Raw genomic sequence first — 72,089 nt, forward strand, 5'->3', positions numbered from 1 at the left:
TCAGTGTTAAAAATCAAAGCAAAAATATAATTAGAATCTAACAATGAATAATCAAACCTATCAAACCTTTTTTGGTGAATACCCGTATCTATCAGGTTATTTATTATCATGGGTCTACCTCCTCAAAGGCTGGGGTTGAGGTTCTTCATCTTCTTCTAAACTTTTAGATCTACTAGAACTCTCCTCATCATAAAGTTCAGTAAGAGCTCATAGTTCTTCTTTCTGATGGGAAGAAGGAATCTGAACTACCTCCTTATTTTATTTCTCCTCTTTCACTAGTTGTAGCTCAAAAGTGAGGTTTCATCTCTCTAAAAATAACAATTCTACTATAGAGAACCTTCTCTATCATTGGATCTCGAAGCTTGTACCCTTTTACACCAACACCATAGCTAATAAATATACATTTCATTGCCTTGTTCTCCAAATTAGATCTCTTTTCACTCAGAACATGAGCATAAGTTTCACAACCAAATACTTTGATATGTCTCATCAAGGGATTATCTCCTAACCACAATTCTATAGGTGTCTTATCAACAAGTGTTGATGTAGGAGATCTCTTTACCAGATAGAAGGAAATGGCTATAACTTCAACCCAAAACTTTTGTTTGAGGCCAACACCACTAATCATACTCCTATCCCTCTCCATCAAAATCTTGTTCATGTCCTCTCTAAAACTCCATTATGTTGAAGGGTGTATGGAGTTGTCTTATGCCTCTCAATCCTATGGTCCTTATAGACTACCAAAATATACTAAGAAAAAATCACCACCATTATTAATCCTCAAAAACTTAATCTTTCTACTAGTCTAGTTCTCAACAAGAGCCTTAAACTTCTTAAATCGACTAAAGACTTTAGATTTACTTTTGAGAAACTAAACAAATATCCTTCTATTGTAGTCATCAATGAATAAAATAAAATACATAGATTTAAAAAATGAATGAACATTAACAAGACCAAAAACATCATAATGTATCATGTCCGACAACCCAAAAAATTAATGAGAACTAGAGTAATATTGAACACAAATTTGTTTATTGCAGATGTAGTGTTCACAGAAATTGAACTCAAGATATCAATCATCAATCTCCTCAATGAGGCATTTATTTTTTAGGGTTTTGAAACCCTTCTCACCAATATGACCAAGTTTTTGGTGTCATAACATTGTCTTCTCTACCTCTCTCTCGCCATAGACGTGCTACCACTTGGTGGAAGGATGCTATTGATGATCACTTGACAATCAATGTTGCTAAAACTGATTTTGTCGACTCCTTTCAGGAGGATGATGTCTCCTTCCGGGATGAGGTGGCCCTTATGGCTTATGATTCTATTGCTCCTGCTCAACAACCTATTCTTGAGGTTGTTCCTCTGCAATAGACTGCTCCTACTCCTGAGGTTGTTCCTCTACAACAGAATATTATTATTTTGTTGCATCCTGCTACTATTAAAAAATAGAACGCTACTACCACTACTGATTCTAACCCTGTGATGCCCCTTTTGAATGATCTCTCTCTTGATGGTCCTAATGACAATATCGCCTAGACTGTGCTTTATCACAGGCAAAAGGGAAAGCATTATCCCCTCCCTCAAATTCCTCCTTATCAAGGCTTGGGTACCTCTTCCCCTCCTTGAGTTGGGGTTGGGTTGCTCACTTGACAAGTTTTTTTCTTTTAGCCTATCAGCCTTGTTAATTTTTGGTGGAAGTGCCATTATGACTAGTTTTGATTTTTCGTAGTTTGGATTAATGTGTTATTAATGTGCTACTACTAGTAATCTAATTGTCTTTATTCCCTTTGGGCAATTGTTTTTAGGGTCAACACCCTTGTTTTTTTGCTTTTAATATCAAAAAAATTGTCTTCTCCATTAGAAGTTTCATCTCTAAACCATTGACACCCTTGGGTACCCAGAAACCATGACCATCAAATGTAGAATCGCCAATCCTCTTCATAGCTCAATCTGATGGTGAGGATGAAGAATTTAGAGCCCTCTTCTTGGACTCCATAGAAGCACTATTGCACTGTACAGTGCATGCATCTAGCTTATACAAGGTGCATACCTAAATGCCTTTAGAAAGCACCATAGAGCCTCTAGTCATATTGCATCCACCTTGCAATAAAACAACCTACACACCCACATCACTCAACCTACTTAAAAGAGTAGATTCCATGCCCAACCTGGGATGTGCATTATACCATTGATCCACTTAACTCTACCATAACGGAATCTATCCTTGACTCTTCCATGACCAACAAATTTCAAATGAGAGTCATCACCAAGATACACCTTTCCATGATCATATTCTTCTCATTCTCAACTCCTTACACTATGATGCAACTTATCAATCTTAACTTGCAGCCTTTTCTTACAATATGAGACCTCAAATTTTTATAACAAATAAACAATGTCTACAATATTTAAGGTCTATTCAAATGACTTCTCTAAAACATGTGTACTTCATACAATGCATGACCTACAATTTATAACACTAAGTATGAATAACCTATTTCTATCATTTTTCATTTTTATTAATGCTAACTCACTTAATAGGGAACATCGAATACCTTAAGAACTCTCATGATCTACTTCAAACATAAGAGTATTTCTCTTAAATTGATGAGAGTGCCTAGAAATATTGCAGCAATTGTTATCCTTCTTCCATGACTAGAATATTATGCACATTTAAAACTTCTTCATATCTTCAGCAAGTTCTTTCATAGAGTTGTCACCTCCTTATAGAGGAATAATCATTAAGCAACAAGATCTATTTATAAATTTTATTCATTCTAGATTCTTCACAAGTAGAGCCATTTAAACATCTTTTTTTTAAAATCTATTGCAACAAATATACTTCTAGGTCTAAAAAACTTCTTAAAGATTTGAACCAAACATTTAGATTCATCAATTTCTTGACTCTTTTCTCATGGATATTGCACTAACTTCCTAGCACCATTGTCAATCTGTTGGTGTTTTTCTTACAATTCTCAATACTAAGTAGATGTACAATACCCAAAACATGGGATTAGGGATTTAGGAGATATGACTTGTACAATCAACAAATTAAGGACAAGAAAATCCAATGAACAAGGCTCTAAAAGTCTTAGTCGTTGGGAGGTAGGGAGTTCTAGCCTCTACCTCTACTTTTGGTGTATATCCTATTGCCCCTGCTCCCGTGTCCTTCCACAAGACTCAAGAGCGTGTTCGCATTTGTAGGTATGTATGTATGATAAATATATGATTAAAAAAACAGACCCATGAATGTAGATTGTTTTCAAACATATGAGTGACGAGTGTTTCACAATCTACTATGTTCAAGCATAATCTCATTGCATTGAATTTAACACAGAACAAATAATTTAGTATCTTCTTCTTAAAAAATAGAGTAACAAACAAAAATCTCTCAAATTCAACCTCTATACTCTTCAAAAGCCATGAAGATATAAGGACTGAAATAATTAAACAAGAAAATTAAAAAAACAAAAGCAAGAGAGATTTAAATGATTAATTGTTTCTGAACCAGATCTGGGTAGTATCATAGACCAATGCCTAATTCCATGGGTATGAAGTCAAATTCAAGATCTTGAATGCAATTTCAAGCAGCAGGTCACTTCAAATTAGTGGACCTTTTGACATTAATTCCCGGCATTAATACAACCCCTTAGGTTGCTCTATTAAATCATACTTACAGATCCTCATTACTTACTCAAACTCACTGAAATTTGTATAAAGCTTTTAATTCCTTCATTGAAAAAATGTAATACAAAAATTATACAATTACAGGGAAACCATGACAAATCAAAAACATCTTTGATATTGTTGATTCATATAAACCTGAGTACATAATGTGGAGACAATTTTGTAACATTCTTATTTACTGCTCATAAACTAATTGGCACTACTGTAATAACATATACATTCATTTTTTGTGAAAATAATCTAATCCTAGGCTAAACATCTTACCTGAATCAGAAGTGTGGAACCCTTTATATTAAGAAAGAAAGAAAATATATGAGAGAAGAAGTTTCTAATTTTTTTCGCTAGCTGACACCTGTCTGCTTCCCTTTGTTTGATCTAATTTGTAAGAAACTATTTTTCCTCCATTTCCTCTTTGAGCTTTCATTTGCCTTTGATCTACATCCTCTTCAATTTCCCTTGCAACTAAATTTGTTTTAATTTTTCCCCCTAATAATTGGCAACTTGAGAAGATTCCAACACTTCACTTTGGTACTCTTTGACTTCATTCATGTAGATGCATTGTCACTTGGGTGAAATATGCATTTAATTGCAACACTAGGTTGTACTTTACCCTCTTTGGTAAAATAATTTCTCACTCATCTCTGATGGTATGATGAAAGAATAAGTATCTGGTAGATTACTAAGAGGGGGGGGGTGTGAATCAGTAAACTAAAAAATTGATACAAACTTCCCAATCTCAAACTCAAACTCACAAAGTAAACTTATCAATAAAATATCACTGTCAAGATCAATACTCATAAGAATACTCAACATCAACCAGTTAACTGTTATAGAAACTTAACAGTACAAACAACTTTAATCTTGTAAACATCCAAATTCTTAATCATATATCAACACACTCCATCTCTCATTGCTTCCAGTTATCATGCCTTATCAGAAGTTAATCAAATCAACAAATAAAATCATAACCACAAAAACATTCACCACATGACACAAATGTTTATACATAGAAAACCCAAATAGGTAAAAACCATGGTGAGATGAGACTCACAAGATAGCTATCTAAACTCTTCTGAAGTTCGCCCTATTAGGAGCCAAGCATGTTAAAGCTTTAACAATAAGTCTTGTTAAGAAGTGATCCTGTTAGGAATCACCCGGTTAAGGGATTTACAAATGCCTTGATAAAAAGAAAATACCATATTAGGACTAACCTTGGTAGAGGATTTGAGAATCCAAGCTAATGGACCATCTTGTTAGAGGATTTAAGAAGTAACCAAGCTTGTTAGAGCTTACCCAGTTAGGAGATTTCAATTCTGCTGTAATTGTTAGAAGACAACATGTTTTTCTTGATCTATCTGAATAGCACTACATTTGCTTGATTAGGTCCTTTTAAGCTTCATTTTGCCTTTACTCAAACTGCAAATTCATTCTCCAGTTAGGCAACCACACACTCAACTGATTTCTACCAACTCTTGCCAACAAATTTTACAAAACAACTTCATCGACCTTAAATACAAATCAGTTAGGTCGGTAACAAAACAAAAACCTAATTCTCTCATAGAGATCACAAACAAATCAGTTCAAGTGTGACTGTTGGATTTACATAGCAAACTAAACACATTCTTCAAGAAAATTCCAACCGCTCCACGATCACCGCTTCATCAGACTTGTAACTCATCATGCGCTTTGCATTAGATGTAATCCACTTTGCTCATTTCCTAGATAATCAAACAAACATGCCAAAACAATCTGAACTTATCTTTACAATGACCACATGTGTTACCATCATTACCGCTCATCAGATAATAAACCAACATAACCAATTCAGCAAACTTAATTGGTTAGGATTTAACAAAAACAACTGGTAGAGTTTACCGGTTACATTGCATAGAAAGGGTTCAACCTTATACACCGGTTACCGGTTCAACTCACATACTTATATACCGGTTTACAACATCTTCCTCAAATCTCTTCCTACCAGTTACAAGACAATATCAATAATAACAATATCAACAATATCATAAATACCACTACTGGTTCAATTGACATCAATGACAACATCACATACCATTTATTCAATCTTCATGCAAATGCCAACAGTCTCCACATGAAAATACTTTCATTTACAAAAATTGTTACCTCATTTCCCTTCATTTATCAACCTATGTGAAAGCATCTGTCTCATTTTGCACTCTCGTATTTCTGTTAAATATTTTCACACAAGTGAAACTAAATCCTTTGTAGTTACATTTTATCCTTTGAGTGAAAACACTATTTTCCATTTTTGAAAGTTTATCAATCCTCAATATATTTAAATTTTGTTGCATTGCACTCTATTATTTTGTGAAAATATTTCACTTCAATAAAAACATGTAATCTCACATCTGCGATTATTTTTGCTAGTTGAAATCAAATCCTCCATATTTAAAATCTCTCTAAAAAAATTTATCACACATTTGTCAGTTTAACCAACTTTTTACATTATGCCCTGTTTTGACAATTTACATTCCATGCATGCAACGAAAAAAGATCCACATATTTTGATTTATTTCAAAATACTACTGGGGCTATTGTGAATCAAGAACAAATCACTATTTCAAACCATTATTTCATTATCTGTTGCCTGACATTAGTCTGGACCCTGATCATTACTCAAATTATTTAATCTCACCATTTCACTGTAATTTAATGCGACATTTAACAAATACACCATGGCTTGATTTGTAAATGTGAAGAATTGAATTTACGTATAGAACTGTGCCAAATAATTTTTCTTACGCTTGGAATGCAAAGGCTGAAGCATCATTTAATGAAGAAACTTTCTCAAGGTTGCACCCAAACATGTATGGGTAAAAGCACAAAGTTGTGTCACACTTTTATAAAGGAAATGGCCAATGTTGATTCAATATTTTAAATTGAATCAATAAAAAGTAAAATATATATTTTGAATTTTTAAATTATGTAAACTAATAAAATGTATATTTTTGTCTATTTTATATTTGTAATTTTTTTTTTTAAATAAAAAATTATCTGAATGTACTTTCTTATAAAGCAAACGCTACAATTTAGCTGCTGATAAAATACTGAAATTAAAGTTACATGAGGCATCACACTTTATATAGTAAATTTTACCTTTTTTTCTTCAATTTTTTTGTGTGTATTGATAACTTGAAAATTTAGTGCAAAAATATATATTTAACTATTTTTTATGTATATATTTTTCAATAAATTTGAAAAGTTGTGTGTACTAAAATATAACTCTTTCCATTTGGCATCACTTTTTTTCTTAATTATTTATCCAAATTAGAGAATAATTATATCATCTGGGGGAATGTGCAGGATCATGGTGGGCCAAACAGGCCCTTAAGTGGCAATGAAAATCAGAAAAATAGAGTCAGGCAACTTGATGTAAAAATTTGAAAAGTTACCAACATTATTTCAAAAAAATGTAAAAAATAGAATCTGTAGCAAATTGAATGTAGTTTCTAAGCTACTAGTTTTTTTTTGAAAAAAAAAATCTATTTGATAAAAATTTAAAATTTCAATGCAGTAGTAATAAAATTTTAGGAAAGAGATAAGAAGGTGTTTGTCTGACCACCCTAACCCTAATAAAATCATTATATTTTTTTATATGATTTTAGATATAAGTATAAGACTCATGTCTGGATGTGACACATATTTTTGTGTATTTTTTTTGAAATAAATAATTAATTATGATGTTTTTACTACTATCTTTTTAAAAATATAAAAACTCATATGTCTGAGCACCATAACTTGGTCAAAACTTTAGGGAAATCATTTTTTTAATCTTATAGTATACAAAGCATAGAATGTGATGCATGTTTTGGATCAAAAAATATAATACCATTTGAAAGTTATAGATATTTTTCAATCATGCTATCAATCAAGACTTTATTCAGAATATTGCCACTTTTTAGCCCCCCATGATCCTGCACATGCCCCTTGACATAGACTCTTTTCTCCTACGTAGTAATTTTTTCAAAAATTTTAAATAAATTTTAGTATTTTTCCTTTACAAGATAATCAACCTTATATTTAAGTGTTGATGACTTACTTTCAATAAAAAATAAAATATGAAATATAAAAAACTAATTAAAATATTAAAAGATATATATTTTGTAAAATTCACTTATAGATCTATAAAAGGGTATTTTTACAGTTCAAAAAAAATATTATTTATAAGAGTAGGAATAGTTGAAACATCGAGTTTTTCAAAAAAAAAATAGTAATTAGACCCAAAGTGGTATAAAATATACATTTAGTAGACAATTCCAATTGGAAAAGTTCAGGCCCATATATAAGATATCTATAATGAATCTCTATAGACTATATGTTCAACTAAAATTATTTTTTAGTTAGAATTACTTCAACTCACTTGTGCATAAGTTGGCCTGAAAGGTGACATAATTTTGTGCTTTTACCCGTATCTATTTTTTTATTCAAGAGACCCTGACCATACATTGGCATAGTCAGACCATCTCAGTAGAAATATTTGCAACTTTGTACACCACTATAATGCCATTGTTTCCTTTTTGCAAACAATCTGCAAAAATCAAAACATAAATTCTACAAGATTGAAGCACTAGAGGAAAATTTAAAGTTGCAACTATGATAGGAGATAGCTTACTTGTTCATTTTCTACTTCCTTGACCATCATAGCTTACAATCCCATTGAAACAATATTTAAAACTGCTTCACATTGTAACTTGGGGTTTCACCATTCTTCACAACAAGCCTACACTCTGCCTTGATTTGGTCTTTGAAACTTCCAACAAAGGAAATCCTTCCATTAATCATATTTCAAACCTAAAGAAGACAACAACATTTCAATCAATTTCTTTAGCGACTAAACATATTTTATCCCGATCGTTGAAGATAGATTCAATGTTTCTTCACTTCTACATTGGTATTGCTTTGACAAAGGCATTGTGAGATTTTTGGTATCTTTGAATTACCAACAAATAATCATTAAAATCTCTTAATTTTGACCCCCTTTTACTGCTTTAAGCTACAGCCTCCATGGTAAAAACAAACTCACAAAAAATGCACCAAAATATTTTGGGCTTAGATTGTACATACCTGCACACCATACATATGTATTTATTTATAACATTTTCCAACTAGTAAAATATCAACTTAGCTTTGCCCTTTTACATTGTGCTTTCTTAAACTGGGTATTATTGAATACCTCTTGCAACCTTTTCAACGTAGCACAACTTTTTTATTAGCTTCAACTTCATATCTCGCAATTAAACACAACATCTGGGGCTTATTTTTTATTTTCATTGGAACTAATAGTATCAGTAAAGCCAACTTTTCCGCTCATTGATCCAACGATGCAAATTATTCCTTGCATATTTTACAAGTTGATCAAAACTTTTCATTGTTGGGAGGATTACTATTGTTGGAGCCTTCTAATGTTGTCTATCGAATAATGAAGTCCAAAATACCTTTCAAACTTCTCCTCGCTAGAGCATATACTGTTTTTGGGGCCATCCAAAACCTCCAAGGGTGTATTGATCAGTTTGCATACACAAAATTTGATTTAATTTTATAAACATTTGGAATTTATAAACTTTTCACTCTATAGCCCTTTTAATTTATTAAGAATTTTATTGTTTCTCTAAAACTATTTGGAACAAAAATTTTAAAATATTTTAAACTAGTTGAGCACAAACTTTAGAGAAGCTACAAAATTTTCATTTTTCTTGTGGTTATTTTGGGGTAATTCTATTTCAGGCTAACTAGGTGTCCTAGGATTGCAAAAACTTGTGAGCGGTTATAATAAATTGAAGAAAACATGGGTTTGTTTTCCATAGTTTATTAGCTCGCGAAATTGAGGTGATTCGTTTGAAAACTGATCCTACTAGCCACATCGCTCACATGTCTCAAAAGTCATCTAAACCCTGTCAACTTCATGTTTTGAAAAAATATCAAACTTTGTTTCCAGGAACCATCGCTAGGTGGGGCAGTTCATTAAGGTCAAATGAGTACATGTGCTGAGGTGTTTTTCCTAACATCATTTATACCTACAAGATATTGATGGTGAAAGTTGACCTTTCTAAAACATACAGACAACAAATCTTTGAAAAATATGCTTGCTTTGGGCCCAACAAAAATACTGAACTTTACTCTGAGATTATGCAACTGAACAAAGGAGCACATGAACATCTAGAGAATCACCAGAACCAAACCACTTCTTTTCACGATCATTCAAATGTGAAATATTGATTAGGATAGAGGGCAACCCCGACAAAACTAACGCTACGCAGACAAAAAACCACAATAAATTCCATTTGCTTTGGGCCTGGTAAAAATATCAAACGAGGTGTTGAACCTCTTAAATTGAACATAGGGGTATATGAACATGAGGAGAATCATAGGGACTAGTCTATTTTACATGAAAATCATCAAGATTTGAAATTTCAACCACCCCTGGGTGGGGAATTTAATTAAGGTCGAATGAGTACATGTGACAAGGTGTTTTGCCTAGCTCCATTTATATTGCAAGATACTAATGGTCAAATTTGGGCTTTTTGAAACATGTGGACAACAAACCTCTAAAAGATTTGTTCAGTTTTGGCCTAGCAAAAATACCAAACTTTAGTTTGAGACTTTGTAATTGTACAAAGGAGCACATGAACATCTAGTGAATCACAAGAGCTAAACCACTTATTCTAGAAATAATTCAAATGTGAAATATTCATTAAGATAGAGGGAAACCCTAACAAAACTAACACTATGCAGGCAACAAACTACAATAAATTCTATTTGCTTTGGGCCTGGTATAAAATGAAATGAGATGTTGTAGCTCTGAAAATCAACATGGGGGTATATGAACATGAGGAGAATCACAATGACCAATCCATTTGACATGAAAATCATCCAAATTTGAAATATCAATCTCTGAAGTAGGCTACTTTGATAGATATAATAAGGTGTAGACAATAAAACTTTCCAAAGTCCTCCAACATGGTACTTTAAAAACATGTCAAACTTGATCCAAGGAAGCTGAAAATGAACAAGCACACTCACTCATGACAAATAAGTATTCCTACCAAGCTATTTCTCATGATAGTAATTTGGCTTCAAGTTATTAATCCTCAAAGTAGGCTTGTTGGGAAACCTTGGTAGGGGCATTTCTGGGTGTTGTAGTCAACTTTTATCATAGGCACTTCATATTTTGTAGTGCTTACAAAGCCAACTCTCATAAACATTTATCATGATATTGGGAATGAATGTTGGTAAAAAGAATAAAAAATATCATATAATAGGGGATAAAATTCGATAACTTGTTCTTGGAAGAACGCAATACTTAGCTGAGATGCAACAACATTCCATTCTCTTCACCATCAAGATAATTAACAAGCATGGATCATTACCTTTCATATTGTTCTCTATCAACCTTTCATATACATTCCTAGCAGTAGTTATACATTGGCCTATATTAATATTACTTATAGCAAATTGAATATAGGCATTGTAATCATTTGTACCTAGTCATATAGATGACTTAGCTAGAAAAGCTTTCATATCATACAATATTTAATGAAATAACATGCATTCAAAAGTAAATGTTATATTTCAAAGAATCTATTTGATCAAATAAATTGAACATTATTTAAAAGAGATGAAGTCTCTATGTTTCTTAAGCATTCAATATGTTGTACCATTCTTTTGGTTTGCAATAAATTGGTAACATCTAGTCTTAAACCATGAATTCAATCTTGAAAATAAGGATTTGTATTGAAATACTTTCCTTGTATATCGAGCGACAATCAAACCAAGAACAATATTGTTGTATGTCATACTTGTTTAATACCCTTATGTGGTCAATCTGAGACTTGAGGAAAGTAAATATCCTTTGTTTTGTATAGATAATTCATTGCAATCGAATTTAAGAGAATGATAGATCAATACTATTTGTTACTCATTGAACCATAGTCGATTGATAATGCATTGTAATACCTTGTTGGTTTTTAACCCAACTGATAATAGACATTTGTGGGTTCATATAGATTAAGTAAAAGAATGTAAATATAGTGCTATGGAAAAGACACATGCTTGTATGCATGTATGTGCAAGGGATGCACATACATGTACACACAAAATGTGTGAAGAAGAACTCACTTGCATGCATAGTAAAGTAATGAGAATAATAAGAATCATGATAAGAGTAGTAATTTCAAGCAGCCCTATGCAAACTAGGGTAAAGTCTCTACCTAGATGGTTAGGAGTCAATCCTAGCCAGAGGAGAGAAGTGAGATCATGACAAACTTAAATTGCAACTTACCGGCTAGCTTGAAAGAACTTTTCTAAATAATAAGAAATATAATGAAGTTGATACTATATGTTGACTAAATGTGAACTTCATCCAATTGAGTCGTATGTGACCTATTATTGTCAGTTAATAGTATGCAAAGTTAAAATGTCACATTGGTTAAGTCCACCAAGTCAAGTCAACCAAAACTTGAGTAGTGTTGTAACAAGTCATGTGGGGTGGTGAAGAATGATTGCGCATTAAATGTGATATCTTTTCAATTATTTAAAACATTTGGCCTAGGTGGCATAGTGTTTTGCATGTGTCTGTCAATTCACTACATCCAAATACACTTCCTAGTTAGGTCATACGAATTAGGAGGTACCTATAGTGTGTGACCAACTAGAGTCATTTAGGTTCTAAACACCAAGCTTAGATGGCAATTAGACCTAATCATTTGTTTGCACCCTTGTGAAGGGTAGGGCCACTTTCGCAAGGAAAGTATACAGGGGATCACCATCTCTATGATTGGAGGTAAAGCACCTTGATGATGCTCTCCCTCATGCAAAATAGGCTGAAACTTGTATGAGATTCTAGATTGGAAAAAAAACATCTATAAACTATAACCCTTCTCATTTATTTATTGTATAGTAATTTATGATAGAAGAAAAGTACAAGCTATCTTCTTTTTTTATGTAATTCCACTCAATTAATGCTTATGAATACTTATCATCTATTGATTCAAATTAGTTATGCAAGTTTTAAAAATAAAAAATTTATGAAAAAGATGGCAATTCTTTTTATGCAAATTGAAAATTATTTCCTTATGTTTTCTTTATGAATTAGTTGGCATGTTACACAACATACGATAATTATGGAGTAAGGTACAGGTATCTAGCAAAGATGGAAACATGAATTGCAAATATCTAGAGGAATGAAATAAACATAAGTCATCTAATCCTTACAAACCCAATGTGTTTCTATAATGTGATAAAATAAACTAAGTAACTCAAGAAAAATAGGATCACATATCACAAAGTGTAAAGATATCACATTAATAGAATCTAAGGATAGCAAATAATAAGAATCAATGTTGTAAACAAGGAGTCTCTATCAAGCATCTAGGATTTACAAAAGTTACAATAAGAGAGTACAAACCTTATAAGAAAGAACCAAATGACATCAAAGAAACATAAAAATACTAGTCCCAAAATTAAATCTAAAATATGCATGAAAAAAACACTAATGTGAAACGACATTGGATAAAAAATAACTAGAAAAGGCAATGCTAAACTTAAGGATATGAATGTATCAATAAATATAAAATTATATAAAATAAATGTACATCTACATAGCCTAATTAGGGTTCCAAGGTTGCATAAGTTTGTCAAGTCACAAAAATAAAAAGGAAAAATAATGTTCTTTAGGCTAATTTGATCAATAAACATAATCAAGAAAAATAACCTGTATATAAAATAGATTTTAGATCAAGTGGAATAGAATGAATCAATTAGACAATATTAGGTAGTGAGCATAGTCATGCAATAAGTAGTAATTAATACAAAGAGAGAATGGCTAGATCTAGATTGAAGATTGCATAATAATGGGAAAATATTATGACATTGATGTGTCTTTGGGATATAAACACATCATTAATATTTGTGTATGTGGATCAAAACTATTATTATTATTATTTTGTCTATAGTAAGAACATTACACCGTTTTGGATCAATTTTGTAGTTCTAACCTCACTTTGTAGCATTGTACATGATCTTTCATGACTTTTGGATTTTGCCCTATGAATTATTAGCCATCTACATCTAAGAAGTGACATTTTCTATCACCCTTTGACAAGCTAGTGTACTTAAGAATGCCTTGATAGACAATTAGTTTCAAACAACACAAGAACTCTAGAATAATTTTTAGGTGATTCACTTGTGCTCAAATAAGTGGTGATTAGATATTCCAAATTCCTTTCTCAATTTAGTGTAGATGTAATAAGTTTTTTTTATTTTTATAATTAATGATTCTTTATGTAAAGAAATGGAAGCTAATAGCTTTTATAAATATAAAGATAACATCCAACTATGAAGATTTGTATAAAGTGAAATTGTGTTGACATAAACAAAGAGATTAGTAATAAATATAAGACTAGATATAAGAAAGATTACATATATGTACATATCTATATAAATGCATTAAGAATAACTAAACAAAACATAACATTAACTAAAAATATATGTCAAAAATACATTTATCACCATTGTACAATTAAACTAAAATTTTCAAAGTAATTTTATGATTACTTCTTAATAAACTTTTAATAATATCTATTCTTAGACTCTTAAAGATAATTGAAAACATTTAATAGCTTTTGAATAAATATCATTGAAATATAAATAGCAAGCAAAATTACAAATCAAAAGAAAAGTATATAAGAATAATTATATTATATAACAATTATTCATAAATTCTAGAGCAACATATAAATATATGAAATATCTATAATATAGTTGATCATTTATTTGTTAATTACAGTTATTTTATATAACGTTTGTTGAGACTAGTTACAGTTCTTTTCTATTCAGGCACTCATTGATAAATATGTATTTTACCTGTTTTGGAAATTGAGAGTCTTAATGCTAAAGGCAAATGTCAAAGCGAACAAGAGCCCGAAGCCAATTAAAGCGGCAGCAACATATCCTAAAAAATTATGCTCATAACCGAACTGGGTTCTCAAGAATTCCTTAACCTGTTGTTTCGTTCCATCTGCCAAAACCAGTTCCTCTGAAACATCCCCAAACTGTGACGCTACCAAACCATACATTGTCCACGCAAAGGGCGATGCCCAATAATACCATCTCCACCACACTGGAAGTCTCTGCAACATTCCATCTCTTATGTTACAAGCTCCAATTATTATTATTAAAAATGATAATGCTAATAATAATATCATCTTAACGTTTAGTTTTAGTGCTCACCGGGCGTGGAATTAAGAAGCCACCAAAAAGCATCCAGATTGCAAGGAAACCGGTTGAGAAGATTGAAGCCAAACTTGCATTAGAAGTGAGGGCCACTGTCGTCATTCCATAGTAGGTATAGTAAATGAACGTAAACAATATGCAAAAGAAAAACCAGAAGAATTTTGTGGTACTCCATATGAAATCCATCATTGTATAAACAATCAAACCATACATTACTGTCTGCACAAATATGTATGGCACTTCAATGAATACCTGCACTAATACAATATCATCAACATTTACACTTACAAAGGATGAAAATATTTACAAAATAAATAGCACACAGTTCAACGGGTTGACTAATTAAAGTATAAGTTTTCATTATAGAAATCTAAGTTCAAATCTTTAAAAGATATTTAAGGTGAAATTTTAAGTCTGATTTTTTATCTTTCATAATTGATTCATACTTGGGAAGTGGTTTCTTAAAAAGTGAATTTTAAATTGTTTTTTTGATCTTCTATAGATGACTTCTAGTATGATTGCTCAAACATATGATTGACCTCACAAAAACTTGTACTGGTTTCATATTAATTTTTAAATAAATAAAATATATGTACACCACTAACAAAATTAAAAAAAAAATTCTAAATTGATATCTTAATTTTTTGGAGATTAATATATTCAAGTTATTTATACTTGTTTTAATAATACTTATAGAGTTTAAACGTTGCTTAATTGCTTGTTATTAGGAGCATTCAAAGTTTAAATGGCAATCTACTTTTAGCCTCTAATATATCACTTACTTGAGCCAACGCATAAGCGAAAGGATGATACATTCCTGAAGCCTTTTCCCTGTAGAAAACTGTTCTTTCCACGTCAACTACAGGCAGAACAGAAATTATATTGCTGTAACCCAGAAACAGAACTGCGGTAAACATGGATCCCATCGAATTGAGAATATCTTGCTCCAGTTCTCTGCATTTAGTTTATTTGACTTGTTATAAGATTGACTAAACTTGATTGCAATATGAATATTATTAAAATCTATATTGTATCATTTGCTAATTTTCTTACATCTTGCTTCCCATTCTCCAGAAAACTGTGCCGAAGAGTAGAGCACATGTAAAGGTGAATAAGAATCTAACAACGTTGTATTGGGGATTTCGCCAGTAAGACCAATGTTGCTTCCACAAACAGGCCAGCATTTGAACTACAAATGGCTGTGCGAATTCTGAATTGAAATGTAAATCTTTGGATCCTCCAGCAGGTTTGCTTAGCTCTTCAATCATGATTTCGTTTTGCCTGTGTATTTCTTCTCATAATTGAATTAGTTAAATGTATTGGTATAGAGAGAAATTGAAATGAAGTTTGATAGTATTGCCAAGATTACCTGTATAGGGATGATCTCTTATAGAGTTCGGCAAAGTCAATCCCAAAACGAGATTCCATTCCGTGAGAGGTAACATCGAGCATCCATGTTGCAGGGTTTAGCCCCTCTGTGATTTTGGGAACTCCCTCAATCATCTCAAGATAATCAATTAGCGTTTGCGAGTGGCGACCAAGAGGGCCCGCGTAGGTTATCTCCCCTCCTCGCTTCATCAATATCAACTGCATAAACAAAGGCAAATCTTGTTCCATATTTTAGACATATTAAAAAATAATATTGAAATTATTGAGTTTAATAGGTGAGGATAATGTTTTCTTCGTTTATTTGTTTCACATAGAAATCAGTTACAAGTATTTAATATTCTTTATTTAGATCAACAATTTGACTATGGTGTTTAGTAGCATAATTGCATCACAACCTATTAGATTTCTAATTCTGATAAGCAGCCACTATAAATCTGTTACTTCTCTTTAAGTTCAACCAATGAGTAAGACTCCATAGTGCAGGATACATACCGGCCACCTCTAGCTGAGAAATGCTTAGAAGCTGCCCACCACCGTCAATTTTTTATTATCATATAAATAAATTTTATATATTATTTTTTATTTAGACAAAAAGATAAAATTATATGAAAAAATATTTACATCCATATACAATGTAGAGATTTTCAAATTGCCATAGCTATTAATAAAGCATGAAGAAGAAAGAGCCAAGGGGTTTCACAAAAAATCAAGCAGGACTCAAGGGGCTTGTAACATGTTTTGAAAATGAAAATTTAACCTTGTTTATGTTAAATCAATTAAAGAAGGATCTTGGGATTTAACTAAGGGTAGCGAACCCCAATTAGACATATTCCAATTACCCACATTTATAGAAGTCCATTTAACCAAACAATGGGGCCACCTTATTCCATTCCCTCAAAATATGAATAAAAAAATAGAATCAAACTTAGAAACCAAACACAAGATTTTCTTAACAAGAGAACCCAACTGATAGGAAATTGTATTAGACATTCCTTTATTCAAAAGAGCCACCGAAATCAAAGAATCCATTTTATAAATAATGTTTTTCCATCTCAATTCACAAGCTTTAGTCAAAGTTACAAGAAGTGCATAAGCTTGGATGATGTTAATTGGCGCTTAGCTATGGTTATTCGATATATTAGAGCAGATCTTTAGAAATGCTATCTTTTTTCAAATTACTAGGGAGTGGAATAGAATTGTGGATAGGTGACATTTGCCTAAAGATTTATCTCACATGTTGGACCAATTAATTGTGGAAGATAGAAATGACCCTTTGTATTACTCTCTTTATATATAATAAATTTTTACTCCTATACCCAAAAATAAATAAATAAATAAAATATTTCAATCTTCAAAAATTCTGCACTAGGCACTTTGACCATACCTCATCGAAGGCTTCAAATATTTCAATGCTTGGCTGATGAATGGTGCACACAACTGTTCGGCCTGTATCCACCGTGTTCCGAACAGCTCTCATAACGACAGCAGCAGCCCTTGCATCCAGACCCGAAGTGGGCTCATCCATAAAAATTATGGAAGGATTCGCTACAAGTTCCACTCCAATTGTCAATCTCTTTCTCTGTTCTGTAGACAATCCATTCACTCCAGGGAGACCCACAAGACCGTCCCTTACGTTATCCAGCTCTATGAGTTTCAATACTTCCTCAACAAACATCTGCCACAGTTCATATAAATTAAAAAATTTAGGGAGAGTTACAAGAAATTGAAATTTTTATTAACACCCACGAAGGAAAATAAGATTAGAGATGAAGTCTAGTACAATATCATTACTGTACCGTTCTTGTTTCAGATTCAACGTCTCGTGAAAGGCGTAGCCAGACAGAATAAACGAGAGATTCATAGATTGTGACGCAGGGGGAATGAATATCAGCTTGTTCGCAGTAACCAGAAATCCGTGCAAAGGTTTGCTGTTTCTTGGGAAAGCCAGAGATAGTGATGGATCCTTCAATATGCCCAGTAGTTTTTCTGCCCGCAAGAACATCCATTAAGGTGGTTTTTCCAGCTCCACTCACTCCTACTAAAGCTGTGAGCACTCCCGGCCTGAAATATCCACTCACACTGCGCAATAACTGGAGCCTCTCTTCGCCAACTCCCTCTCTCTTCATCTCCTGCTTTGTACATAATTATTTCATCATTTCTAATCAACGCGAAACTGGTCAAAGACAAGCCAAGACTTACAGCTGCTAGTGGTAATTTGCCATGCACAAATATAAAGTGGGTTTTGGTTCTTAGTTGCACATACTGCAGGCATATCGACATGGTAGTTGACATTGTGAAATGTCAAGGACAAGGGTTGGAAAGGTAACACCATTCCCTTCTTTCCAGCTTCCCTTCTGCTCGAGGTTGACAAGTTGCTACTTCCTCCTGAAATTTTCCCTGAAAAGACATTTTTCCTTACATCAAATTCAATATTAAAAGCAGTTGAATACCAAATCTAAGATCAAATGATTGTTCAATTGATCGTTGTTGTTTTTAGATTAGATTGTGTGAGAGTTTTCATTATATTAATTGATTGCTGTTGTTTCTAAAATAGATTATAGGAAATTTTTTGTGTGGGTGGTATAGTAAAATTGTCCTTGAAAAGAAACAAAGAGGAAGATCTGGCTAATTTGGCACGTTCAAAACCACCTCCAAAAAGGTCAAACCCTGTGTTTGTAAGGTAGGTTGTTGAAGGAGAAAAAACAAAGCTATCGCTGCAAGTTAATTTGAAGTAGTTGGAAGATTGAAAAAAAAATTTAAAAAATATTGATTTGTATGAAAGAGATCACAAATCTTGTAAAAACCATAGAATTTAGTCAAAGCCATCAACATGAAGCTGTGTGAGGAATCAAAAGAATTAAAACTATACATAAGGAGAGAAAGTGTGGACATCTGAAGGAGTAATACCCCAAAAAAATAACATGAAAAAAGAAGAATAAAATAGAGCTGTGAAAGATAGTCTTTGATGCCCATCACTAAGACAAACATCGAAAAAATATTCTGCAACTTGGGTCTTCACAGGGCCACGAAGAATGAAATTTCCTATACCTATGTATCGTAAGGGTAGGTTGAACCCCCAACACCATGGTTCATAGCCACGTGCTCTAATCCTGTGAGCTACATGTAAAACACAGTTGAAAAAGAAATCGTCACATCATGGTAGGAGAGAAGCCCACACAAATCAGAAGAAGAAACAAAATTAGTAGTTGCAAATGTTATTGAAGAAGATATGAAGATGAGATATCATTGTCTGTGTTAGTTATTGAAACTAAGGTGAGATTGTTAGAAAATTTAATAATTTCTTTCATTTGTATAGTTTTATGTTTTTATTTTTATTTTAGTTTATTTATTTATTTTTAATAATGAAGTTTTGTATGATAAGTTTTTAGAAATTTTGCATGTATCTAAGGCTTCCATATAATGAGGCAATTGTAATTCATTTATTATTAGTTAATCTGATCCTTGATCATTTGATGATGAAGTTCTTGTAAGCTTTTGAAACAATAGAATAATTTATTTGTATTTCAATTTTATATTTCTTTCAAAAACTCTCACATAATTTAATCTAAGAACAATCATAAACTAAAAATCTGATATCATTAATTGATTACTTTTATGTTCATGTGTTAAGATAACCTTGTATTATTAGAAATAAAACAAAAAAACTAAAACAGCTTTTATGCATAATCATCTCAAATAAAATTGAAAAACTAAAAACATAAAACTATGCAAATGAAAGGAGTTACTAAACAATATTCCAACAAAGATAACCAGTTTTCAACCTACCAGTATTTTGGATTTCAGCTTGTTTCGATCCACTTAACGAAAGGGCTTGCATTTCCTTACCCTGTTCGTCTATCAACTCCTCATTTTCAACGACTAATGGTTGGGTTTTTCCAACAGCTGATGTACACACGCAGAACAATAAAATTATGTTGGTCACATTCAATTTTAGACGGGATGCTGCATGATGTATGGAGCTATATATTCAACCAGGTGAAAGTTAGTCCTCACGGTTGAGATACTGCAAAGCTAGAGTGAACAGCAAGTTCAGAACGACAATGAAACCAATGAGTGCTCCAACACCTATCCAGTACCAGTTGCTATCCGTGAAAAGTCCTCGAGATTTTAGAAATCTCACGCCAATATTCTCATGCGGCTGCAAATTGGTTCTGTTAGCCTTTCTAGTTTTCTGTTTGAAGTTAGTAGACAGTAATTGGAACCATGGATCATGGATGATCAAAGCAAGAACTTTTACTTTTTAATAATAATGATGCGTAAAAAGGATTAGATGTATACAAACCGTTTGCCACCTGGTTGCTAAGAACTCGTTTACTGAAATAGCATTTTGAGCATAAGTGAGAGGAGATAACCAGTAACACCATATCCACCACCCTTTGATATCCTCTGCATATCAATTGTAGCTAGGAAACATTAGCACAAGCATTAGCTGCTAACATTAGTCCTTAAGCAAGCACTTTTAATGTAGTGAAAGTAGAGCCTAATAATGAACAGACTTTTTTTTAATGAAGGTAACAAATTTTATGAAAACAAATTCTGTATGTTCATCAGCATTTGAAAATCTTACACTTAATTAAAATTTAGTTGTAATCTATGGAGATAAAATTAGTTGTAATCTATAGAAAAATTTTGTGATTTCAGTTGGAAAAACACATTATAAGTGAGATGAATTCTATGATTTTGATTTCCACATTAAATAATGAGAAAATTTTAGTCTTCTTTAAGATTGTGTTGGAATTAGTAATTTTAAAAACTTCGCATAAAAAATATAATTTGGATAAAAAAGAGAACTATTGTGCATGAATATGCATGAAATCTGTTCTATTTTTAACTGGCATTCAATGTGTCAAAGACCTCTATCTATTGAGGGAAAATTGTAATGTTCTCTTTGTCTCTGATCATTTTGTTCAGCTGATCCTTGATTATATGATCAAGAAGTTGTGTAATCTCATTTGAATGAATGAAAAGTTTTATCTGCTTTTTGAACAAGTTTTGTGTTAAATTAAATTTCTTCAGTTGATATCAAAACTGTTTGTTTTCAATCCTTTAGATTGGTCATGTATGTGAAACAAATTCTTTATCTATCAAGAAATTTGTATTTCATCTCTTCTATTCATGTTCCTGAGAGTGGAATGATGTTACTGACTATTTAGCTAGATGGACTTCTGACGTTGACTGTCATTAGACTGGCATGAATTGGGGATCTCTATCTTCAGCCCATTTCTTACAATTTCTAATGTTTTTTACAAATTGATTTAGATTGACAGTTTTTTAAGGTTATCTCAATTATCAATTTTATGATTTCTTCTGAATCATGACAAAATTAAATTTGTACGTTTGAAATAAACCTCTTTGAATTTTTATTCTATAACATTTACTGACAGCTATTACTGTTTGAAAATCTATAAATAATTTCTTAAGATTATAAAATTGATATGTTTAATTTTTGAAAAAAATAATAATTGCAAGCACCTTTTGACACGATGAAACCACCTAGGACGAAGATCATGAAAAGTGCAAACACACCGCAAGTGTTGCCAATTATTACAGTCCTTGTAACTGAAGCTATGAAGTGAAACAGCACTAGCCCAGTCTGATGGAGAACCGCCAATAGTAAAAACTGTCGAAAAAACCTGCACAAAAACATAGGTTAGCATAGTGCATACGTAAATAGAAATGAAAATACATTGACCAATGTAGAAGTTACCTGCTGGGACTGGGAGCATAACCAATCCCATAGTACGTAAGAGCCACCCATACAAAGGACTCTAGCAAGGAAACAGGAATTTGAGTAATCCAAATCGGGATGGAGTAGGCCCAGGCAGGGTAGAACATCAAATCTCTCTGCTTGTAGAAAACTGGAAGCTTATCAAGTATGATTGCCAATTCTGAAATACCATTGAACATATTAAGGACCAGAGCCAAAAACAAAGCTCCAATGTACATGGACCCGTCCGCCACATTTCTATGATGCATACGTGTACGAAAGAAAATTGATGTTGACAGAGATGCCACCATACTTATCTGAAATGTCAGTCTGGTTTTTATCAATAATAAACCCAATTGTAATAATCTATGTATTCTTAAAACAAATTATGAGCGAATAAGGGCCAAGATTTTAACCTGGAATAACTTGAATATGTGCACACCGGAATTCTTCTTCATTAGTATGAATTGTCTATCAAAACATGCTTTAAAAAGATCTCCTTTGCTTAAACCATATTTTTCTTTAGTGAGAGCTCCGGGATGACATTGGCTTTTATCAAATGGTATTGACAGTTCTTGTGAAAGTTTCTCTCCTTCATGAAATCTTTTAAATGCTTGCGCAAACTCCTTAACTGACACATATCTGTATTCCTGGGTCGTCTTCCACCAGTACTGTTGTTGGTCTTTAGGTGACGTTACCTGAGGGACAATTGAAAGTGGGAGTTTAGTTTTAAGAGAATATTTTAAGCTTTGACTTGATTGACTCATCTGAAATCACATTAATAAATGAATTTTATTGAAAATAATATATTAAAATTTAAAATATATTATTTAAAGATAACCTAAAATACATAAATAAATGTAATTAATAAAACTTTCAAATAAATATCCCAAACAATTGTAAACCAGAACAATTCATACCCAAAAAGCATCGACTACCTCACAAAGCAGATTATCTAATAATACCTCTTGCAAGAAACCTGCAACATCTTTCCTTTCAGGGCATTGAAAACCCATTGAGTGAAAAAATTCAAGAATGGATTGTGAAGGTCCATGGTAAACCAGATTGCCCTCTGATAGAAGAATCACGTCGTCGAAAAGATTGAACACTTCCGGGGCTGGTTGCAGAAGAGAAATCACCATTGTTGAATTCATAATGTGAACATAGTGGCATAAGCATTGAATAATCTGATATGTGGTGGAGCTGTCCAACCCATTGGATATCTCGTCCATTAGAAAAGCTTTGGCAGATCCCACCATCATCTCCCCTGTTGTCACTCTTTTCTTCTGACCTCCTGAAATGCCTCTGCGCATCTTATCTCCTACTATTGTGTCTGCGCATATGTCTAACCCTAAAATCTGTTCCAGAAGAAATATTATTTTCAAAATGCTGAAAGAAAAAATTCACTAACACAGAATTGAAACACAGGTTACCTTCAAGACATAGTCAGTCATTATGTTGGATTTCTGTCCTGTAATTGCTGATGCCTGAAAATTTAATCAAAATCACAGTTTCGAGTTAAGAATAACCTTTATGTAATGCACTGTTATGTTGGATGAGTTACATATTTGATATACCTTCATAAATGCATCAATGTCAGGATCTGGCTTCACTCCATGCTCCTTTTCTCGTCTCGAGAGCTCGCTTAAAATATCTAAAGAAAGCCGTAATATACATTTTAAATCTGCTCATGAAGCTGAAAATGAACATCTTCAAACAATAAACATTACACAAGGGGAGTTTAAAGATACCCAGCTTAAGATCCATGGTGCTTAATGGTTCTGGGGCTAGGATAGAAATGGTAACTTTTACAAACGGTCATTCAACATTGTCGCGGTTATAGTACATATGCAATTTAACAGACCTACAGCCCCCTTGTTAACATTAAATCTACATTATTAATATTAAATCTCTACTTCCGTGTCTAATTAGAGGAAAGAATTCAGTAGTTGAGTGCGTTTGGATTCTAGTAGTTGAGTGCGTTTGGATTCTTGTGATAGAAGTTGTTGATTTAATACCTCATACTTGCTGATTTAATATCCAATTTTTGTATAATATTGCATCAATAGTTGTATGATAAGTACCAATAATTGAATAAAATATACCATTTGTTGTGAAAAGTAATCAATCATGTGATGCCACATCAGCTACACAAGTATTGGAGTCCTTTTGCACATCTATTGGTCTCACTTTTTTTGGGACTGTTTTGGACACCTTGGCAAAAAGCATACTAATGTGGCATCATATTTGATGATGTGACCTGAAACCTTAGTTATAAGTAGGGGACTTGCCAAGTAAGATTTTGTTAAAAAATTAAGATTTTAAGAAACGCAAAATTAAGATGCACAACTACTAGATCCTCTCCCTAACAAACTTTTTTACTCACAAAGTACCTTTCTTTTATTAATAATATTAAATCACCCAATGAGATTACCTAGTACCAAATTCTTTCTCTACGAGATGTGAAGGTCTATTGTCGTAGCTGGAATTGAGACAAAAGCTGTTAAACGACATTAATGCCTTATGTGGACTTTATTAGAATAAATTAGTACTAGACCTGTCAATACAGACCATTTGCCCACTCAGTTGCTTCTTCCCTTGTGTTGGGACTGATTAAAATTGAATCAAGTTTAGAGGCCCATTTCAGAGGGTAAGGCTCGGGATTCATGTCCCACACCTTTCATTTGGCCTATTCAGTGATGTGCAACTTTCAGAATTCATTTTGGATAAGTTTATGAGGTACCCATTTTGAGGGGTGAGCTGGAAGTGCATTTTAGGCACAAATGCAGATTTTATAGAGTAGCCTTCTTTGAATGATTACATCTTTTGCCCTGTTGACCGTCATAAAAAAATTCAAAATGGATTCAATTGTATGAATTAATGTGAGTCTCCTTGCAAAATTTCAGGTCTTGACGAGTCCATTTGCTCAGTTTTCAAAACCGAATCCGTTTGCAGTTTGTGTGTTTTGGCAAGTCCCTGTCTCGACAGCTAGTCGGAGCCCTGTTTTGCACAATTGTAAAACTTGCCTCAGTAAGCATCATGCCAAAGTGTTTCTTCCAGGTTGATGTCAGTATAAATGGTGAGCTACGTTTCAAATTTCAAGTCCTTATGAATCCGTTTGCTCAGTTTTCAAAGCTCAATCCGTTTGTAGTTTGTGATGTTTGCACAAGTGTAAAAATGTCCCAGTGAGCGTCATGTCAGAATGTTTGTTCCGGGCTAATGTTGGTATAAATGGTGAGCTACATTTCAAATTTCAAGCTTTTATCAATCCGTTTGATCGGTTTTCAAAAGGCATCAAATTCAGTTATCCGCACTTCCAGTGTTAGATCAGTTAATGTAGCCATTTTGGTGAGCGCGTCGTTTGCATCCTGTCAGTCGAGTGATCGAACTGAGAATTCAAAGATTTAATATGTACTTAAAGGTACCTATGTTCCGAATTTGAGAGCCTACGGAGGTCGTTTGATATTTTTGAGAAAGGCATCATGTGTTGCCAAAACATTGACTTCATCAGGTCCGCAGTGTCGACAAAGCGAGTTGGCCGTTTTCAGAAATTAATATCTCTTCGCTCAAGACTCGTCTTGAGAAACCGTTTGGTAGATGTCATCCTTGTATATCAAAGTACATGCCTGTCAGATGGCGAGCTCCAGAAAGGTGTTTTGACAGGTTTGAAAATTACATCTTCGCGATTAAATGCGAAAATTGTGGCGTAATTGCCTGAAGGATGTAAAATGCAATTTTATGATCCGAAAATGGTGCCGATCATTTCCAGAGGTGTGTTTGAGGTTCCTGAGGTGTTTTAGAGGTCAGTTGCGTGAAAACGAAATTTTTTTTAGTCGGACCCACTTTGGGGCCCGACCTGGCTCATGCCCGCGGATTGATTTTATTGGCGACTTTGTTTAATAAGAGATTTTTAGAATATCTAATTTTGGATTATAATCACAAGGCATGTCATAAGAGTTCAAGATGTTATTATGAACGTCAGGCAATTTAATATTGGCAAGTTTGGAGCCAAATCCCCCTTCAGCGACAAAGAAGAGCATTAAAAAATATAGATGCAAATGGCAACTGGCAAGAGCAGACCAAATGCAATTCTCAGTTACAAATCAGTTTCCTCTCTTCGCGTGGAACCATCACTAAAATGTATTGGCTGGGCGTGGAAGGTTGAAGAAGGTGTTGAAGACAAGAAAAACTCTAATGGTAAATGATTTTGGTGGCAAACTCCCCATGTGAAGCTACAACAAATTAAGAAACTCTTAAGCAATTGCATTTTGGCAAATGAATGCCAATTAAAACCAATATCCTTCATGTGCCCCCCAACGTTCTTCCCAGCAGTTTACATGATATGCAAAGAGGCTACAGAGACAAATTAATGCCAACATGGAGTGGAATGAGGGGGCAGCAGAAGGTGTTGGGCATGAAGTTAAAGAAAGGGGCAGCAAACAAAATCCCCATTCTCCTTGCTGTATGTGGTCTCCCCATTCCCTCTTTGCTGTTGCTTGGCCCATTAGAGTTTGTAGTTGCAGTAGAAGCACCCAAACAAATGCATTTGAGACTGCCAGCATGTTGAAATGCAGCCCCCCTTTGCGTGACATGGGAAATGGTGGAAGAGGCATTTCAAAAGGTTTTCAACCAAATGCTTTTGGCAGCAGGCCTCCGTCTCCTACGTGGCTTTGACAAGTGGAGAAATGCCCCCTGCGTGGTGTTTGGGAGGAGAGACATCGAAGGCTTTGCAATCTCCTCTACTGTGTGGTTTTTGAGCAGCATTCAATTTTTTTTATTTCAAATGTAACGTGTAGCAAACAAGTTTTCAAAACTCCAGATTGACATGGAATTGGCAAATGGAAATGCTAATGAAACTTCTAGCATCCTCCCTTGCAGCGTGGCGTGGTTGGAAAGACCATCGAACCTCATTCAAATGTCCAAAAACACCATTAAAGTCTCAGAAATCTTCAAAATACACAGTCCCAGGGTTAATGTTTTAATCCCACATTGGCTGGGAAGTGTTATTTTAAAATATTTATAACCAAAGCTCCACGCATGTATAATGTCTAAGCCATAAAGGCTTTTGACGGATGGTGCTTGATGGCACCCAAGGCGGGCCCACGTGCGAGCACGCTTCCCAAGGCGACAGAGGAGTTGACTGGATGGTGACTAGGTGGACCCCATGCAGGCACGCTTCCCGAGGTAGATAGGCAAAATTTTGCAGAGAAAGGTCGGTTAACGAGTGAGCAAGTTCGAGATGGATCGATGGTGCGCGCTATTTCGCGAAGGGAAGATGCACGCGAGTTAAACTAGTGAAATAGCGAAAGTGAACGAGAGTCGTCCACGTGTCGTGATAGGTGGCAGTCCAGCAGGCGGGTCCCGGTGAGGTGGCACACAGTTGGTGCACAGGTGGCAGTCCAGTGGCGATGACGTGGCGGCCAAGTGGCAATGACGAAGCAGATGACGTGGCGATGATGAGGTGTCATCCCAGTGGTGTCCGGTCAACCCCATCGACCAATCGGAGGCCGCCACGTGGCAAAAGTGTCAGGACCAAATGGAGGCAAAAATCAAAATTAAAATGAATAAATAATATAGTTCTGACTATATTAAAATTCGAAATATTTAAATGACTGAGCACAAATGGGAATTATTTTGGCCAAAATATAAAGTATTATATATCGCCGGAAAGCTCTTGGAGTGAGGAATGTGATTATGAGGTTAATTTTGACGAATGTGGGATATTTTGGAGGCAGTTTCCACGGGAACAAAATTCAGTTAGAGGGGAGACACTTGGCAATTTTTAGTTGTAGATTTGATTCTCTTCCCTCTCCTTCTTATTCCCCATTCTTCTCAGTTGTAGGGGTTCCAATTTTTGAGAGATTTGCTCCAAGGGAGAAATCCGAAATTGCAGGTTCCAGTGATGACATCCTTTTATCAATGCAAATGACAGTGTGTTCATCTATATTTTCATTGTTGTCTTTACTGTAGGTTTAGTTTCAGTTTGCAGGTTCACACATATGCAAGGCATGTGTGAGTTTCCATGAAATTGTCTCCAAAATGTACTCAGATTCATATAATTTCATTTTATCAAGGATAATTTGAGTTGTCTCTTTTAGATTCCTCTAAGAGTGTAATGTTGTCTTTTGGGTATTCTTCAAGGAAGGATTTAAATCCTAAAACCCAACATTAATGATTTTGAATGCATATTGGATATGTACATATAAGTATGGTTTTGTGATAGAGCAGAGGATTGTATTATTGTAAGGCATTGATACATGAAAATTTAATGTTGAAAAGAACTTGCATCTGAGATTTCTCATCCAGTTTTATGCATGACTCTGTGGCCTGGATAAGGCATTGGTCTCTTGTAATATTGAAAGGTTGTCAGAACACCATTTAAAAATCCAAAATCAGAATATCTTTTATATTTTATGTTATGTGGAAGTGTCCCTCCATCTCATGATTCAAAATGTTGAGTTGCAAGTGTCGATCTAGCCCATCTGCCGTTATCTCTTAGTTTTTGAACCTTTTGAGATCCATCTGCTTTTGATTGATGCAGTCTTGTGTGTAATAGGTCTGATTAAATGCATCAAAGGTATACCCACCTAGGTTTTGCAGAGCCTGAAGAGTAGAAGGATTCATATCCTTGTCATGTTGTCCAAGCCCTGAGGTGTTTCATTGATTGAGATTGGCTATCTCATAGATAGATTTGCAGGTATACTTGGGTTATCACTTTTGGTGAACAACACCTTGCTCATCGTAATCAAGAACTTCAAATATTTTCAATTATTGTACAATGTAAGCTAGAATATTCTATTCATAAAGCGATCTCATATTATGGGTAGATGGAATTGAACCATCACAGTTGCTGGAGCAGTTAAATGAACATTAATGTCAAGTACTATGTTTGAATAAATTAATATTGATGGGTCAGAACATACCATTAAAGATTTCCAACCAGCTATTGTACAATATATGTTCTAGATTCATGTATATAAATAAAAGTACAATGAATAAAGAATAATATAACTCTTTTCTTTAATGTTGTTCAAAATACCTTATTAATTTAAATCTTATTAAATTAATAAGGTGATTGTAATGTTCTTGAAAATATTAACATTAAAAAACATACATGTATTAGGTGTAGAAGGACTTATTGTGGAACACTCTAACTTCTATCTTATAATGTGACAAAGGATAGAAAAAGATTAAACAATTGCCTTTTCTATCCCAGCACCAACGATAACATCATTAAAGAGATATAGCTCTCAAAAGTTGTATGTAGTGTACTAGGTTGTTAAAATCACACTAGTTTTCATTGAGGAATAATATACTACATTGTTGCCTTGACTATGAAGGTGTCATGATATATACAGAAATCAATTTCAAGCTTAAGACATACCGTATCTTGAACCTGTGCCTTGGCATCGAGAGGCGAAGTCTAAGGTTTGGCGTACACTTAACTCTCCCATATGCACATCTTGCTGACTTATGTAAGCACAAGTTCGTTGTGCCACAAATTCCTTCATTGAATGTCCATTATAGGTTACTTGTCCTGTAACCTGTAATAGAATCCCACACAAAACAATAAAATTTGAGATACATTGTATATTTCCAAAGAAAATAGAATATTATATACCTATACCTATATATAAGTGTAATTAATAAGAGTTGACTTTAATATTTATTTCTATAAGAAAAAGACAAAATGTTGTAAAAGTTAAGATTCTTATTTTTTTTATTAAAAATATAAATATATCAATTAAAAGATAAAAAATTATGAAATGATTTTCAAATAACAATACTTGTCATTAAAATTTAAAGGTTAAGCATTCAAGGAGTTTTCTCACAAACCTACCTCCTCCAAGAAGTGAAGAAAATCATGAAACTAATAAAAATATTAAATATTGAAGGATGATATACTAGAAAGATCAAACAAATCATTATGGATGAGGTGAAGAAATTGCAAAGATTGACTAGAAGACGAGGATGTTTAATATGTGACATTTCAAGTTCAATCAGCATCAGAGATTCATTTGACCATACAATATTTGTATTGAAAAATAGAATAATAAAAAATATTTTTATTGTATGTTCTTTAATGAAAAGTAAAATTTTTTCATTTTATCAAAATAAAACATTATGTTTTTTTTATATTTGTATGAAAAAAAAGAGTATAATAAAAAATTATTTTTATTGTATATTTTTAAATGAATTAAATTTTATATATATTTATAAGATTTGATTTTCATTGTCTATTTGTGTTACCAATAAAAATAACATCTATCTTTACATCTAAAAATTTAAAAACAATGATATAATAATCTTCTACCAAGACTCTATTTTCCATTCTACATTTTTAATAAAAAAAATAAAATCTTACACTACAATATAAAACTACTTCATATATATATTTTAATAGAATTTAAAATATTTCATAACACAAAAAACAATCACTTTCACTCCCACTAGATATTTTTATAAAAGAACTTATGCAATTCAATCAGATTTCAACTATCCAATTGAGTGGACAAAATGATCCTGATGTGACCATTTTGTGTTTTCAAAAATTAAAATGGGAAACCCAAAACAATTGTTTTTTCATTTAGGTGTTTTCAATTTTTATTTTTAAAATACAAATAATCACATCAAAACCATTCATACCCTTCCATAGGGATTTCCCAACAGCCCCACCCAACTCTTTTATTATAAAGTAAGCTTTGAAGTAACACCATAAAAGCATAGTGTTTATGTAGGACTCAATAAGATGTGACTCCTTTTTAATATTCACCCTTAATTAAATTGGAAAACACAATACAATTATTTTTTCATTTAGATGTTTTCAAATTTATTTTTAAAAACACAAAATAATCACATCAAAACCATTCTATAAGCTTCCATAAAGATTTCCCAACCACCCCACTTAACTCTTTTATTATAAAGTAAGATTTGAAGTAACACCATAGAAACACAATGTTTATATTTTGAAGTAAGATTTGAAGTAACACCATAAAAGCATAGTGTTTATGTAGGACTCAATAAGATGTGACTCCTTTTTAATATTCACTCTTAATTAAATTGGAAAACACAATACAATTATTTTTTCATTTAGATATTTTCAAATTTATTTTTAAAAACACAAAATAATCACATCAAAACCATTCTATAAGCTTCCATAAAGATTTCCCAACCACCCCACTTAACTGTTTTATTATAAAGTAAGATTTGAAATAACACCATAGAAACACAATGTTTATATTTTAATTCCGTGTTTCCACTGATACTCTTGAAGCAATGTTAATGAACATTGGCAACTATTTGGGAACCTGAGATTTTTACTTACCTGGAGAGTCGTGTCCAATTTTCCAGCCAGACCCAATAATAAAGTAGTTTTACCCGAGGAAGGCGGGCCGAGAAGAAGGGTCATCCTGAATATGACCAGACACCAAAATAGGAATCAGAAGATACCATCACCATAATCACCATAAGAGTAATAATTATGAACGACTGACCTGCTACATAATTCCTTTACCTTCCGGGTTTTATTATACCGCTAACATTCCTTAGAATCCTCAACGTTTTCTTCTTGGTTTTACAGAGCCCAAGTGATCCCAAGACATCCTATTTCATTCCTTTGTTAAAATTTCGGACAGAGAAGAGAACTGATGATTGAATAACAGAGATGACTCGAAAATCGCAACAGCAAGCTAACCCTAAAATCTTGAAACCACTGGCAAACTAACACAAAAACTTAATCCTGAAATCTTCAAACTAAAATTATGAACTATAGAAGTTTCATATCAATATTATGAACTATAGAAATTTCATATCAGAAACTGTAAAAGGGTCTTTTTAATTACATTCCATTTCAGCAAATGCAAGCGGGAAATAAGAATCCTGATTTGGAGAAGAAAAACACATCCTACCTCTAACATATTAAAGCTCCAATTAATTAGGGTTGGCAATGCGCGACTGCCCATGTAGACACTAGCTGAAACGTTGAGCTCCTCAAAACGGATTTCAATTTCGGGTAAGATGACCCCAACTCTGAATACCAGAAATAAAACTCAGCAAATGAACAAATTGTAGTGTCTTATAAAAACATAAGCATAAAGTGACTTATAAAAACATCTAACCGATCGAGCCTCTCGCGAAGCTTTCTGAGAAAGACTTGGTTATCCTGATCTGCTACTTTAACCAGCCTGTCAATCAGTTGTTGTCGACCATGTTGGTGGAGATTTGTAACATCTATCTGTTGGGAGTGGGAGTGGTAGGTATCTTGGAGAATGGAGGTTCTCAAGCGGTCATAGGTGGGGAGCTTCTCTATGGCAGCCCATATGAGGTCTTCTTCCTCATCGTTGCGTCTTCTGAAGGAGGAGGAGACTGAAACTGCACTTCTAAACGAATTGGAGCTCAAACTCCTCGACATCTCTCTTCTTCTTTTACCACACTGAGGAGAGGAAGCTCCCTTTAACGAGGAACCAGCTGCTATTCACCCTGACCTGACAACCGGACGAATCTGTCAACTCTATAATTCAAAGCTGCCAAAACGCTGTTTACAGTCAATCCAATCTTTGTTTCTACTTACCATGACCCGGTCCTTTTGCCTCTCTCTATTTTTCCTTATAATGAAGAGTACTAAATAAGAAGAGCCTGCGTCACAGGCGCCTGTCAGCTATTGAATAATTAATAGGTGGGCCTTAATCGTTAAATATCCTAGTCATTGTGGATGACTCTCGGGATCGTTATAATTAATAGATGGGCCTTATTCATGGGCCTTAATCGTTAAATATCCTAGGGGATAGGGGAGAGGTGCCATTAGTAGTTAGGGTTAAGTGTCGTAAAAATGACTTTTTAAATATTCGATCAAAATTTAATCTAAAAATGTCTAGTAGTTGAACAAGAAAATATTATTTTTTGTTACTAAAATATCATATTTTTATTTGAAACATAACTTACATGCAACATAAATGGACCAAATATGTATTAGTAACCATAAATTTTTGTTTATCTCTAGTTTTTATATCCAACATAAATGGACCGATAGTTGAACAAAAAAAAAACTATTTGTTGTTATAGAAAAACACATTATTATATAAAATACAACTTATATCCAACACAGATGGACCAATAGTTGAACACTAAAACGTTTTGAAAATCCTTCACATTTCATGAAAAATTGCAAGGTATTTTTTGTGCTCATCTTTTATATTTGTGATAGGACAATAAATTAATATGAAATACTCCAATGCATATGCATTTCTATCCCAATAGTTTTGTACATAGGAATACTATGTTTTCACTATGACAACAGTACTTGTTTAAATAAGTATCTTATTTTATTAAATGAGCATCTTATTTTATAAATGACACACTTATACTAGATAGTTATGATATTTTATTTCAAACAAAAAAATTATTTATTTCACTTGTTAATAAACGTATATGTGTTGTTTTTATATAACATTTATAGGTTCTTATGTGTTCAAGTATAACTCTATTTTGACCAACATTTGGTTTTTTTTTATTTACATGTAGAATATTTATTTATAATATATATTATAAATTTGTGGTAAGATTGGATATTATAAACATAATTGCTATAACGACTATTGGACCCTGTACAACTACTGGTCCCTCTCCCCTAGTCATTGGGAATAATCTCTCAATGAATAATGGTGTCATCGTTTTAATAAGATCTATATGAACACATGAGAGATGATAAAGGTTCAAGTATGAGAGCTCTTATTGTCAAGCAAATTGCTATTGAATAATTAATAGGTGGGCCTTAATCGCAGAAGGTCCTAGTAGTCGTTGGGAATGATCTCTCAATTAATAATGGTGTCATCATTTTAATAAGATCTATATTAACAAGAGAGATAATAAAGGATCAATCAAGTATGAGAGCTTCCTATTGTCAAGCCAACTGCTATTGAATAATTAATAGGTGGGCCTTAATCTTTGAAGGTCCTTGTCATTGGGAGTCATCTCTCGATTCATAATGGTGTCATCATTTAAAAAAAATATCTATATGAACAAGAGAGATAATAAAGGTTCAAGTACAAGAGCTTCCTATTGTCAAGCTAGCTAGAATGTCCACATTTATGTTGAAGGTAGAAGATTGACCATATAACATGGAAGAACAACCGCAACATTGGTGATAGGAAGAGCCATAAAAAATATGTGAGTAATGTTGTGATTTGTGAACTACAACCACATTGATATAAATGCGGAGGGGAAGTATCCTAACTAATAAGAAAAGTTGTAACACAAATAAGTCAAGGATTATATGAGAAGGAGATGAAATGGTCATTATTAAGAGGTGGACCCTTACTATTCAAGGTCCTGGTAATTCTAAATGAGCTATCAACTAGTGATGATATTATTATTTTTTTCATCTTTCTAAATTAGATTTATATGAATCAGATAGATAATAAAAGTTGAAGTAGTGAAACTTCTCATTGTCAAGCCAACTAGAATGTCTACATTTATGTTACAAGGTATAAGACTAACCACATAACATAGGAGACCAACCATAATGTTAATGATAAGGAAAGCCCTACAAACTATGAGGTTCATGTTTGGAGTTGTGGCTACAACCATAATTATATAAATGTGAAGAGGAAGAATCCCAACTAGCAAGAGAAAATTTTACACAAATTTTAGTACAAGGGGAATTGATTCTATTTCTTCTTCAACTTGAATCTAGTAACTCCTAAGAATTTGGAAATTTTATTTGATAAAAGTCATTAGGAGGATGGCTAATAAACAAAAAATAGTTATTATCTCATAAACTTTAGCCTTTGCAAAACCTAGGGGGTTATCCCTATTAACAAAATACCAAAGTGTACACCAAAATATCAATTAGATAGAAATTTACAATATTATGTAAGTATTTTTAATATGTTTAATGCCCTTAATGCCTGGATAAGAATAGGATAAAATTACAAAAATAATATCCATTATTTATCATTTCTTGCATGTTAGTGGTATGGGGGGAATTTTTTTTATTGGTCAGTGCTTGTTTTGGGAAAAAATAGTCATAGGACATTTCTACTAATGTGACTTGATAGTAACACTTTTGGTGTTTCATAAAATATACCTATAGTAAATAGACTATTTCCATATAGCAATATGAGTTCACTATCATAATTTGAAATAATAATGTTCTACTTAATTATCACTTCCCTAACACTGTAAATCCCACTTGTTTCTTAGAAATATTTGTTGGGACCTTGTTGAAGATGTACTAACCAAAACAACAAATCCTAAAGAAAATGTATAAGTGAAATTTTTCTACCCTCCTACTTTCTTCAAGAATAATTAATATAACAAAGTGACAACAATTTAAATTACACCTTCATTCATATAAATCACTCAATTGTTTGTATCACAATAAATTAGATAACAACATTGAATCCTTTGCATTTATGTAAATAAAAAGGGTATACAACACATATGTCTCTTTTCCTCATTAATCCAACCTTTTACAAATGAAAAATGGATCCTCTTTATAGAATATATTACAATAATATTCCCCTTAGATGGGTGTTATTTGTTAATAATATATTATGAGATTAATCATAAATAATTGCCTATCGTAAGAATGTGTGAAACCCTATAAGAAATTACACCCATCACAAATATGTTAAAAGGTTTATAAGTGCACCAAGATGGTGGACAGAAAAGTGGCCACATGCAAAAAAAAATGAAATTTTTCATAACCCGTGCATGTTTTGGAAATTCAAAAACGTCCCATGCTTGGTAACACCAAGCCTAGCAAAAAACAATTTAAAAACCAAAAAGTTCCTCAAAACCCGAACATTATATTTTATAATAAAAAATCAAAAGTTCCTCAAAACCGTATATTTTTTAGAAACCAGTGGGTTACGCAGAACTAGAAGTTTTGACCTTAGTTTTGAATAACCCATACGGGTTATGTAGAACTAGAAACCAAATAGGAAGTGTGGAGAGAGAGAGAGAGAGAGAGAGAGAGAGAGAGAGAGAGAGAGAGAGAGAGAGAGAGAGTAAGGGGTAGGAAGAGAGGGATAGAATATGATAAGGAGAGGGGGGAGAGAAAGTTAGAGACAGAGAGAGAAGGGGATAGGAAGAGAGGGAGAGAGATAGGGAAAGAAAGAGAAGGGAGAGAGAGAGAGAGAGAGAGAGAGAGAGAGAGAGAGAGAGAGGAGAGGGTGAGAGACATGAGGTAGAGAGAGAATGAGAAGGAGAAAAGGGTGAGAGACTCGATAGAGAGAGAAGTGTGAGGAGGGGAGAGATGAGATAAAACTCAAGGAGGATAATTAGGGCTCAGAATAGACAGAGACAATGATGGGGGAAGGAAGATGAGAGAGAGAGGAAAAGAAGAGAGACATGCATTTATACAAACATATATACAAACATATATATATATGTGTGTGTGTGTGTGTGTGTGTGTGTGTGTGTGTGTGTGTGTGTGTGTGTGTGTGTGTGTGTGTGTGCAGTAAATGCTAAGTTTACAAGCATAAATTATTATGTCTTCATAACCCGTACGGGTTTTGTGAAACACAAAATAATGGTTTTAGTTCTACATAAACCATACGGGTTATGTAAAACTGTAAATAGTACTATTTGTTTTTCAAAACCCGTGCAGGTTTTGGCTTGGTAAGAGGGTTGTAAAATGACCCTAAGTCTTGCAAGCCCATTTCCCCCCCATTTTTGTCCCTTACACGTTTTTTCATCTTCTAACATTATTTCTCGACTTTGTCGTCATAAAGTTTACAAATGATCAAGTGGGTATCTCTAAAATTACCACCATAATCTAACATGTCTTCTCATTTTTCTGACCATATAATTTTTTCTATTTTTGGACAACATTAGCATAATAAACTTTAATTTTCTTTATCAGTGCCTTGACAATCCTCACAAACATATGTCTACCATTTTTTAAATAAATTTTGATATACTTGACCAAATTCAAAATAAATTACATATTATTGTTCTACACTAGATTCTATACACTTTTAAAAAATAAGTTTGCATTTTCGATTATTTTGATGCAAGTTATGCCCAGCGCACAAACAGGTACCAAATTTTCAGGATACAGTCGCTTCAAAAAATAATTTAAAAAAAATACTCAATGGAAAATTATAAAATAATATTCAACTTTTAGATATCGCTCTTACCTATCATCCTACCAAAGGGTTTTGTAAAATACTAAATATAACTATATATTTTATGCAACGCACGAAAACAACTATGTTATGTTTTTTTCTGAAAAAATCAGGAACAGTTTTTCGTGCGCGAGAGGTTTGACCCTCTTAATTGTATCCAATTTTTTTTTAAAATAGTATTTTAGAAACTAGATTCAAAGTACTAAAATTCTTATTGTTTTCTCAACTCCTAGTTTTGAGTCCATGACCTTCAAATATCTCTTTGAAGTTCAGGTTTACCTGTTTTCAAAAAACAAAAGTGGCCACTTATACCCCCATTTTTGTTCACCATCTTGGTGCACTTACCCTAAAAGTTATAAGTAAAAATATATAAGATTCACTCAGTGATAACCAACATGCCTTTCTTTGTGTGAATTATATGTTTTACCTAACTAGTTTAGTAGTAGGTCGTATTCACATGCTAAGTTTCTACTTTTTGTTGAGGGTTTCTATCTTTATAATTTGGATCTCTCATAGTTGATTATGGTTTTTTCATTTCATCCTTGTCTAATCATCTTGGAAAGGGAAAGCAATAAACAATGAAGAGATGACATCATAAAATATCTTTGTTGGCTTCATTTGTTGTAACATTTATGCATGATCTTATTCCCCCTTTAGGTACACCTAGTACTGAATTTTCTTGGAATTATAAAAGCAATCATGTCCTTGGAGTGATTTATATGCATTTTAATGATCAAACCTTGAATTATATTGTTCATTTTGAGTGTCCTCATGCTCTTTGGACTAAGATTTGGGAAATATATGGACATGACGATACAAAGCCATTCTCAAATGATCCGATTTATATTGTCTAGTACAAAGACATTCAAAAATAGTTCTTTGGAGTAATTTGAAGATTTAGATGAGGATGGTGAGGTTTCTTCAAATGGTCCTTCTTCTCCTTTAGAGATAGTTATTTTATTCTTCACCTTCATGGAGTCTTTGTGTAGAATCATTGGTTGATGCTCCCATCATTCCTACTTAACAAAATCAACATTACCTTTTAGATTCAAATGTTTGGGATGAGCATTTGACATGTATATATAATTGTTTTTTGAATCTCGTCTTGCAAATTTGGAAGACATATTTAAGAGGTTATTTTTTTTCTTTCATGACAATCATTACACTATTATTGTCAAATCATTGTTATCTTTAGAGCTTCTTTTTAAAAAAAAATTACATAGTCCTAGTTTGTTACCTTCTTTGATTAGGAATGTGCGTGAACTGATTGTGGCATCATCATCTACCATAGACAAGGTGACACATGAAAAAATTCAAACACCACATATTTTCTTGCTTCTTCCTATCAATTCCTATTCGAAATTGGAATTCTTACATCCATAATTGGTTTTGTTTCTTCTCAAGGGGGGAATGTTATTTGTAGGCAATGGATCATGTTTTATCTTCGATTATCTACAGATTTTGCAAGACAATATATATTGTTCAAGGGCTAAATAGTTTCTCCCTTTCCCACTTATGGGGGCAAGGGGTTGTTGATTGTATATTTGTGATCAATTTTATTCATGGAGGTTAATGATGAGTCCTCCATTCATCACTTCTTATATCACTTGTATGGTTTTTTTCTTGCATTATCTCTTTTCGAGAGGCTTTTCTTCATGTGGTTTTTCTTCTTCTTTGTTTGTGAGAGATTATTTGCAAATGGGTAACTAACATAGCCAAGTAGTTGAGACCAATCATCAATGCATCATTTATATTTTTTTACTTCTCCTTAAGTTAAAATTAAGAGAGAGGTGTTGGTGTGAATTTTTTTTTTTATCTAGCTAGTTCACTAGTAGGTCCATTCACATGTTAAGTTTACTTAGGACCTATGAATATTTCTAGAAGTCTTAGTTGTTCGTGAGATCTCATAATATCTTATCTCATTGTTTATTGTGTCCTAGGTCATTTAATATTTGTTGTGTTAGTTGTCTCATGTCATAGGAGTAAGAAACATGCTATGATATTTTATAATCATATCTTTCACCTTGCCTATATAAACCAGGCCTCTTATGCACTTTGTTTCATAAGACTATCATAAGATCAGAGGTGTCCATCATAGGAGTATGCAATATCATTGATCCATTATTGATCATTGTACATTATTGACATCCTTAATCATAGATAGCTATTTTATTGTCATATTCTCTTATATGAGGATATATTTTATTTTGTAAGCAATCCTAGTGTGTGTGAGCTAATGTTTTTAGCTCACACAACCTTTTTCATGAAAGTTAAGAGAAATCCAATCAATTATGTTATAATAGTACCAAAAATGTTTCTTGAGAAACGTCAAGACTTGGAGATTCACTTGTTCTATTGATGAAAGATTGGGTTGTATTTCCTTTTCCACTACTAAAGTGCACGTGAATCCATGCCTTTGAGGTTAACAATATTTTTAGTGGATAATATATGATCTAGTAGTTGCATGATACTATTAATTCATTGAATGTACTTTAGGATGAATTATAGGAGATTTGGTTGGAACAAAATATAAAAAATATGGGAATTTTTAGAGTTTTGAGAGTTGTCAAATATGTCATATACTTGGTGCAATGTGAAAGGGTTTCTTACAACTTCAACACTAAAACTATATATGCAAGAATTTATAAGGTAGTGGACATAAAAGATAACAAGAAGGAAGTTTTTTGCCTGAAGATGTAACTTTGTAATTCTCTGTTGTTCTCGGTTCAAGGCCGTCTCCCTATGTATATAATAAAAAACAAGAAGGAAGTTCTCAAATGCACTAAAGCCAAAACTCTAACTCCAATGACATGGAGTAATTGGACATTGAGATTCAAGGATCATGTTAAAAAATAAGTACCTAGGTAAGGTGATGATTGAAAGTCTAACTTATAAAATATGTATGAATGAAATGAAAAAGTTTAGAAATTGGAAATGATAAGGAACAAATACCCAAGGATGGGTGTGTTGAAAACTTCAAGACAAAGGTAAAGGGACAAGGTGGATTTTGGCTAAAAGACATGCTTGGAATATAAACTATGAAACTCTTATAAGATCATAATCCTTAGGATTTTTTAGCATAAGATCTCAAAACTTAGTACATCTTAGGATTTTCTTTAGCCTCATCCCATTCTTTCCCTTACACATATCACACTTCACTTTTTCATGAACTTAGAACTTGATGTTATCAAGATTTTGGGGTCAAATGCGACATCAAATCCATATCCCATGAGGCATGTAAACAAGAAAAAGGAAAAAATTATGATCTTGATCCATTGTAATATAGTGTAAAATATTTGGGATTAGATTTTGGAATAATTGATACAATATTAAGAGTGCCCTAACATCTCCAACTCTAAAATAAAGTTTTTGAAAATTTGGGATTAGAAATACAAATGAAAATGTACTACAATAAAAACAAGCTTGATCCCATGAAAATGAAATAATTCACACAAAGATTGAACCAGTAGAGTTTTCCTAAATAACATGCTAATAGGACAAAGTCCAAAGCTTTAGCGAATTGGACTTATAACATTTATTTTTCCTTACATATTTTCTTGTGAAACAAATGACAAGAGCAAGAAAGAAGTCAAATGGATTTTGAAACATCAAATTTGGGTATTAATGGAAAAAGATTTAGAGTTATAAGCTCTGAGAGTTAGAGATTATATCAAGGAATGGGTTCTTAGGAAAAGGATAGTTGAAACTTTGAGTTTATTGAGTTACTAAAAAAAAAATGGACCAAGAGTTGGGAGATGGTATTGCTTCATACTAAGTGACCATTGAATGATGAGGTTGAACTCACAATCTTGATAAAGTATTGTAACATAAAAAACTACCTCTTGCAAGAAACCTGCAACATCTTTCCTTTCAGGGCATTCAAAACCCATTGAGTGACAAAATTCAAGAATGAATTATGAAGGTCCATGGTAAACCAGATTGCCCTCTGATAGAAGAATCACGTCATCGAAAAGATTGAACACTTCTGGGGCTGGTTGCAGAAGAGAAATCACTATTGTTGATTTCATAATGCGAACATAGTGGTATAAGCATTGAACAATCTGATATGGAGTGGAGCTGTCCATTAGAAAAGCTTTGGCAGATCCCACCATCATTCCCCTGTTGCCACTCTTCTCTTCTGACCTCCTGAAATGCCTATGCGCATCTTATCTCCTACTATTGTATCTGCTTATATTTCAAACCCTAAATCTGTACCACAAGAAATGTTTTTTTCAAAATGTTGAAGGAAAAAATTCACTGACGAAGAATTGAAACACAGGTTACCTTCAAGACATAGTCAGTCATTATGTTGGATTTCTGTCCTGTAGCTGCTGTTGACTGAAAATTTAATCAAAATCAAAGTTTCGAGTTAAGAATAACCTTAATGTAATTCACTGTTACGTTGGATGAGTTACATATTTGATATACCTTCATAAATACATCAATATCAGGATCTGGCTTCACTCCATGCTCCTTTTCTCGTCTCGAAAGCTCGCTTAAAATATCTACAGAAAGCCGTAATATACAATTTAAATCTGTTGAGGAAGCTGAAAATGAACAACATAAAAAGTTTTGGAAATTTTGGATGCTTCAAACAATAAACATTACACAATGGGATTTTAAAGACACCCAGTTTAACTTCCATGGTGCTTAATGGTTGTGGTGCTAGTATAGAAATGGTGACTTTTACAAACCGTCGTAGTACATATGCCTTTTAACATTCTTATTGCCCAGGACTTACAGCCCCCTTGTTAACATTAAATCTCCATTAATAAAATTAAATCTCTACTTCCCCGCCCAATTTTAAAGCCTTCAAAAGCCTGTTACTGACGGAGTACCTTTCTTTTATTAATAATATTAAATCTCCGAGTCAGATTAAATAGTACCAAATTCTTTCTCCACAAGATGTAAAGGTCTATTGTCGTAGCTGGAATTGAGACAACAGCTGTTAAACGACATTAATGCTTTATCGTGAGCTTGTTGGAAGAAATTAATACTAGACCTTTCAAGAGAGACCATTCACCCACTAGTTACTTCTTTGCGAGTAGTTGAGCCTCTTCCAATTCTTGTGATAGAAGTTGATTTAATACCTTCATACTTGTTGATTTAATGTTCAACTTTTGTACAACATTGCAGCAATAGTTGTATGATAAATACCAATAATTGAATGAAATATACCATTTGCTGTGAAAAGTAACCAATCATGTGATGTCATATCAGCTGCACAAGTATTGGGGCCCTTATGCATACCTATTGGTCTCACTTTTTGGGGGGGTATTTTGGATACCTTGACAAAAAACATGTTGATGTGGCATCATATTTGATGATGTGGCCATGAAACCTTAGTTATAAGTAGAGAACTTGCCAAGTAAGTTGATGTAAAAAATTCAGAGTGATTTGAAATTTCCACATAGGATTTTGAGAAGCGCGAAGTTAGGGTGCACAACTACTGGGTCCTCTCCCCTATAAAGCTATCTCATATTATGGTCGCTGAAATTGAAATATCACAGTTAATGGTGCAGTTAATGAACATTAATGTCAATTGCTATGTTAGAATAAATTAATATTTGATTGGTCGAAACATACCATTTGTTCAAGGGGTGATTTTCTTTGCTCATCATTATCATTCAACAAACTATTGTACAGTATATGTTCTAAATTAATTATGCCGAAGGCGTATCTTATTTGAGAAGGGCAAGCTTTTTTTTATCAACGACATGCATTATTGGAGAAGGGCAACAAGACGATCAAAACAATCTCATTTGCTCATAGTTTCACCAATTTCTGTTTGTCGTTTATATCTATTTGCGTTGTCTCATTCGCCCATAATTTAACCGGTCTCCATTTTGGGCAACCCTGTTTGGGCACTAGGCCCCTTAATCATGCAACCCCACTTGTTAAATGACCAAACCCTAAGCGCACAACAGTGGTTGGATTCCCAGAACGCAAGGTCTATTCTCTATATTTCCATTGGTGACTTTGAATCGAAACAAATGGTTGAATTAAGGTATGGATTGGAGGGCTTAGAGAGGCCATTTCTTTGGATTAATTACAGTGAGGTCAAAATTCTTGAGGAATTCAGGGAACGAGTTTTCCCGAATGAAGAAGAGTGGTTTTGAAGAAATTAATTTTCAAGCTCTTCTAATCCATGCAGATGTGTTTTATTTTGCCGAGTTGAAGAACAATCAGGCCATCGATATCATGTAAAAGGAATATATCGAGCATTTTATATTATTGTGGTTTTTGTGGGTTCTGAGCAACGCGGGTTTTGTGGGTTTTTAGCAGAGACAGGGGCAGGTTTGGTGTTCGAGGCCACGCGATGGATTCTAGGCACTACTACAGACAATTAACATAACAGTATTTTATTTTAGTCGGGCAGGTTTACTTCTTGGTTATTGCAGTGGGCTCCATTGTTACTTTGCAAAATATTATTTTTATCGACTGTCTCCAATAGACAGACAGGTATTTTTCCTTGGTCTGTATCTTGTTTCTTTTACTTTTTTCTCATGGCAATGGAAACACTATCACCTTCACACATGTTAAACATGCCAAACATACAAAATCTCTCCAGCTGCATTGAAACAAACCTCTAAGGTCAAGTGAAAATTGCTTCTGTGGTCAAGGCATGGAAATGGGTTTGGGTCAATGCTAAACAGTTTTGGGGTATTTTAAGGCATAGACGTGCTCATCTAAAATGGGAATAGTCAAAGCAAAGGCAAAACATTCGGGCCCTTCGTACTAAGCAATATTTTATTCACTCTCCCGTATGATGAGGAAATCTCAGCAAGTCTAAAGGAAACAAGGGCATTGATGATTATGCCTTTTACAGCCCCTCTTCTACTCCCCTCACTTGGTCATTTGATCTATATGTGCAAGAACTATTAAAGGCCAAGAGGAGGTTTGAGGTTTTAGAATGCAAAGGGCGGGAAAGAGACCTCAAAATCAATGCTTTAGCAGTTGAAAACCAAATGCTGGTAGAAAGTAATAAGTTTTTAAAAGATCAATTAGCTCTATTTTTAAAAGAGCAATTAACATTGTTGCAAGAGGCTCTTTTGGTTGGTAAGAGTAAATGGCAAGACATAAAGGCTACTTGGCAAGCTATGAAAGAATGTATATCAAAAATTAAAGATGTGTCGAACTGTGAATCACCTTAGGATGTAGGAAAATTAGTTGACTAAACTAACACCCATGAAGTGGAAGAAAGTGCAAGTAAGGTAGTAAAATGAGGTAAAGTAGGAGGTGCTACCAATAAAAATACCAAATCTTGGTCACAAGTTATTAGCAATTCTGATAATAAAGTAGTAGAGGCAAACACTCGGGTTGACAAGTATGCAAGACAAAGAAGCCAGAGAAAGGCAAGTTAAAGAAACAAACTTAATCATTCAAGGGGTGAAGGACTATGGGAGAAATGAACATACTCTTGAGCTGGTTAGTGATTTCTTAAAAGACAAGCTAAGTTGGCAAGGGCGAATATGTCAGGCATGGAGAGTGGGCAAGCTTAGTGCTGAAAGAGCAAGAACCATTAGAATCATCTTGTCAAACCTATGAGACAAGCAAGTCCTTCTAAATAAGAAACAACTTCTAAGGGACTCTCTCTTTTCTTTAGATGAAGATGTAACTATCAGGCAATTAGAAGAGAGGAGGGTGGAAATGTCAATAGTTAGAGTAGCTAGAGATGAGGGCAAAAAAACATGGCTATACAAAGGCAAAGCAATTATTACCTCTTTTGGGCCTCATTTCAAAGTAGAACAAGTTTGTAGCAAGGAAGTGGCAACAAATTCTTTAGCAGAAAGAGTACTAGCAAATTCAGTATGGGCTAATGAGGAGCTAGACTCATCTTTGAGCCTTACATGTCAACACAAATAGCAATCAAGTCCTACTCGAGTTTCCCTAAGTTTAGTTTGTTGGAATTGTAGAGGTTACCCATGGAGATGTGAACTTGGGTTAGGGGCTATTGTGGAAGATCGAGACATTATTTGTCTCATTGAAACTCATGAGCATGAAGGGTGCAAGACACCTATATTTGAAGGGTATTCGAAGATGTCAATGTGGAACAAGGCAGCGGGGAATGGTAAAGGTCATGGGGGTATCATGATTTTAGTGAAGGAAAAAGAAGGCCATTTGATTCAACTAGAAAGAAAAGACACAAATAAACAATTCATTTGGTTCAAAATCGCAAAAAATGGTAATCTCATTCGTATTGCAGCATGCTACTTTTCTCTACAAGTTTCAAAAATTGACAAGAATAGTGGCCTTGACCACAAGGATCCTTTCGCGGCTTTAAAAAAGGATATAGAAGAATATTCTCAACTTCGTGAAGTTCTTTTGGTGGGGGATTTTAATGCTAGGACAACAAGTGAACAAGCCAACATTCCTTGTTTTGAAGAAGATTGTAATCCCATGTGGCTCACAGAAGAAAGTACTCATCAGTGGACAAGGGTCTCAGAAGACAATAAAGGTTGGAATGTTTTTGGGGAGCAACTACTTACTTTATGTGGGTCATTCAATTTAGTGATTTGCAATGGTTTGGTTAGATGGGAGAGGTCTGCCAATTTCACTTGTAATACTTATAATGGTGCAAGTGTAATGGATTGTGCCATTTGCTCACATGGCTTGTGTGACAAAATGGAAGAAGTTTTGATTGGTGAACAAATCTAGGATTTAAATTCTGATCATAAACCGATTTATTTAAGCTTCTCTTGGACTGAAAAGGTGCAGCTTGGGAAGAATTTCATGTGTATTCTGCAATCTCCTCTAAAGGGCAGAATTTTGTTAACTCAAAAAAATTGTAACACCTTCCAAATAGCGATTGAAAGACTTTTCTAGAAGGAGAACATTCCTATTCATGGGCTTCGTAGTCATGAGCTTATAAATATAATCCATGGACCACTTGCAGAATGTAAAAGAGCTAAGAAAATGTAAAAGAGCTAAGAATAGAAAAGTGCAAACAAATTGCTTTTCGGTCAATGCTTGGTTTGATGAAGAATGCAAAAAGGCAAGGAGAACTTTGAAAGAGACAAATAATAAACATATTAATCTCAAAGTTTATAAGCATATTTTAAGAAAGAAAAAAGTTGATTTCATGGTTGTAAGGAGAGAAGAGTTAATCTTCCTTCGAAAAAGGAACCCCAAGCTTTTTTGGAAGGAGCTTTAGTCAAAGAAGAGGTGGGTTGAAAACACTATTACTTCATCTCAATGGCTTGATTATGCAAAGCAACTTTATGAGCAGTATTGATAGGTTGACTCCCCCCCTTTGGTCAACACCACCATTAAGCTTTTCATTGTTAAAGAGATCAAAATGGGTATATGAATAAGTTAGGTACTGGTTTAAAGAAAAATACTTAGTTGAACTTCAAGTGGAGTATCTAAACTGGGGTACGGATATTCTTGCACTTCACATCACAAAAAATTTCAATGGCATCATTCAACAAGGGTTCCCTTCTGATTGGATAACCAACTCAACAATACCTCTTTTCAAGAGTGGTGATGTCAATAATTCCTCCAATTATAGAACCATTATGATAAATCCTTTATTTTCAAAGTTGTTTGACAACATGATAGAAAACAAAATCAGCAAGTGGGAAGAACAAAGTGATAAATGGGCCAAGGGTGGGCAGGTTTTAGACCTAAGCATTCCATGATCGATCATAGTATTACTCTAAGGCACATTGTTGAAAAAGTTTGGGAGCAAAATGAGGAAGCTTTTTGTTTCTTTGTGGATTTCAAAAAAGCTTTTGACACGGTCCCTAGAGATAAGCTTTGAAAAATAATGGAGGAAATAGGGGTTCCTATACATCTTAGGGCAGTTGTTCATAGGCTATATGAGGAGGTTAAATTCAAAATCCGTACTTCAGTGGGTATTTCCTAATTTTTTTGGGAGTGATATAGGAGTCAACCAAGGGTGCCCTTTGTCCCCTACACTCTTTAGTATATACATTGACAAATTTGAAGAATGGTTAAACCTTCAAGATGGAGATGGTGTTCGGTTGGGTGAGTTTGTGATAAGGCTCCTTTTGTATGCAGATGACATTATTTTGATTGCTAGGTCTGCTCTTGACTTACAAGAGCACTTACACTCTCTTGAGCAATTTTGTAGAACAGTTGGTATGCAAGTCAACATTAGCAAGACGAAAGTGATGGTTTTCTCCAATAAAAGAAAGAATAACCAGCATAAGTTCTTCTTTGAAGGCAGTGTTTTGGAAGAAGTGGCAGACTACAAGTACCTCGGAATTGATTTCAACAAAAATCTAAGTTGGGAAGGTTGCAGAAAGAAGAGAATGATGGGAGGTTGGAAAGTATTATATGCTTTTCAAAATAGGTGTAGAGAGATAGGGTTATGAGATTGGAGGACTACCCAAACTCTATTTGGTCTTTTAGTGCTTCCAGTTGCACTTTATAGCTGCGAATTAGTGTGGACCATCAACTCTTTTGATTTACAGTGGAAACAAATTGAGCAGATCCAAAAGCGGTTGATTACAAACAAGTTCAAACTTAAAAGCTCACTCTCGTATGATATCATGTTGAGTGAAGTGGGGGCTGCATCGATGGAGGCAATTGCTTTAGCGAGGCTCATTTGTTATTTGAAAAGAATTGAGCAAATGGATGAGGGTAGATGGCCTAAGGTTGTCTTCAATGACACATTATGCAAAAGAAAGAAGACTTGGATGCGACAAAATAGCGAATGGCCTAGAAAATGGGATATATACTTGAACATGTGTCCCACGAATAGCAAGGAGATAAATGTGTATGTTATAGATAAGTTCCACAAGCGCACTTAGGGTAAGGAGCCGGGGAGAAAGAAAAAGTATTATATTGAAGAGTTTAACCCCTCGTGTAACCATTAGCAAAAAGTGTACATAGGGGCCAATTTATCGTGGAAAGCCAAAATCCTCATTGCTCCATTAAGAACTAACTCCCATCAGCTCCGATGTGAAACTGGGCATTGGAAAAGGCCAAAAGAAAATTGGGAGGAAAGAGTGTGCATTTTCTGCACTTCGGGTAAGGTTGAAACAAAAAAACACTTCATTCTAGAATATGATGCTTTCAAGGAGGGCAGGGACAATTATGAAACCACTCTTGCGGACTGCTCTTGGGATAATTTATTTAATCAGGGGTGTGTGGAGAGGCTAGGAACTCACATCATTACGCTGCACAGGAAAATAGGTATAATGCAGAAATTGATTTCTTAAAGAGTCTGTCCCATAGACTATACTTAGCCTTATGAATGTTAAAATAATTTCTTTTCTTCTTCATCATCCGCTCATAGTTTCACTTAACTCCATTTTGGGCAAGCCTCTTTGGGCACTAGGCCCCTTAATCATGCAACCCCGCCTCTTATTTGACCAAACCCTAAGCGTAGAGTAGTGGTTGGATTCCCAAAACGCAAGGTCTGTTCTCCGCATTTCCATCGGTGACTTCAAATAGGAACAAATGGTTGAATTAGGGTTTGGATTGGAGGGCTTAGAGAGGCCATTTCTTTGGATTAATAACAACGAGGTCGAAATTCTTGAGGAATTCAAGGACTGAATTCAAGACAGAGGGCTTGTAATTAGCGGCGATTATGCGCCTCCAGGGACTGTATTTCTTCCTCATCCCTCAATCGGGGGTTTTATGACTCGTGGCGGATGGAATTCCATTTTGGAAAGAATCGCAATGGGTGTTCCCATTATTTCTTGGCCCGTGGAAGGAGATTATTTCTCCAATTTCCTGCGTGTGGCAGAGGTTCTTAAGGTTGGGGTGGAGATTTGTAGAGGGTATTAGGGATTTCCTCACAGAGATGAATTAAAGAGAGCGGTGGAGCAAATTATAGGGGGAGGAGGAGGACAGGCCGAAAGGGTTTGGGAGTTGGGAGATTTCATTCTGTCAAAACCGACTCTTTGCCATTGATAGTGATTTCCTCGCTGCTTAGATTCCAAAAGATTTTTTTGGTTTGGGCGTATTATCAAACACAAAAGGTGGTTTTGAAAGACAAACGCACTAAGCATACACATAGTTTAGAAGCCTTTCAGCCAAGAAGACATCTTGTTCAAATGCGCCTGAAACAATCATTGAATGGAGTTTAGGGCCTACATTTTAGCAGACAGTTGTCATAGAAAGACATATGTATCACATTTAATCAAAATACTCGTCAAATGGCATAAAGATAGAGGCACAAGAAATAATATTTTACATCCATATAAATATTTTTCTTATTTTCTTTTTAAAAAAATTGCAATCCACATGTAAGGTAGAGACATGAATAACATAACTATTAAGACAAAGTAACTATTTAATATGATAAGAGATATTTCCATTATAAATATTTGAGAGTTGACTTTTGTATCCTCGAATAATAGGTATAACATGAATATTAAGGTTGAGGAAGGAAAAAATATAATCTTTTAATTTCTCCTTTCTTATATACGTAATAACGTATATTTTAGATATTATTTTAAATAAATATATTTGAAGAATATAAAAAACATAATTACAAAAATAAAGATAGGTTATTAATAAAGATGTAATAAAATTATAATTGTATTTTTTCGTTTTAAACTGTTTTCGTGATAGGCTTATAGATGTTTGTATTCTTTGCTTCTATTTGAGGGCTTGTTATAATGTTTGGGCAGCCTTAAATACTATGGTTGATTCTTTATTGGCAATCTATTGACTATTGCTCTCTTATTTATATTATTTATTTACATTGTTTGAATATAAAAAAATGTCATAATTGTATTAATACATTAAGCAAAATTTATAATATATTTTTAGTTAAAGTATATAATAAATAAGTATGCAAGTACATATAACTTATCCCTTATTACATACCTAGCTATAAATATAGAGATATTAGTATTAATAAATATAGAGAGAGAAAGAGGTAAAGATAAATTTCTCTTGAATAGATAGCAATCTCTCACACACATTGTCTTGACGTGCCTATCTATCATTCTTTTCCTCTTTCTAGTTCTATTTCTTGTCCCCCTCTCTCACCCCCTTTTTGCAATATGACTTGATTTTCTTAAATGGAGAATGGTATGTTGTATATTCTTCTCGATAAAGTTGAGTTGTTCTCTAAATTGATGATTTGTATTATTTGGGTTTGATATAAGATAAAAAAAATTAAGGATTGGATTCAATCTTATAGAATTGTTATATTTGATATATTTATAAAATTGATATAGTTAAAAGTTTGTATAATTGAGGATTATACTTAGTCTTATGGAATTGTTGTATTTGATATATTCATAGAATCATTAAAGATAAATTTTTGTATGGCAATTAATATTTAAATTCATTATTATGGAATTGTTATATTTGACATTTTCATAAAACCATTGTAGATAGAAGCTTGTATAATTAAGCATAAATTCAATCTTATAGAATTATTATATTTGACATATTCATATGTATATTATACTTAGAAATTTGTATAATTAAGGATTATATCCATATCTTCCCCCATCCATTTCTATTTCTTTATATCACCATCTATATATCTCTCTCTCCCTCTACATCCCTCTTCCTCTAAATATTCCAATCTTATTTCCCTCTCTCCCTCCTCTACCTATCTCTATCCCCTTATCTCTCTCCCTCTCTATCTCTCTTGATATCTCCATCTCTTTCTCCCTCCATATCCCTTTTCTATCTCTCTATCTCTACCTCTCTCTCCCTTTCTCTTCACATATAACTCTATCTCTCTCTTTCTCTTCCCATACATCTATCTCTCCTCTTTCAATCCCCGTCTCTTTATCTCCCCTATTTCTCTCTCCCTCTTTCCATCTCTATTTTTCTAGATCTCTATTTTTCTCTGTCTTTTTGTCTCTATCTCCTTCTCCTACTCTCCTTATCTCCTTATATCTCCATCACTATCTCTTCATCTCCATCTTTGATGCAGGAGAATCCTCGGTTCTTGGCAATCTTGTATCAACCAAAAATATTTTCTTTATGTTTTGTAGTTTCAGCATTTCATTCTGCATTTTCTAGAATTGGCTCACCAGATCTTGAGGAGTTGGATTTTTTCTTGAAGACTTGATCATCTACCTTATTCCCAAACCACAGAGCATTTGGATCATTTTTTGATAAGTTATCACTACCGGTTTTCAAGATAGTTTTCTGGTACTGGTTGCCTGGACCTATTTGCATTTGTAATCTATTGGAATCTACCAGATCCCTTTCATAGCTTGTGGAGCCCTGAGTGTTGATTCCGATGTTCCTTGGTGTGTGGGCGACCTTCCCCTTGATCTGCACTTTATCCTTTGGATTTTCTGGAGGAATTTATTTGGTGAAGGCCGACCTTGTTCTTTTTATATGTTAGGTCTTGTTCTTTTGTATTTGATCCCTTTTTGGGCCGACCAAATCCCTTGGATTGTATAAATCATTGTAATTGAGCATTGGAATGTAGACCAGTTAAGATATAGAACATAGAAGATAGATCTTAATATTTGAGGTCCCGGTTGTGACTTGTTTTGTAATTAAGTATGTTTTAGCAGGCTACTGAGTCGATTTCTGTAACCTGGTTGTTACCGATTGATTGTAATCAGTTTTCCATGATATAATTCATTCAGTTCTGCATTGCCTCCATCATATCCTTGTGTTTTTGTTGTGTTTACTCTTGCTGACCGGTCTGGATTGATCTCTTTGAGGTCTCTCCCAACCGGTGACTGCACCAAGTGGTATCAGAGCGAGCTTTCATTCTGAAGATTGCGTTGTCTTTAGAAATTTTGTTGTAGGGTGGCAGACTGTGGATTCGACCTGCAGCTGTAGAGGACCGACGTGAAGAGGAAATAGGAATGGTGGAGAGCATGGGATTATAGACCCTGTTGTGATGGAAATATTGCGAGCAATTGCACCCTATTTGGAAGCCGTTGAGATAGCCCAGAGAAGAGGTCGACCTATTGAAGATGTGAGTGAAGATGAAGGAGAAGAATCCCCGACAAAACAAGTAAAACCACCGGCGATTGATCCAGATGAAGAGAGGTTTTTGAGAGTTTTGAGTAGGGAAAATACTAGACCTCATTTTACCCCACTGAAATATGATGGAAAGATGGATTCAGATGAATTGATGGTTTGGATCTTGAAGATGGAGAAATATTTTGATTTTGGGAACACCGCAGAAGAAAGAAAGGTGAAATATGCCTGTACCTGGTTGAAAGGTCATGCATCTCTTTGGTGGGAGCATTTGTTGGTTGATAGATGGAGAAGAGGTAAAGAGAAGATCAAAACATGGGATCGGATGGTTGCTAAGTTGAAATTAAAATTTATGCTAGCTGATTATCAAGTGAATCTGTTCTGGAAGTTGCAAAGTTTGAGGCAGAAGGAATCTAGTGTGAAGGAGTACATTGAAGCATTTTACAAGTTGAATATCAGATCCGGACATGTTGATGATGAGGTTGAACAAGTTGCAAGATATTTGAATGGATTGCAGATGTCTATACAAGATGAACTTAGTTTGATCAAATTGTAGAGTGATGAAGAAGCTTACCAGTATGCCTTGAAAGAAGAAGAGAAGTTGAACAAAAGACATGAGCAGAGACAAAGAGGTAGAGGTGGAAGGTTTTTTGGAGGAAGATTTCAAGCAGGAAGAGGATATAATGAAGGAAGAGGAACTTGTATGGATCAGAACAAGGACAAGGAAGTAAGCAAAGAAGGTAATTCATACTAGAAAGATGATATAATTTCTACTAGAGGAGAGAACCGGATGGCTACCAGAATGAGAATTTTGGAAAAGATGATAGAAGACAAGACAAGAGAGTGTTTAGAGGAACTTTCTATAAGTGTGGAGGAGAAGGACATCATGCTTTCAAGTGTAAGAAGATAAAGAATATTGGGAGAACAACAATGGTGGAAGAAAGCCCCATTGAATCAACTAATAAAATGGAAGATGAAGAACTGTTGATGATGAGGAGAGATTTATGTCATGTACAGGAGGAGATGAAGAGACCTTGTAGAGGAAGAATTTGTTCAAGGTCAGATGTAAGGTATCTAGTAAGTGTTGCACCCTAAGCCTTATCAGATAGCATGGATTCTGGATGATCATAAGTTGTTAGTAAGCAAACAATGTTTGGTGAAATTGAAAATTGGAAATTATCATGATGAAGTCTTGTGTGATATTATGCCTATGGATATTTGTCACATTTTGTTGGGTAGACCTTGGCAGTTTGATAGACAGGCAATACATGATGGGAGGAAGAATACAAACACTATTATGGCCAATGGGATGAAGCAAACCTTGTTTCCCTTGGAGGAGCCTTTGAAGAGTGAAGTCTATACGAATGCTAGAATCTCTTTGGTGGATGGAATGAGACATGAGAATGTGTGTTTTGCCTTAATTCCTAAGAAGATAGAGAGTCTAGAGCATGAAGAAGAACAACCGAAAGAGATAAAAGAGTTGTTGACAGAGTATGAAGATATCATATCAGATAATGTGCCTGATGGATTACCACGTGTGAGAAGTATCAGTCATTGCATGGACCTGGTTCCCAGAGCTATTTTACCTAACAAAGTTGCACACCGGATGATACCGACAAAGAATGAAGAGTTGAATAGACAAATGCAAGAATTATTAAAGAAAGGTTTGATTAGAGAAAGTATGAGTCCTTGTGCAGTACCAACAGTATTAGCACCTAAGAAGAATGAAGAATGGAGGATGTGTATGCTAGGGGTCCCACAGATACTGGGAGGGGGGGGTGAATCAGTATCTAACTGGTAATTAGAATTTCTTAACTTAAAACATGCAGAACATAATATAATAGTGTACCAGTATGCAAGAAATAATGCAATAAACAGAATCAAGAACATCCACATGAAAAACACACCATAACACAAGATTTTAACGAGGAAACCCGGTGTGGGAAAAACCTCGATGGGATTTGTGACCCACAATATTCACTCACTGGCCAATAAGTGAATATTACTTACAATAGGGGCCTGCACGTGCAGGAAGGCCAACTACCTAGAGCTCACTGCTCAATGGGAAGTCACACTGACTTACAAATAAGGATTATAATAACCCAATAACTTGTACTACTTTACAATAGCATCTTCAATGCCAGATTCAGTACTGGTTCCTGCTCTGTTCTTTACATATACCCTTTGACCTATATTTCGCACATTAGGTCTGCTTAATATTTTCTTTTTTTACTTCTACATCACTCCTACAAATGTCTACAATGATCTCCTTTATATATAAGAGTCATTTTACAATTTTCCAAGTCGGCTTACAATAATAAACAAAATATTGTATAACAAAATCCTGTCGGCCTCTGTGCCGGTATACTTCTTTTCTTCTGTGCCAGTGTCGGTGTCCTGAGTGCCGGTGTAGAGTGTGATCTACTGATGCCGATATAATGTCTTTGCCGGTGCCATAGGACTGCAAGGTTGCCATCAATGACAAAACCTTCAATCACATACAATGTCTCATTGGAGTGTGCATATGCCAACAATCTCCCCCTTTGGCATTGATGGCAACACTCATGAGAAATTTCAAAAAGTATCCAAAAAATGTGTAGTCCAAAAATGTTACCAAAAATGTGAGAGCTCCCCCTGAGCATATGATTCCTGTGTTTTGAATTTTCTCATCCCACTACTCCCCATTTGGCATCAATGACAAAGGTTGTCAAGATGTCAGTAGAGTTTGTAGTTTCAACTATCCATAACCTCAACCTTGTAGCTGGGTAGTTATAATCTGAAAAAGATCTCCCAAAATCAAGTTTATACTATCCATAAACTTCTCACTATCCTTTATTGCTCTCTTAGTTCTCTTCACTGTACCGGTGAGATGCTGCAAATGCTCTGCCGGTGTTTTGCTTCCCTGTGTTAATGCCTTAGAAATTTCCTTCCACAGAGATGCTAGATAGTCCAATCTTGGACTTAGTTTAGATCTCAAATGTTTTGCCTTATTTATTTCTTTTTTTCCAATTTGAGTAGTTCTTCCTCAAAATATTCTATCTTCTCTTCAAAAACAGATAGTGTATCAGGTGAGTTGACAAAACTATCTGCAAGTTATTGATCTCATCCTGTACCTTGCTCATTTTCTTGTCAATATCTATAGTCAAAAAGTTTGTTTTACAAGTATCTTTGTACAATTTTTTGTACTCTTCCAATAAATTACATAGTTCTGGTAGAAGTGTGTCAAAATCTCTATTACACTTCTTTATTTCCTCATCAAAGAATTTCTGTTTTTCAATTTCTACCTTATCCTTTACTGACTCTTCCTTTATTTTCTCAATGTTTTCTGAGATATATTTACACAATGTATCTTATTGTCCTAAAGAATCTTTATTATCTATATTACAGTTGGGGGCAATTACCTTCAAAATTGGTATGGAATCATCAATTGCTTTGTAAGCTTGTGAGCTGCAGTCGGTTATTTTCTTGATAGAATCTAGTAGCACCTCAGTCACATTTGTTGATTTGTATGTTGATGATGATTCAACAATTTGAGTACCGATGGAAGTAACCAAGCTTGTATTGACCTCTGGTAGGTCAGTTTGTGTCTGCATTTCTTTAAGCACTAGTTTTCCTACTTCACTAGTTACTGGTGGCACTGTTTCCTTCTGTTCCGGTTGATGTTGTTCCAGAGCCTTTAGCTCTATTTGTTTCTCTGTATGTTGTATTGCCTCAATCTGTGACTCAGTCTCTGCCTTTTTCTCTTTATCTTCTGCCAGTTTCTCAGTTTCCCTTGCTACCAGAGGCTCATTAGCCACATTTGACTTATCAGTTGTATCTTTGTCTACTACTATGTTGATCTTCTGAGTATCAGCATCCATAGTGTATAGGACTTTAGAATTAGGATTATTATCCTCTACATCCATACTCTCAGATGCCGGTTGATCTTCAGTAGTTGTTGTTTTCACCGGTGGAGTATTTAGAGAAGGTGGGGGTAAGTTGTCTTTAACTTTGATGCTTGGTGGTCCACCAACCTTTCCTTTACCCTTATCTCTATCTTTCTGATAGACTAAAATAGGCTTGGGGTTCCTGTATTCTTCCTACTTTTCTTTCTCAACTAGGAATATATCCCATCCATCTTCTGTTTCCTCTATCACTTCATTAACTCTTCCTGCCATTAGTGAAATATGTCGGTGTGCAGTAGAGAATACTGATCGGTTTGCTTGAGCAATTAAATCATCAATTTTTTATGGAGAATTTACCGGATATATAGCAAGTAGCTTCTCAATTTTTATTTTCTTATCCAATTCTATCACTGCTTGTCTTCTTGCCTCAAGTATTTTGAATAATTCATCAGGAATTTCATTGACTACTTCCATAAAAAATTTCTTGTACATATCCATATGTAATATAACACTGTTTTCAACTTGTTCTTTCTCATCAGTTGTTAGAGTGTCATAAATTTTCTCTATGTTCTTCAGTTTACCTTCCTCTGTGATTTCATTTAGCAATACATCAAGAGGGGCCAAGTCTCTGTTTGTCCTCTTCTTCTTTTTGGGTGTCAGTTTCTTCTTTGGTGTGGCCTTTCTTACCGGAGATCTCACAGCTTGTTGCTTTTGCCTTGTCCTCCTAGGTGAAGGTGTGGTTGCCAGTGAGGGATCTCTTTTCCTTACAACTCTTTTGAAAGTTGCAGGCATGTCACTTCTTGAAGAAGTACCTACCGGTGATAGGTGAGTTTCAGGCTCTGGAGCTGCTAACTTATCCTCTGTTATGCCGATTTTCTTCAATACATCTTCTTTAATGGCTTTTGCTTGTCTGGACCCTTTCCTTACAACTGCCTCAATCTTTTTCACCCTTTTCTTTGATTGAATTTGTCTTTCAATATTCTCTGCACTACCAAATACTTCTTCCTTTGGCTCTTTGGGGGCTTCCAGAAGTGCTTTGGCATATGTTTCAACTATGTGATCATCTGTTTCATATCCCATCTCGGTTACCCAAACTATCGTTGGGATGACCGCTTCCATCCATATTTCATCTTTCTTGATGACAAAGCATATATCATCTTTGTATTTGTCTACAATTTTCTGAGATAACCTTACTCTTTTCTTCATTTTGGTCTTTAATGCTTGGAAAAAGTCATGAATATTGTTTTTCTTATTCTCACCCATTTTATTGAATAGTTCAGTCAATTGTTTTCCTACCGGTATGTCATATCCAAGTTCTTTGTAACCTATACTGGGAACCTATTTTTTTATGTGTAGTATTAGGCATATTAACAGATTTCCAAATCTGAAAGTTCCTTTCTTGTCCTTCTTGATCTTTCCAAGGTTGTCAATTAGTTCATCTTTTAACCACTCACATATGTCAATTTTTGCATTATCTGTGACCATGTCATAAGCACTCTTAATGCATAAACTTGAAACTGAATTAAGTCTATTAGCATGAGTAGCTTTATAACCTAATATCATACTGATGAATCTCACATTGATATCTGTTACATCATTAACCCTTAGAGACCTTTTGTCAAATGTTGCACCAGTTAGGTTTATAACTAGGTCATTGAAAACCTTCTTGGTTTTATCTGGTCTTTTACCGGTGGTCGGTAACCCTGTGACAACTTTCACAGCTTCCTTGGTGATCTTATGGATTGCATCTAACCAGAAAAATTCTCCACGTACCCTTCTTAGAACTATCCTAATCACATCCTTTGGAAATTCAGGAATGCTAAGGATCTCTGTAAATCCTAGGGTCTCAATGATTTTATGTTCATCTTTAACATTGCTGGTATTATCACATATCACGGTTTTATACATGGTTTTAATTTCCTCATCTCCTAACTCTTCAATGTTGTAGTGGATGTACATTCTGGGGTCTTTGGCATAGACAACTCCCTTAGGAATTTGAGAAAAAGCACCTAAGGTATCATCCTTCTTTGATATCTCGGGAACTAACTGAAATACGGGCCTAGGTCTTTTATTACTTCCACAACAACAGGGTTTGCTATATATTCAATTGCAAAGGTGGATGCCATGATTAAATACATTTTACTGCCTTGGATGGATGGTTGCTTGGAGTGTCCTTGCTTCTTGCTTGAAATGCCTTAGCTCGGAGTCTTCACGCTCTCTGAAAATTTTAAATCTCGTGAAATGAAATGGAGCCAAAACCTTAACTTTATAGTGTCTTTTCACCATCTACCACATTAATTGCATGCCGGTTAAGTATTCATTTAACATTGTTTGCCGGTAATAAGTAATTTTCAACTTCTTATCTCTAACCGAGGGAATAATTAGCACATGTATCAATAGATTGCCAAACCGTCAAGGAAATTTTCTTCAATTAGATGAAGAACTTCCTGCAGGTGGAGCACTACTTTGACCTTCCGGTGAAGCGTCACTCTGTCCTGCCGGTGAAGCATTGGTTGGTTCTACCGGTGGAGGAGTATTCTCAATATTTAGATCAAATTTTCTAATCCATTGTTTTGATAATTCTTGCTTGACCTCTTCAACTTTTTCTTTACCTTTCAAGCTAGAACTTTTGTTGTCTACCGGTGTTCCTTTACTTCTACAAAATTTAGCAATATGCCCAATCTTGTTACATGCATAACAAGTTACATTATTCTTCTGAATAGCTTTCCCATAACCTATGCCGGTTTGTGTTCTGCATTGATTTGATAAATGTCCAAATCTTCCACAAACATAACGTCTCACATTCATTCTGCAGTTTTTAGAGTTGTGACCAACTTTGTTGCATTTAGAACATTGACCGGTGGGTGTGTTGATATTCTGATAATTTCTAGATCTACATTCATTTTCTCTATGACCATACTTATTACAGTTAAAGCATTTACCATTGAATTTATAAGCATTAGGTTGTCTTACTGGTTTGCTGTGATCCTGAGTATTTGCAGTACCGGAGCTTTCACCAACTTCAAAGCCAATTCCAAAAGTGTCACCTTTAGGTTTTTGATTCTTTAGCAAGGTGCCAAGTTCCTCTGAGCTTTTCTTGAATTTTTCTTTGTGTTGATTTGCAGTTTCCAGTTCTCTTTCTAAGATTTCTTTTTGTCTCATCAGTTCATTTGAGTCATTCTGAGTATGCATCAGATCAGTTTTCAACATGTTATTTTCATAGCTAATGTAGACACCTAAAATTGTCATGTCTAATTAAATAAATATTTTATTTATTTAATTATTTTAGCCTAATTCTTCTATTAATTAAATAAATCTTTATTTATTTAATTAATTCATTTATCCTCTTCTAGCCTTATTTCTCATTTAAATAAATTCATTTATTTATTTAAATTGTCCTTTTCCTAAATTAAATAAATATCTTATTTATTTAATTGATCCCACTTCTTCTATTAATTAAATGAATCTTTATTTATTTAATAAATTCATTAGCCTTTTCTACCCATGACACATGTCATTCATCTCTTAATTCATACACTACCTACCCCTCTTATTATTTTATTATTTCTTTTACCTACTCTCTAATCATAGCCGACCTCCTTTTACACCTCTCAATCTTATCCCTCCACTTCATATAGTGTCTTCTATATAAGGAGATGCTTCCTTCATTATCAAACCCCCCGTTGACTACTTGACTACACTACGCTTTTGAACATAGGCGATCTTACTTGCAACCACATTTTGTTCTTTGTTGAGCTCTTGTGCACATAAAATCTGAGAGCAAACATATCAAGCAAGATCAATGGAGATAGGAAGAATGGAGATTCAAACCCTATTGGATATGTGATGGTATAATCTTTGTGATTTCATTTGATTTGCATTGTCTTAGGTAATCTTCATATGTTATGGTGGATCTTTGTTGTTGTTAGGCTAGGGTTTTGTGGTTGAATTCATTTAGCCTTTCAATATCGTCATTATTGTTAATTCACTTTCACAATATACATTTTGGCACGCCCTGTGGGACATGTATTTTTGTTAGATCTATGTTTTTTGCAAATTTTTCTAACCCCATATTGTTGTTTTGTAAAACAATTTGGAGAATAATCTTGTGCAGCTAGAGTTTTGGACACAAAATCAATATCTTGGAGAGATTTGATCATATCTCACAAATGGATTGGAAATTTTGCACCAAATGTTTTTTCAGGTTGAAAAAAGTATCAGGAGCTCTTAATACAAAAGTCAGAATTTTTGGAGCAAATTTTCATTTTCTATGAATTTTTTATGATTTTTCATAAAAAATTAATTTTGAGAGCAAATGAGAGAATTTTTCGGATTTTCTTACATTTTTGGAAATCTCTCATAATTATACACAGAATCTGTTCTTTGTGATTTTAATTTTGATGCAAAATATTTCCCTAAAAATTGGATTTTTAAAAATTAGGGTTTTTCCTTATTTTGATCAGATCTCACAAACGACTTTGAATTTTGGTATCAAATTTTTTGTGCAGGTCAGGAAAAGTATCAGAAGGATTTAGTAAAAATTTTAGATTTTTTGGATCACTTGTTCAATTTATATGAATTTTTTATGATTTTTCATAAAAAATCAATTTTGAGAGCCAATTAGCGAATTTTTTGGATTTTCTTACATTTTTCGAAATCTCTCAGAATTATACACAAGATCTATTCTTTGTGATTTTAAATTTGATGTAAAATAATTCCTAAAAAATCAGATCTTTGAAAATTAGGGTTTTGCATTATTTTACTCATGTCTCACAAACGGCTTGGATTTGTTGCAGAAATTTTTTTATGTAGGTTTAGAAGACTATAAAAACTCTCCAGTAAAAATTTCAGATTTTTTGGATCGATTTTGCATTTTATATGAATTTTTTATGATTTTTCATAAAAAATTAATTTTTGGAGCAAATTAGCAAATTTTTTGGATTTTCTTACATTTCTGGAAATCTCTTGAAATTTTACAGGTGCTCTTTTTTTATGATGAATCAGATATTTGAATTGGTCAACAAAATGCATTGTTGAAGGCCCCTATTTCACAAAGTCTTTTGGATCTAAAATTTACCTAACTTGTGTGCTTGCAGGAAGGGGTGATTATTTCAAACAATCCAAAATACTAATAAATCTTTGTTGCAAGTCATTGGCAAGGGTTTTTGGATTTTTATTGTGTGCCTTGTTTTCATAGACTAGCAAACACTTCAAGTGGTGCACTAAAATTGAATGATTGTCTTTTGTGTCTTGAGCAATAGGCTCTTTTTGTTTAATCTTTAGAGGGTCTATCTTCCCGTGTGGTCATTAGGACTAGTAGTGAGAAGAGAACGACCCAAGTGGTAGCGAGGAAAACCGGCCTCTTCTGAACCACTATAAACAACTGTATTCATGGTGAAAACTATGGATAACGTGTGCTGATTAGTTCATACCGACACTATGTCTCCCCATAAACCCGTTTGATCAAATTTATTTGATCAGTTGTAGGGCGTAACCCCTACCGGCTGGGAGCCTTCTGTATTTACAGAGCTGAAAGTGCCGCATGTATGGCCACACGAGCGGATGCCCTTACTAGCACCTTTTTGTTTTAGAAGCCAAAATTCTTCTAGTTGTTGAGGCAGGAAGTCGAACCTCTGGTAGCGGCCCACACACATACGGTTCTTAGTAGAGATACAAAGTTCGCCACGGGGAGTTTTCATGGGGACTAATGTTTGGCTGACCCAAGAAGTGAGTGCTGAGGGTGGAGCCAGTGAGGTCAAGCATCTAAGTATCCGCTCTGAATAACATAGCCTCGGGGGTTAAACCTCATGTGGGATCAACAACTATTGTCTTGGCCAGCCATAAGAATTGTGCTTGACTTATTTTAAACATTCAAAACATTCAAGACCAAACAGAAAAACATTGTGTCTTTTGTGTCTTCAAGTGTATGCAAAATATTTTTACATCAAACAACACACTTTTCTTGGAGTCATTTTGAGTCTAAACACTTGTAAACATTGAGTCCTCATCAACATTGTGTCCTCTTGTCATGAAAAACAGTCAAACATTCAGATTTGGTCACAACCAACAACTTCACAAATTGGAAAAATTTTATAGTCCAGCAAACAAGAGCAATCGGTTTCGGAATTCTTGAGCTTCCTAGGTTGTTTCTCCAGGTTTTCATCTAGCATTCAACTTGTCTTTGGGTCTCACAAAGTCCATCATTGCTTTACATCTTGCATTAAATTTACATTTGTCTAAACTTGAGTCAAAAGGTCACTTGCTTGTCCTCATCATACTTTGTCAACACACTACATACAACAACATTTTGCTAAGTGGTCCCTCATCAAGGTCTATCACCTTTGGGTCTCATTTGGTCTTACTTAGAGTCAAGGTCAACTTACCTCATCAAGAGAAACTATCCTCTCTTTGGAAGTCACACCTACTCTACTACATACATATTTGGTCTTACACTTTGGACATTGCAAGTACACTTCAGATTCATTTACATTCCATCCAACCCTTGGTCTTCCATACTTTTTCCATTTTCATCTAGTCTCACACATCTCGGTCAATACCTAGTTCATGGTTGAAACCCGTCTTCAAAAATCTAGGAGAGAAACTAAAGAGGCTCAAGAGTCCGCAAACATGAGTTCTTATGAGTATGACAATGATATCTTTTTCAATTCTGATCATACTACATTACCTGACATGGATGCCTATAGAAACATTCCAAATGTTGAGAACATGAACACTACAAACAACAATGATACACAGACTGATGATATGGACAACTTTTCAGTACATTCAGCAGATGTGGAAGAATCCATTATGGATCCCCATTTCAATCGATTGGTTGAGGAAATAATGAGGAGGGATAGACAATACTTCTTACAAATGATGGCACAAAGTGGAGCCAAGATACCTCATGATTTTGACATGTTTCAAATAATGGAAAGTCGACCTTTGCAACAACCTCACTCCAACATGGATCAAAGGAGGCCTAATAGTGGAGGGAATAGAAGACCACATCTTGTGCCTGAATCACCATCATCTTTGTTTCAAAAACCAGAGGTCCCACATACACATGGTCAAGCATATGATACTCACCTTCACAGACCATTATGGAATTCTTATGCAGAGAAATATGCTCAATCACATATCAATGCTAAGGATCAACCACCAAAGCAATTGGATATTCAAAGGCATGCTAAAAATTTGGACACAAGGAAACCCCGTGTCAAATTTGGGGGCAATACATTAGAACATGACATGCCTGTAGAGTATGGTATACAGGGACAAAATAGATATTTCGTTCCTCAACATGACTCTATACCAAGTGGTCCATATACGCAGCATCATTATAGACCTCGTCCATATGAACATGTGTATGATCAATATCATCCATATATGCAACATGCTCCTCCTCCAATTGGTGCCTCAAGCATGGGGTATGGTCCAAGAAGTCGATCTCCACCTAAGAACAATTTGGAGCAACAAATCAGAGACTTACAAAAGAAAATGGAGGACATAAATACACCGAAGCCAACATACACAATGAGAGACATATGTCCTTATCCATTTGACAAGAGCATTCCAATGCCTCCTTTTCCTACACACTTTGAGACACCTAAGTTTGATAAGTATAGAGGAAAAGGGGATCCTAAGGCACACATAAGACAATTTTTCACAGCTTGCATTGAGATAGCAGCAGAAGAGACATATTTGATGAGATTATTCCCATAGAGCCTAGGGGATCAAGCTATGGAATGGTTCTCCCAACTTCCACCTAGTATTAAGTCATGGGGTGACTTAGCAGAGGCATTTATTCAACATTTCTCCTACAACATACAAACAGACATATCAGTCACTACTTTGTGCAACACCAAGCAAAAAGATGGAGAGTCTTTTTCATTATTTTTACAAAGATGGAGGAATCTAGCTAGCAGATGCTCTTGTGAAATTCCACAAAAACAATTGGTAGAGATGTTCACCCAAAATGTTAACAAAGACATTGGCTATGATCTAAGGAAAGCTTGTTTGTCCACCTTCAAGGACGTCATTGAAAAAGGCTTAGCAACATAAAAGGTCCTAATTGAACAAGGAGTCATTAAGATATTCAAGGAAAACAAAGATGACTTTAAAGGAAAAGACAAGCCAAGATTTTGGAATAAAAATAAGAACACAGTCAATGATGGTGTTGTTGATGCCAATACAGTGCGACCCAAATTCATTTTTTCCGGATCAAATCAGGTGAATACTCAAACAACTTCTAAATCATGAAGGAAGTACACTCCATTGGGAGAACCACTTGAGTCAGTTTTCAAAAAGCTAGTGGCAAACAAGGTAATCACTATTCCAGATTTTCCTCCATATGAACCAAAGGTTAAACCAAATTGGTGGAATGATGATGAATATTGTGAATTTCATAAGAGCAAGGGTCATAAGACAGGAAATTGCCATTGACTGAAGAACATCATACAAGATCTCATTGATAGAGGTGACATTGAAATTGAAGGACACTCATCCAATCAAGAACATGAGATGTTTAAGGAACCATTCCCAAAACATGACAAGGGAAAAGCTAAAGCCACAGATGACCAAACCAACTATACAAGAGCATCCTACAACTATGATTCAACTATCAATCACATCTCGATGGACAATTACATCTCTACCATTATCATCAAGGACAAAAACCCTGAGAATTCTACCCAAAGACCCAAGATTGTCTTAAAAGGCGTTGGATCTTCTTCCAAACCTACCTCTGAATGTCATGTTACAACCCATCGAGGTAAAATCACTTTGCAAGGTGCTCCAGCCAAGAACATCGCTTCCTCAACAACCAAACCTGAGTATGACCTTGTAGAACAATTAGGGAAGACACCCGCACTCATCTCCATTCTTGAGCTCCTATGCATATCCCCCGCACATAAATCCATTCTTGACAAAATCTTGAGAGAAACTGTCGTTCCTACTGATCTGAACGTGGACCAGTTTCAAGCCATGGTGGGATACCTTTCCATTCCACACTCTCTCATGTTCACAGAAGTCGATGACGCCTCTGTAAGTTAGCCGCATAATGCACCATTACACATTGAAGCCTTCATATACAAACATCGAATAAAACGAGTCCTGATGGATGGAGGAGTAGGTCTAAACATTTGCACATTGAGCACTATTAAACAATTGAGATATTTTGATAAAGCTGTGAATTCTACAAACAAAATTACCATCAAGGCATATGATGATGAAGAGCATTCATCCAAAGGCACAGTCACATTACCTCTCAAAGTAGGGCCAGTTACAAAGGATGTGGTTTGTCAAGTCCTTGATCTAGATCTCACATACAACATACTCTTTAGACGTCCATGGATTCATGAGATGAGCGCAGTCCCATCTACATATCATCGATGTATCAAGTTCCCACACAATGGAGTTGAAGTGATTGTCAAAGCTGACCCAAATCCATTCATATATTGCAACAATCTACGACCTAGATCAGAAATAAAAATTCCAGTCAATCGACAAGCTATTCCTTCATCAACATATGTTGATCCCGAATCCTTAAAAGCTTCCACATCAACACAAGCAAAGATCAAAGAAAAGTTCAAGGGTAGAGACCTAGGATGTGGTGAGTATATTTTTCATGTTGATCAACTCCCACTATCTCCTAAGGTATTCAGTCAACATGAACAACCTACAAACAATTTGCAAAGCCAAGGAATTGGGTACGAAGCACCTAGTGTTGTGGCTACTAAGTCTGAATGCAAATCTCCTCTAGTGGTGCAAGCATCTCTTGATATCAATACTCCTAAGAATGGTTCCAACAAAGAATCTATTGAGCGTATCACCAGCCCTCTTGAGAACTCACATATCCTTACCATATCATCCACTCATTCCATTTCCACTCCAGACTTGGATCAACAAGAATCACAAAAGCCCTTAGTCATTGGGGATCAAGAATCAAGCTTTGAAAAGAAAAATCTAACAGTCAAAAATAAAGAAAAGTCCTTTAGTCCAGATCAAAATCAAAAGCTATTGGACTCTACAACAATCAAAGTCAAGGATAAAAATCCTATGAAGCTAAAAGAACAAGAGTTGATCTCCCCTAACACCAAAATAACTGGGGGCAAAAGTTCTACAATTTTAAGTCAAAAAGCATACTTGTTGATCCTAGGTCTCCATAATGTCATGATACTTTCACTTCTTTTCACAATCAAAAGCCTTCATAACTCATCCACTTGTGCCACACATCTATTCCCTTCTGGCGATACATCATGGACCTTTAATGGAGCTTCCTCAAGGGACTTTGTTATTAGGGATGCCCAAACTTCTTCAAGTGACACGCATATGGGCCTACGTAGTCTACACACTAGTAATTCTATCTCAGTTCCTTTATCAAGGAATACAGACACTCAAGCTACACATCATTCAGTCAAGGAACAATGTAGCTACAATCATAAAGTCAAGCCTCATATATTCAAGGTGGGTGACTTAGTTCTCAAAGAAAATCCTAAAAATCAACAAGACAGAGAGAAGAAGGGCAAGTTCTAACCAAATTGGCTTGGTCCTTACATCATTACAACAACATATGGATCTGGGGCATATCAGCTCTCAACTACAAAAGGTGAACCTTTGGAGGATCCTATCAACAACATGCACCTTCACAGGTTTTACACATAGCTCTTCAGAGTATCCTAGTATCAAAAATACAAAAAAATCAAAAAAATTCCAAAATACAAAAAAAACTTAAATATAAAAACTTGTTACTTGGTGAAAACCTGGCAAACAGGTGCCTTGTGACACAAAAAACATTGAAAAATCGAAAAAAGTAAAGAGAAATAATTTCATCCAATGGTGAAAACCACTTCGGTGGGACCCTGGGCAAGTACCATGGTGAAAACTGGGTCACCAGCGCCATGTGTAGAGACATTGCTCCTCCCTCCTTCAGGATTCACTTTCATCCTTTCACTTTGCACACACTCACAACCTATTCGTTCATAATAAACTTACCCATTCCCATCATGGCTTGTTATTGATCTACCCAAGATTGGTTAGCCATTCATAATAAACCTCCCTTTCCATCCATAATAAATTAGATCCTATCTGTGGCTAAGGCAAATCCTACGTCTAGTGATGGGTGTGGAACTGAGAACATCACATGTTCTGAGGGGAACAATCTCTTCCAACTTTTCTTCAGTCTATCCGCACAAATCCGCAATAAAGCAGCATATGCATCACAATCCACAATAAAGTTTCATCTTCTCTGCAATAAAGTATCGGTTTCATGGATTCAGTCAATTTCAGATGAGACATAGCAGCAACAATGGGCTTCAACAAAATGAAATCTTTCAACAGACTCAGACAACATATGGTTCCGTGCTATCTATCCTTTTTGTGAAAGTAAACATTGTGACCATAATAAAATAAGACTTATACGAGTGACAAGAGACACTAAACTTGAGGACTACAGTGGATGTTGGTGTCGAGTCTTGGTTTTCTTTTGATTTTATCTTTTGGTGACATGTCTTTTAGCTTTTTCAGGATGTCTCTGACTAGAGATTCTATCTCCAGGATGTCTTTGACTAGAAAAGCAAGGATGGGGTATCGTCACCTATTTGTATTTGCTATTTGTGGATTGTCTCTTAGTAATGATATGAATTGTCCAAGGATATGAGGACACTGTGAGTCTAGTGTGAACTAGGGCATTCCTTGTTTGTGACTATCTTATCTCCATGCAAACAGGTACAATGACTTTCTAGGTCGAACATATGCCTCAATTGTCATAACCTACTTGCCATAATAAAGCTCAATGATGATAATGCACAAGAAGCTCTTTCACTTTCATATCTTCTATCTTCCATCCCCCTTTCTTGATTGACTTCCATCGTCCTTCCCGAATCCATGTGGCCTGCTATCACATGACTGAGTATAATGACATGCCAAAAACATTTGCATTTCATATAGTTGCACCTGCATTACCACATATTAAGTATTTCATACATACATATAGATATCACAATTGCATCACATCCTACACAACACATGTTAGCACATTTTATATTCTCATCATGTAAATAATTATTTGCATTATCATATTCATTGGCATTTCATACATTCACATTTGCATCATGCATACACATATAAAACATAAAAGAACAAAAAAAAATATATTGCATTGCATCATATACATATTTGCATCCATATCATAAGCATCACATAAGAACATCTCATCACATAGGTACACATGCATATAGCTACCGCAAAGATGAATCATCTCATATATATATATAAAGTGTCATGATACAATGATGTCAAAATCATATGGCTACAATCACCCGCAGGTGTCTACATCATCATATAAAAATGGTACAATACTGATACATAGGGAGCCTTCTACGGCTATGATGAATTCCCTCCCTCAGAGCCAGCTGGCCTCGACGGAGTCAGAGCCCTAGAAGGACCCGCCCCAAGATCATCTCTCCTGGCCCCTGTGTCCTTTGTAGCCACTCCTCGTGTCGCCCTATCCAGACAGAGGAACCCACTAATAACTCTTGCCAACACTGTTGGTAGTGCTAATCCTGTCCATGTCATGGTATCCCATGCCACATGTCCCACCCTCATCTCCAGTCCCGGATCCTAGAACACTCATCTAAGGGCATCCCTGTCTCCATCTCGATCGTATGAAATCAGCTCCCCATCGATCGGTATCCTCAGAATCCTGTATACATCCTCCAGGGTGACTGTCATCTCCCCCATCGGCAAATGAAAAGTGCAAGTCTCAGAGTGCCACCTCTCCGCCAGTGTAGTCAGCAATCCCATGTTCACCCAAAACTCAAGCACATACAAAATATATCACAAACCCATAGCCTCAATCGCAGCTCGGTCCTCGGCTGTCAACTTAGGTTGCAACCTCTGAGTCGATGGGAATCTCTCCCATGACTCCAGCATAGGCAAATACTCCTGTAGTCACACAAATCAATCATCTCAGTCCTAGTAACACTCACTGTTCATCACAAAGTGTTGCTTCTATCCTAGTGGTACTCGCTGTTCATCACAAAGTACTACGTGTTTGACACTCCCTGTTCATCACAAAGTGCTGCTCACATTTGCACTCACTGTTCATCACAAAGTGTTGCTCATATTTTAGTACTCCCTATTCATCACAAAGTACTATATCTTGGTACTCACTATTCATCACAAAGTGCCTTGATCTATCCTATCCCAGGGCTTCTTCTTGAGTGAATCCTCTTGAGAAGTTTCCTAATTGGCAACGTATGTTCTATCATAGAATTGTCAATCCTAGCCCTATTTGTTATCCTAGTCTTCCCTAGAGGACTTGCTTGAGTGTATCCTCTTAGTAGCTTATCCAATCGACAGCGTATGTTCATCACAGAACTGTCGATTTGACCTAGAAGACACAAATTCACATTTTTGGACACAAACGTGCTTTCATGACATAAACGCTCTTTTAGACTGCATAAACGCACCTGGCACCAACGCAGACGCACCTACACGTTTTTGACATTTTTTGGACCCTATTCTAAGTACATTTATTACTCTACATAGCATGCATTAATGACAACAATAAATGCATCAAAGTACAAGGAGGTTTTGTGGTACTTACTGGCTCTCTTGCCTCTGCTGGCCTCTGAAATCGGCGAACGCGATTGAATCTGTGAGCCATTGCCATCGCTGCTGACTGCTGCTGCTCTATCTCGCTCTGCACTCTGATCTCTTGTATGTGTGGATGACAATGAGGATGTTTTCCCCTCATGGTCTATCTTATAGCCTACCCTAGCCCTAGTCTCCTGTGTAAGTCTTTGTTATCCCGTGACTTTGTCACTTTATCTGGTCAGTCCATTCTAGCCTTTCTTTCTTATCGAGAGATTGTCTGTGGTCTTTTCACACATTTTCATCCAATCTTTTGAGGGGGCATATCATTCCCATCTTGGGGCAACTTTGTAGCAGTTCATATTATCTTCTTTGAAACAACGCGACAAGCCACATTGTCTCAAAGAGGGGCAAAATGTAGACACCTAAAATTGTCATGTCTAATTAAGTAAATATTTTATTTATTTAATTATTTTAGCCTAATTCTTCTATTAATTAAATAAATCTTTATTTATTTAATTAATTCATTTATCCTCTTCTAGCCTTATTTCTCATTTAAATAAATTCATTTATTTATTTAAATTGTCCTTTTCCTAAATTAAATAAATATCTTATTTATTTAATTGATCCCACTTCTTCTATTAATTAAATGAATCTTTATTTATTTAATAAATCCATTAGCCTTTTCTACCCATGACACATGTCATTCATCTCTTAATTCATACACTACCTACCCCTCTTATTATTTTATTATTCTTTTACCTACCCTCTAATCATAGCCGACCTCCTTTTACACCTCTCAATCTTATCCCTCCATTTCATATAGTGTCTTCTATATAAAGAGATGCTTCCTTCATTATCAAACCCCCCCGTTGACTACTTGACTACACTACGCTTTTGAACATAGGTGATCCTACTTGCAACCACATTCCGTTCTTTGTTGAGCTCTTGTGCACATAAAATCTGAGAGCAAATATATCAAGCAAGATCAACGGAGATAGGAAGAATAGAGATTCAAACCCTATTGGATATGTGATGGTATAATCTTTGTGATTTCATTTGATTTGCATTGTCTTAGGTAATCTTCATATGTTCTGGTGGATCTTTGTTGTTGTTAGGCTAGGGTTTTGTGGTTGAATTCATTTAGCCTTTCAATATCATCATTATTGTTATCCATTTTCACCATATATAGCTAAGTCTTGTGTTCTCATTTGCTGCATCACTTAGTCTTCTGGTCAATTCTTCTTCATTCTTCTTCATGTCCTCAATCTCTTTGCAGAATCTCATAGTCATATCCTGCATTTCATTTTTTGTTGTCATGATCTCTTGTTTCAACTTGTTTATCATATCATTAAGTGATTCCTTTTCATTATTCTCATTTTGCAATTTTTCACAAAGTTCTCTTCTCTTATTTCTTGCAACAGTAATATTTTCTTGAAGTGCCTGAATGATATCCTGAGCTGCTCTTAAATCATCTTCTAGTTTGATATTTTTCAATTTCTCTGCATCATAGTTTGTAAGAGCTCCTTCAAGTTGCTTCATTAGATTTTCCATCTTTACCGATGTCAAGATCTTCCTCAAGCTGTTAGGCTTCTAAAAATAGAGGACTAGGCTCTGATACCAATTGTTAGGGGTCCCACAGATACTGAGAGGGGGGGGTGAATTAGTATCTAACCGGTAATTAGAATTTCTTAACTTAAAACATGCAGAACATATTATAACAGTGTACCAGTATGCAAGAAATAATACAATAAGTAGAATCAAGAACATCCACATGAAAAGCACACCATAACACAGGATTTTAACGAGGAAACCTGGTGTGGGAAAAAACTCAGTGGGATTTGTGACCCACAATATTCACTCACTGGCCAATAAGAGAATATTACTTACAATAGGGGCCTGCACATGCTGGAAGGCCAACTGCCTAGAGCTCACTGCTCAATGGGAAGTCACACTAACTTACAAATAAGGATTATACTAATCCAATAACTTGTACTACTTTACAATAGCATCTTCAATGCCAGATTCAGTACCGGTTCCTGCTCTGTTCTTTACATATACCCTTTGACCTATATTTCGCACATTAGGTCTGCCTAATATTTTCTTTTTTTACTTCTACATCACTCCTACAAATGTCTACAATGATCTCCTTTATATATAAGAGTCATTTTACAATTTTCCAAGTCGGCTTACAATAATAAACAAAATATTGTATAACAAAATCCTATCGGCCTCTGTGCCGGTATACTTATTTTCTTCTGTGCCGGTGTCGTTGTCCTGAGTGCCAGTGTAGAGTGTGATCTACTGATGCCAGTATAATGTCTTTTCCGGTGCCATAGGATTGCAAGGTTGCCATCAATGACAAAACCTTCAATCACATACAATGTCTCATTGGAGTGTGCATATGCCAACAGTGTACTAATTCTAGAGCAATAAACAAGAACACACTAAAATACCAGTTTCCTTTGCCTAGGATGGATGACATAATGGACTATTTGAGCGGAGCCAAATACTTTA

General features: G+C 34.7%; 1 protein-coding gene and 1 long non-coding RNA gene across 3 annotated transcripts; both read right to left on the reverse strand.

The window, feature by feature from the left end:
* Positions 1-14,463: 14,463 nt before the first annotated feature.
* On the reverse strand, positions 14,464-32,668 carry LOC131078089 (pleiotropic drug resistance protein 1). 2 transcript variants are annotated; one of them, XM_058015734.2, is made up of 22 exons: positions 32,191-32,668; positions 31,981-32,101; positions 31,587-31,675; positions 31,398-31,482; positions 29,457-29,616; positions 23,650-23,726; positions 23,506-23,559; positions 23,038-23,430; positions 22,489-22,770; positions 22,073-22,389; positions 21,838-21,998; positions 20,648-20,751; positions 20,359-20,503; positions 20,131-20,247; positions 18,608-18,741; positions 18,141-18,473; positions 17,729-18,019; positions 16,325-16,542; positions 16,009-16,236; positions 15,738-15,909; positions 14,953-15,207; positions 14,464-14,852 (listed from the first exon to the last, which is right to left on the reverse strand). In XM_058015734.2, the coding sequence occupies exons 1-22, from the start codon at positions 32,481-32,483 to the stop codon at positions 14,583-14,585; spliced, it is 4,299 nt and encodes a 1,432-aa protein (XP_057871717.2). In that variant the 5' UTR covers positions 32,484-32,668; the 3' UTR covers positions 14,464-14,582. The 2 variants fall into 2 exon arrangements, with proteins under 2 accessions (XP_057871717.2, XP_057871716.2); XM_058015733.2 differs by having other exon boundaries at positions 20,359-20,536.
* Positions 32,669-40,824: 8,156 nt separating this feature from the next.
* Positions 40,825-42,031, reverse strand: LOC131078072 (uncharacterized). Its single transcript, XR_009113715.2, has 3 exons — positions 41,632-42,031; positions 41,488-41,541; positions 40,825-41,412 (listed from the first exon to the last, which is right to left on the reverse strand). It is a non-coding gene; the product is annotated as an uncharacterized LOC131078072 (long non-coding RNA).
* Between the last annotated feature and the right edge of the window lie 30,058 nt (positions 42,032-72,089).

This window comes from Cryptomeria japonica, chromosome 9 (genome assembly GCF_030272615.1).
Source record: "Cryptomeria japonica chromosome 9, Sugi_1.0, whole genome shotgun sequence".
Classification (NCBI taxonomy): Eukaryota; Viridiplantae; Streptophyta; class Pinopsida; order Cupressales; family Cupressaceae; genus Cryptomeria; species Cryptomeria japonica.

Excerpts from the sequence above, each read along its gene's own strand:
- LOC131078089 (XM_058015733.2), bottom strand. The coding sequence starts at position 32,483 with ATGTCGAGGAGTTTGAGCTCCAATTCGTTTAGAAGTGCAGTTTCAGTC. Across the intron at positions 16,543-17,728 it reads TATTTGAAGCCTTCGATGAG|TTGATATTGATGAAGCGAGG; the intron begins GTATGGTCAAAG and ends TTGTTTATGCAG. Across the intron at positions 15,208-15,737 it reads TCGCTTATGCGTTGGCTCAA|GTATTCATTGAAGTGCCATA; the intron begins GTAAGTGATATA and ends GTATTAGTGCAG.